The 72,089-nt window shown below is 33.5% G+C and overlaps 3 protein-coding genes and 1 pseudogene across 3 annotated transcripts; 3 read left to right on the top strand and 1 right to left on the bottom strand.

Moving 5' to 3' along the window:
- Positions 1–24,278: 24,278 nt before the first annotated feature.
- LOC113783219 (receptor-like protein 33) lies at positions 24,279–26,200 on the top strand. The gene is made up of 2 exons (XM_027329294.1): positions 24,279–25,161; positions 26,112–26,200. Exons 1-2 carry the CDS (start codon positions 24,279–24,281, stop codon positions 26,198–26,200), a joined length of 972 nt encoding a protein of 323 aa, XP_027185095.1.
- Positions 26,201–26,382: 182 nt separating this feature from the next.
- Positions 26,383–29,013, top strand: LOC113783218 (probable LRR receptor-like serine/threonine-protein kinase At3g47570). Its single transcript, XM_027329293.1, has 2 exons — positions 26,383–28,414; positions 28,541–29,013. Exons 1-2 carry the CDS (start codon positions 26,383–26,385, stop codon positions 28,897–28,899), a joined length of 2,391 nt encoding a protein of 796 aa, XP_027185094.1. The 3' UTR covers positions 28,900–29,013.
- A 2,858-nt stretch (positions 29,014–31,871) lies between these two features.
- LOC113783215 lies at positions 31,872–38,162 on the bottom strand (annotated as a pseudogene).
- Positions 38,163–52,528: 14,366 nt separating this feature from the next.
- On the top strand, positions 52,529–56,383 carry LOC113783213 (receptor kinase-like protein Xa21). Its single transcript, XM_027329289.1, has 4 exons — positions 52,529–53,369; positions 53,890–53,961; positions 54,133–56,133; positions 56,253–56,383. The coding sequence occupies exons 1-4, from the start codon at positions 52,529–52,531 to the stop codon at positions 56,381–56,383; spliced, it is 3,045 nt and encodes a 1,014-aa protein (XP_027185090.1).
- Positions 56,384–72,089: the final 15,706 nt, after the last annotated feature.

Raw genomic sequence — 72,089 nt, 5'->3', positions numbered from 1 at the left:
GGCATACTCAAACAAAAAGTAGAAGATTCTCAGGAACAATTAGTAAGATTCCATTCAGAAGCATGGAATATCACACAGCAAAAATATTCTACTATTAAAAAAGAAATTTTAGCCATTGTATTATGTATTTCTAAATTTCAAGATGATTTGATAAATAAACCTTTTTTATTAAGAGTGGATTGCAAATCAGCAAAAGAAGTTTTACAAAAGGATGTTAAAAATCTTGTTTCAAAACAAATATTTGCTAGATGACAAGCTATTTTATATGTTTTTTATTTTGAAATTGAATGTATTAAAGGTGAAAATAATTCATTACCAGATTTTCTTACTCGCGAATTTCTTCAAGGGAATGGATCGTGAGTCACACAAAGAATACATTCGAAGATTACGAAGAGAAAGGGATGATCCTATTCTTCAAAGAAAAGATAAAAATATTACCAATAGATATCATACTTATTATATTAAAAATTCACAAGGAGAAATTCAGCCTATTCCTCATCATCAAATTCAAAATCATTCCCCAGTTTATATTAGACCTAGTTTTTGGTCTGTTCAGACTCCAAAAGAAAAAGCCTTTCTTCTCACAAGACAAATTAATTCCAATATTATTTTCAAAGATGTCCTCAAAAAAGCCGGTCATCCTCAGGAAGAGATTCAATATTATGACCAACAAATTCAACAGTTTCGAGAGAAACTCAACAAAATTATTTCTTGACTTTAATTTTGCAGATGTGGCTCGCACTCCAAAGGATTATGAAATGTCTCAAAGTAAGGTCCCTATTTCAAATAGATATAGCTTATTTCAAGATTTCCCAACTTTATCTTATGTTCAAGCAGCTCAAAATCCATCCACCTCTTCAAAAGCACCACAAACCCCAATTACAAAAGAAAAATCTCCTTACATTATAAAATCCCTGATTCAACATATTACTCTAACTAAATTTAAAGAAGTACCTCCCTATGCCACACTCAAAACACTTACTCAGAGGATTTTCCCAGAAGGATGCTATTGATGTCCTGATGACTCTCTCAAAAATCAATCTTACTATGAACTGATTCTAGTTGATACTGGATCAGTCGAAACTATTGCAAAACCCAATCTTTCAAATCCAAAAGAAATAGCCCATTGCAAATGTATAATTAAAAAGGTTTGCTCCCCAGCAGAATGGGCCTCTATTTACTCAAAAAAGAATTTTTCAGTCCGAAGGATTCCAGATAGATTCACATATCAGGATTACAAACAGGCCTGGTATAGAGCTTTTCTATACAGACCATTTGATCATTCATGGTTTTTTATATTCCATGAACATTGCCCAAAGGATTTTCCAATTTGGTTCTATCATTGGTGGAGATATTATGAACCTCAACAGGAGATATATCCTCCAAAAGTGTTAATGGGATTTCAGACTTATTGCAAAAAGATTCAAGGACAAGAATACACTCGCTCAATATTATTTCACATAGAATTCACCTTGGATATTTTGCTGGAGTTTTAAAATTATGCAAGATTTGGAAGCACCATTACCAATGTCTTTGGTTTAAGAATTCAAAGTTAAATGGTGGGATGAATTCAAACAAGAAATATGCTCTCAGGAGACAGTACTCAAATTTCGTCAAACAGGCGAAAAACTCAAATGGACCATGCAGCAATTAGTGACAGTTCAAACAAAAGAAAAGAGTCCGCTTCGAAAGGTCACTGCCACTTCAAGTATTCAAAGGCCAAATACCCCTTCAAAAGGAAAAGAGACAGAAGCAGCAAATCCGACTCAGGATTTTTTCCTTTCAAAAATGATGACAAATCCGGATATACTGCAAGAATATCTGAATTATTTGAAGGAACAAACAAAAGAAGACAAAGAATTTCAAATCAAGGACCCACGACAGCTGGATCCACTACGGCGGAGAGATCCATCATTTATTGATTAATGATCCAATAAACAGGATTTGTCATCATATATTGATTAAAAAGATGCAAAACTTGGCTTCAGGATAATGTTGGCAACATAATGCTAGTAACAAATATGTTGGTAACATAATGGTACTAGCAAATTCTTAAAAGAAAATCAAGTGCACATAAAACTTGCACAATGCTGCAAGTATCAGGAACAGCTGAAGAAACTTTGAAGGCAATCAAAAGCAAACACCAATTGGAAAAGCATTTCATGTACGAGATCATTGAAAACATTTCTTGATAATTACTGCCTTTAATTAGGTGACAGACATGTTCAACTCCAATCCGAAATTAACATGTCAAATGCAGCCTAGGTCCAATTTTCCTTTATGCTTTTTGACCAATCTAGACTCCAGGGTGACAAACAAATCACTGTCGTGGGGAAACTGTTAAAAGTTAACCAGACATTATCAAACACAAACACCAATAAATGTTCAATTAGCTTATTCATCAAGCAAAATGGTGATTACCTCCAGGACTTGTTCAGAGCATTTTGATTCCACAGATTTGTAGACCTATATACCAATAGTGTAGACCAAATTAACCAAGCATCATAAAAAACAAAAGAAAAATAAAGCATTACAGAGTCCAACAATACTTAATTGCAGTTGACATTCCACCTACTCTCTCCACTACTACCTTTCCCGTTTCCATCTCTGTCCTCGATTCTGTCAAAGGCTCAAAGTCCAATTCCGGTTAGGAATTTTAAGGTGGGCTTACTGCAATTTCCTTCTTGTAATTTTAAGGTGGAAAAAATTGTCAATTTAGTCTCTAAACTTTTTTTCCGTCGATTTAGTCCCTATACATTATTTATAGCAAATTTAATCCCTAAATTTATATTTCGGTTCTAATCAAGGAGCTTAGCGGCGGCGCCACCGCATAATTTCCATCGGTTTCCCAATCGAGCAACCCAGAAGGGGTATTTTAGGGACTTCCATTGTGAAGCTTTAACCAAAATTTAAAAAAAAAAAAAAATGGTGCAATCTTGCCGTTTCAGTGGTAATGGTGGTTACTCCACCAATCTCCCACCGGACGGGTGACACAACATCCTTTTGCCTCTCGTTTTCCTTTTTTGGCAGCTATGGTTTTAACACAGGCTATGAAGAATTTTCCGACTTATATTCCTCATCTGGAAGCACCCACCTTGAGAGCCCACTCCATTTCTTTATTCGCTTCATCTCCTAATGCAACAGTTTCCTCCAAATTCTGTTCAGCTTCCCTCCTCAAAATTGAGAGAGAGGGCAATTTTCTTAATGGGGTAAACACCGCCCTTACTGCTGACGCAGCGTTACCAACCATGGCTGACATCATTGAAGCATCAAAAAAGCAAAATCTGGACCTCCACCTCCAAAGTTTAGGACCCTTTTTTAGAATAACTGCTAAAAGCTTGAAAACTGGCAATGAGCTTGGCAAGGCAGAAGGACTGGTGAGGCTGCGGCTAGGAGGAAAGATTCTTCATTTGGACTCCATCAAACTGCGCCGGGAAACCTTGGAAACTACCGAATTATGGACCTTGGAAACTGCGCCGGGAGGCCTTGGCCCTTGCCTGAGTCGGGACACAGCGTGCCTCCTCTGACCTCAACTTTAGTGCGGCCACGAAGCCTTGGCCTATCGTCAACAGTTGGTACTGCGGTATCAATGCATTCGTCAGTCTCCTCGGGATATTTAGAAGCATAAGCTTCCAAGTCGCGCAGTGGATGACTTGAGTACAAGGGAGATGGAGATGACGAGGAAGATGAAGTCTTTGAATCAGAGGCATTCCTCCAAGAACTGCCACCATAACACACCCGCATATCTCCTATTCCTAGCATCTGGTCAAAAAAGTCGTCTGAACACATTGAATCCTGTTAGAAATATTTACCGTTGTTAATTAATCATATTTGTTTATGCTACCTAATTAGTGGAATTAGTGGAATAACTAGTGGAATTAGTGGAGTACCTAGTGGAGTTAGTGGAGTTGCTAGTGGAGTGAGTGGAGTTATTGGGATAGTTAGTGGAGTTAGTGGGATAGTCAGTGGAGTTGGTTTAAACTCTATAAATAGAGTAATTTCATGTTATAAGTTGTGTGAGTTTTATAAAAAAATAAACATTTGTCCTTTGCTTCTCTTATTATTTGCCTCAATATTTGTATCAGTGGTACAAGAGCCAGGTTAGTGAGTGAAAACAAAAGTGAGTTGTGAGAATTGTAAATTACGATGGCCACCGACAATTTTGTGCAGCCAGGAATTCCTCGCTTTGATGGTCACTATGATCATTGGAGTATGCTAATGGAGAACTTTTTGAGATCCAAGGAGTATTGACAAGTTGTCGAATCTGGAGTAACAGAGCCAACAGCCGGAGAAATATTGTCAAAGGTGCAGAAAATGGAGTTGGAAGCATTGAAATTGAAAGATCTTAAAGCCAAAAATTATCTTTTTCAACTATTGATCGAGCCATTTTGGAGACAATTCTTAGCAAAGATACCTCCACACAAATTTGGGACTCCATGAAGAAAAAGTATCAAGGAAATGCAAAGGCGAAGCGGGTGCAGCTTCAAGCTCTTCGGACCGAATTTGAGACTTTACGTATGAAGTCAAGCGAATTAGTCACTGATTATTTCGCAAGAACGATGGCAATCGCTAATAAGATGAGGATCCATGGAAAAAATTTGAAAGACGTCACCATTGTCGAAAAGATTCTTCGATCAATGACAACAAAATTTAATTTTATTGTATGCTGTATAGAGGAATCGAAAGATATTGATGCAATTTCAATTGATGAGTTGCAGAGTTCTTTGTTGGTTCATGAGCAAAAAATTAACCAGCAAGAGAAAGAGGAGCAAGCACTAAAGGTTTCAGCAGAAAGTCACTCAACATGGAGAGGAGGCAGAGGCAGAGGCAGAGGCAGAGGTAGAGGAAATAATGATCGTGACAACCAACAACAATAATACCAGCACCAAGAAAATCAATTTCAAGGAAGAAGAAGATGACGAGGAGGATATCAATTAACAAATCAAAGGCCAAAGTCAGCAGACAAGTCCAATGTTAAATGCTACAAATGTCATAGGTATGGCCATTATCAGTCCGAATGTCGAACTAATTTGAATAGACAAAATGGAGAAAGGACTAATTTTGCAGAAAAAGAAGAAGAAGTGTTTCTTTTGATAGTGTGCCACATGAGCGAAGTAACTTAACAAAACACGTGGTATTTAGACACCAGTTGCAGCAATCACATGTGTGGAGATAAGAAGGCATTCTCTGAATTGGACGAGTCATTCCGTAGCACTGTCAAGTTTGGTGACAACTCTACAATTTCTATTATGGGAAAAGGAAGGGTAATTATCCAAACTAAAGAAAATTCTTCTACCCACACTATTACTGATGTTCTTTTTGTTCCAGACTTAAAGACAAATTTGCTTAGCGTAAGTTAGTTGCTCGAAAAAGGGTATGAGATTTCAATCAAAGATGGTGTATGTCAGATTCGAGATGCAAAGTTGGGCTTAATTGCTCAAGTTAAGATGACGACAAATCGTATGTTCCCACTCTATTTGCAGAACTTGACTCATTCATGTTTCTCGACAAAATCGAAAGATGTGGCATGGTTATGGCATTTTCGTTATGGACATTTGAATTTTGATGGACTGAAAACTTTGCAACAGAAAAATATGGTAACTGGTTTACCTCAAATCACAACTCCTTCAGAAGTTTGTGAAGAGTGTATTGTTGGCAAACAACATCGAGATAGCTTTCCAAAAGAAAAATCGTGGAGAGCAAAAAATGTCTTGGAGCTGGTTCACTCTGATCTATGCGGACCCATAAATCCGTCATCTAATGGTGGAAAACGTTATTTTATGACGTTTACTGATGATTATAGTGGAAAAACTTGGGTCTATTTTTTGCAGGAAAAATCTGAAGCATTTTCAGCGTTTAAAAATTTCATGACTCTTGTCGAAAAGGAAGCAGGCAAATCTATAAAATTTTTTCGCAGTGATCGTGGTGGAGAGTATAATTCACAAGAATTTATAAATTTTTGTGAGGAGCATGGAATTCAGAAGCAACTTACAGCAGCTTATACGCCACAACAGAATAGTGTTGCAGAGAGGAAGAATCGTACAATATTAAATATGGTGAGGAGCATTTTGACAAAAAGTGGTGTTCCAAAAAATTTTTGGCCTGAAGCTGTCAACTAGAGCGTTCATATATTGAACAGAAGTCCCACACTTGCTGTTAAAAATATGACGCCTGAGGAAGCATGGAGCAGACGAAAACCAACAGTGGATCACTTCAAAATTTTTGGATGCATTGCCTATGCTCATGTTCCAGAGCAAAAGAGGACAAAGCTAGATAACAAGGGGAAGAAATGCATTTTCTTGGTGTTGTGATCAATCCAAAGCCTATAAGCTGTATAATCCTATCACCAAGAAAATTGTCATCAGTCGAGATGTAATTTTTTATGAGGAAAATTTTTGGCCATGGAGCAGCAATATTATTAAACAACAAATACCTGCTGATTTTGATGGAGTTGATGAAGAAAATAGGCAACAATTGACAGAACAAATTCCATCAAATGGTCTAGATAATGTATCAAATTCCCAAATAGTAGCAAAAGATGAAGGACGGCCTCAACGTATTAGAAAAAGACCTGTATGGATGATTGATTATGAGGTAACTGGAATTGATTAATCTGAAGACCCACTTACATATTTTGCACTGTTTTCCGATTGTGATCCTACAGTTTTTGAAGAAGTTAGCAAAGATTTGATGTGGCAGAAGGCAATGGATGAAGAAATTGCAACTATTGAACGAAATAACACTTGGGAGTTAACCAATCTTCCAGAAGAACAAAAATCTATAGATGTCAAGTGGGTGTACAAGACGAAATTTAAGGAGAATGGAGAAGTTGACAAGTACAAGACACATCTAGTAGCTAAAGGCTATAAGCAAGAGCTTGGAGTGGATTATGGAGAAGTCTTTACTCCAGTCACAAGGCATGACACGATTAGGATGGTGATAGCATTGGCAGCACAAAATTCATGGCTTATCTTCCAATTGGATGTGAAATCAGCATTTTTACATGGTGATTTACAGGAACAGGTATTTATTGATCAACTTCCTGATTATGTGAAGGTTGGAAGTGAACATAAGGTATACAAACTCAAGAAAGCATTATACGGGTTAAAACAAGCCCCACGTGCTTGGTATAGTCGTATAGATGCTTATTTTTTTAAGGAGGGATTTAAGAAATGTCCATATGAGCATACACTTTTCATAAAGATTGGAGATGGAGGTAAATTGCTGATTGTTTGCTTATATGTTGATGATCTTATTTTTACTGGGAATGATAGTGCCATGTTTGAGAAATTCAAGAAATCTATGATGGCTAAATTTGATATGTCTGATCTTGGAAAGATGCATTATTTTTTGGGTATTGAAGTGGTGCAATCTGCTGATGGAATTTTTGTCTCTCAAAGAAAATATGTGCAAAAAATTCTGAACAGATTTCAAATGTCCAATTCTAATTCTGTTAGTACACCAGTTGAAGTGGGTTTAAAACTCATCAAAGAACCAGGAGGAAAGAGGGTTGATAGCACCCTTTACAAGCAAATTGTGGGAAGTTTGATGTATTTGACAGCAACTAGGCCTGATATTATGCACGCTGTAAGTCTTATTAGTAGATACATGGAAAGTCCAAGGGAGACACATCTTCTAGCTGCCAAGAGGATTCTTCGATACTTGCAGGGAACCATTGAGTATGGATTATTTTACAAGAATGGTGAAAATTCAGATTTGTTTGGTTTTACTGACAGTGACTATGCAGGCGATTCTGATGATAGAAAGAGTACGTCTGGATATGTGTTCATGATGGGTTCAGCAGCTATTTTATGGTGTTCAAAAAAGCAACCAATTGTTACGTTATCAACAACTGAAGCAGAGTATGTAGCTGCAACCGCCTGTGCCTGTCAAGTAATTTGGTTAAGGAATATTCTTGAAGAGTTGCATTTTCAGCAAGAAGGAACTACTACAATTTATTGTGACAACAGTTCTGCCATCAAGCTCTCTAAAAATCCAGTTCTACATGGAAGAACCAAACACATAGATGTGAGGTTTCATTTTCTAAGGGAGCTCACAAGGGATGGAATAATTGATTTTCTCTACTGCAAAAGTGAAGATCAGATTGCTGATATAATGACCAAGCCATTGAAGTTATCCACGTTTCAGAAATTAAGGAAGCTGCTTGGAGTCTGTGCAGTTAATAAATCATATTAAACTGATGTTTGATAAACTTTCAGTTTAAGGGAGGGATTGTTAGAAATATTTACCGTTGTTAATTAATCATATTTGTTTATGCTACCTAATTAGTGGAGTTAGTGGAATAACTAGTGGAATTAGTGGAGTACCTAGTGGAGTTAGTGGAGTTATTGGGATAGTTAGTGGAGTTAGTGGGATAATTAGTGGAGTTGGTTTAAACTCTATAAATAGAGTAATTTCATGTTATAAGTTGTGTGAGTTTTACAAAGAAATAAACATTTGTCCTTTGCTTCTCTTATTATTTGCCTCAATATTTGTATCAGAACCCTGGTACAGCTGTCCGTACTGCAAGAATTTACTTCTGAGAAGAAAGAGAATGATTTATCACTTGAAGAGTCCTCTTCTCAAATTGTACGGAATGGCTGGAAACTCGAAAAAATTGGACAAACGCGCTCATCATTGGTCTTATTATTTGACGTATCATCCGCATGAATATCCTATGGAAACAAAAATTGGTGGAGTAACCCGTCTGGCGGGAGATTGGTGGAGTAACCACCATTATCCACTGAAACGGCAAGATTGCACCTTTTTTTTTTATTTTGGTTAAGGCTCCACAATGGAAGTTCTAAAATACCCCTTCTGGGTTGCTCGATTGGGAAGCCAATCGAAATTATGCGGTGGCGCTGCCGCTAAGCTCTTGGAACCGAAATATAAGTTTATGGATTAAATTGACTATAAATAATGTATAGGGACTAAATCAATGGAAAAAAAAAGTTTAGGGACTAAATTGGCTATTTTCCCTTCTAAGGTGGGAAAGAATTGGTTAATTTAAACTGCACCCCTTTTATTTTTCGAAGAACTATCCTTGTACCCTAAAAGTTTCAAAGAAAATCTTCTGTACACCATTGATTTGACATTTCTTACTATTGGACACCATAGCCCCCTGAGTTTAAGGGCTCATTTTGTTCAATGAACTCATGTTTGGGTTGCTAATTTAATGTCCATGTAAAGTAGTTATCCATTGACTACGGGAGAATCTTTGAACCATATAATAAAAGGATTAATTTTATATATACCTACAATATATCTGCATTATTTTTATTGAATGTATGGTAATTGATCAAAATTTAAATTTTGTATAATATGTTATATATCTAACTATGACTCTGTATACACTGTCACTATAGTATAAAATTAACTCGACAATAAAATTTCAATTAAAACTCACTTACACTATCTATATGTATCAAATTAACTCTATAATAAAACTTCAATTACAACTCACTTACTTTTGTATTGATAATATAAGCCCACCGATCAATTCTAATATGAAATAAGCTTCCACAAGGCCTCAATTAACTCAAATCTACTCTACCTATCTTTATTTGCTTATCCACCACACAGTTGGATCATTATAAACCAATCCAAACTAAACTCAACACAAGGATATTTACCTTCTCCAATATATAACTAGGATAAGTATTGATGCAAATTTGCTGAAGGAAAGTGATTAATACTTTGTTGAAAAGCTAAGCTGTATAGCCTTAATCATGAAAGTGACTCTGGACTGCACGATGGAACCTCCAAGAGAGAGAAGCAACATACAAGATGTTCTTGTGGCGCTGAAAAAGATCAAACTTTAGTACATAAGCGCCCTCTATTCAAGAACGTCTTAAAGGTGCACATTCTTCCCAACGCTCCTAGTTTTCCCAAGTGGCTCTGTTTTTTCTTTTTTTTTTTTGGGTCAAAAGTGGCAGCATTTCGTTGATTAAAAATAGTCAAACACAAAACTTTGAGCAACTGCTCTTCAATATCAGCTTTTGCTAATCTACAACTAACATGGTTGTTCTCTCTTTTAGTAAAGAAGAAACAACACTTATCAAAAGCTAAACTTAGTTGTTTAATACAATCTTTTATGATGGTGCAAAGTTGAGCATCCTCCGCAATTTCCTCGCCAAGTTTGTCAACCATCACTTTGTAATCTGTCTCAAATTCCACATTTCTCCAGCCTTCAATCCTTGCTCGAACCATTGTTGCTCTTAGTGCTAATGCTTCCACCACTTTTGCTTCTCTGCATACTTTTGAGGGGCATGCCCATGAGCCAATCAGTTTGCCTTTCTTATCTCTTGCAATTATATATCCCCCAACCTGTTTTATTCTAGTTGGGTAATTATTTTGTATTGGTGCTGTATCTGACAGGGCTTGGAGAAATGTCAACTAGCTGCGGTCAAGTAGAAATGCCATCTGATCAGTCCTTATGCTTTTTAAGTAGCTACAAGGTTGATCCTTTTCATAGTCTTTATTGAATCCATGTATTGCATAGCATAACAAAATTAGTCAGGACATTTACTTTCATTTGCACATAAATATCGACCTTCTTGACCTTAACAGTTGCAGGATAAAATGTTGAAGGACATTGTTTTTTATTTCAAGTTAAGGACTAATCTTTTCCTTAATTATAGATAAATTATTATCTACAAATAAGAAAAATAAAGAAAATTTTATCATCTTTTCCTAATCTATAGTGAAGCCAACAGGGACGTCACATGCCATCTCCTCCATGTTGAAATTTTGTTCACCAAAAAAAATCAAACTAGATTGTCAAAGTGCTAGGCTTGGCTGGTTTGAATTTCCTATGTGTTGGGCTGGGTTTGGGTTCAAAATGGGCTCATTGTGATCATGCATCGAGTTTGGAGCACAACACTAAAAAGGCTACAATTGGTATAATTAAATGTTTAATTCTTGAAATACCATATCTATAAGGCAATCAATATATATCACTATTGTATTATATGCTACTTATTATCTAAAATATTATTATTGTCTAAGATGTTTGTGATACTAATTATAATTTCATTACTTAAAATTTGATCTTACAATCAACATATTATATCTTTGATGAAGTGTCACAATCAGAAGTAAGAAAGGTAAAACATTTTAACTCTGAACCTTAACTATTTCGAGCCGAAAGGCGCAGTTTAAAGGTCCAATGGGCCAAACCCAGTCCTAGCATGAATAATGGCAATTCCGAATGATTGAGACCAGAACAGGACCCTCCACACCCCTCCCGAATTGCACAAAATCACAGAAAATTTTGACTGTCATTTTTCTCTTATTATTCTGTTGCCATGTTTACTCGCAGCTAAGTCCTTCCATTTCCAATTTTGCATTAAAAACAGTACCAATAACCAATCTATGCTTCTTGCCTTTAGAGTTCACATTGCTAAAGAGGTACCCTCAACAAATCTTGGCCAAAAACTAGTTTGTTGATTCTTTTGTTTGGGCAGATGTAAACATGACTCTAACCAACAGTTTACAAACACGGGCCGCGCAAGTGTAAAAATTGGTAAAACCAATGTGATGGAAATTTTGCTTCTTATTATTGTGTAGCAATAATAAAAAAAATACTTTTACTTTTTGACTGATTGCAAAAGAAAAGGTGTCATGTTTGCAATAAGTTAGTGCCTGAATGTATTATGGGATAATTTCAGAAACCTCCCTTGAGGTTTCTAGCTATTTCACTAGTCGCGATTCAGGTTTTAAAAATTACACTAGCCTCCCTTGAGAGTTATTATCTTGTAACATTTGGATCCAATCAACAATTAACATATGATATTGGGAGAGAGAAGATGATATGATTCCACCTTTACTCCTCATCTACTAAATTGTTTAATTAATCTAATACAAACCTAAACATTAAATAAATATACTAGAATTTGTTGTTTATCATCATGGATTAAATCACATATGGCATCAAAAGAAGTATATCATTCTATATATTTCACTTATGTATTATGGGATAATTTCAGAAACCTCCCTTGAGGTTTCTAACTATTTCACTAGTCTCGATTCAGGTTTTAAAAATTACACTAGCCTCCCTTGAGATTTATTATGTTGTAACATTTGGATCTAACCAACAATTAAAATATGATATTGGGAGAGAGAAGATGATATGATTCCACCTTTACTCCTCATCTACTAAATTGTTTAATTAATCTAATACAAGCCTAAACATTGAATAAATATACTAGAATTTGTTGTTTATCATCATGGATTAAATCACACATGGCATCAAAAGAAGCATATCATTCTATATATTTCACTTAATGTAAGATCCAGGATTACTCTTTTCAATTACAAAATTCATTGTCAAACATGATTAACAACAAATAATCAAAAAAAAATCTATAACCAAAATATTATAAAAAGTGAACTTTAATACCATAAAAATCTCAACAACTAACCTTAATATGCTAACAAGAATATTTATGATATTAAAGTTTGTTCTCTGTAATATTTTGGTTGCCAATTTTTTTAATTATTTATTGTTGACTGTGTTTGGCAACGGATATATAACTGAAAAGAGTAATTTGAATCTTGTATTAAGTGAAAAATATAAATGATATATATTTTTTTGATGATATATGTGATTTAATCCCTAATGTTAAACAATAAATTTTAGTGTTTTTATTTAACGTGTGTGTTAGTATTAAATTAATTAAATAACGTAGCAGATGAGGAGTAATGATAAAATTATATTATTTTCTCTCTCACAATATCGTTTTTAATTATTAATTGGGTCTAAATGTTACAAGATAATTAACTTCAAGGGTTGCTAGTGTAATTTTCGAAACCTAGAGGAAGGCCATTAAAATAGTTAGAAACCTCTCCATGTATTAGTTGTAGATACAGAGCCTTGGTTAAGTGTTAAGCTGATCAATTTCCTCAACCAAACAAATAATAATAAAAAAAAGTGTTCAGCTGATTAATGATACATATGCATGCCTCCCAATAACAAGTTTGCAATCATTTTGCATATGAGCCCATAATTGCCACCTCTTTGAGGAACTGCCACATTCATTTTAATTGTAGTTATTTTGTCTTAACATTGACTTGAGCATGGGAATGGTTGAGGACATAAACCCTGAAAAGTCATTTCAGTACTCATTGTCTACACCTCAATAATGAAAGATTGCGTGCTAGTTGTAGGTACTGCAGTTGGTGCTTTGACAGAATTCACCACCCAAAAAAGAAATAAGAGCAAAATACTAGGAAATTGCAAATTTTTTCAAATTAATAAACAGTTTATCTAATGAAATGGGCACTTGTTGCTAACCAGCACCCATTATATACCTGTTAGAAATATCCATTCATAGAAGATGTTATTTAGGTAAATTCACTAATTCATTATATGGCTTCTTCTATTAAGATGATTGGCATACATATCTCTCATCTATTAATTGCAAATTGACGTGGATGAGTAGAGGTTGTGACGCCCCCAGTTCTTTCATGGGCGAACCCAAGGGTATCCGCAAAACGCCTGTCCAACTCTCGCCAGGACTCGATACAATTCTAGTTCAAACTTAAAGTATAATACTAGCAATGAAAGTCGAAATAAGGCAAGAAGCCATTTCCATACACAAATATTCGATCTTACATCCCAAGTTCAAAATATATTCACTTTTCTAAAATATACAACTTCTAAAATGTGTCTAGTCGAATACATTCGAAAACCCTAATCAAAAGTGCCTAAAGTCGGTTTCTCCATAACTCCTTCCATTTCGGTCCTTGTTAAGGAAAACAAATCTAATGGGAACACATATTTCAGGTAGCAATAACATTTAAGCAAGAAATAAAGCTGTAACATTTAAGCAATTCACAATTTTCAATTAAACATATTCAATTAAGATACAGGAGCTCTCAGGAGTTAGGTTCCACTTGTTTCGCCAAGGCTCGATCGAATACCTCCCCGCAATGATACTCCGTCAACCGTGTCGGCATTAAGTCCGTAGAACTTCACTTACTCTTCCCCGTTCACCATTACAAACCCCAATCCCAAGCCCGCTCTTCTTTTATTAAAGGAACTGCTACTTGAGTAGGCCAGGCGAAATCTCTTAATAGATCAAACTTAAATTTATCTCATGGGTCACCAAGCTTCTCGACCAAACCCTTGCTGGCTCGAGTCACAAGGTCGGCTAATTGAGATTTGGGCATCCCCCAGTTCAGTTATAAGTCGAGGAGATTTACTCCAATGACATCCATACAGTTCAGTTATAAGTCGAGGAGATTCACTCCAACGACATCCATACAGTTTAGTTATAAGCAGTTCAGTTGTACAATCAGTTAAAAGAGAACGAGTGCGATAAAGTACACACTCGACTCAAAAATTATCAATCATTCAATCCATAAGAAGCAATTCACATAATTGCAACAAATGATGCATTTGAAACTCACCAAATCACAATGAGAAAGTAATTGCAAAAGTTCTTTAATGGTCAGCTCCGGGATTCTCTTCAAGATCCCCTTGAGCGCCTGGAAACATAACAATTAACTATTATCCATAAATATTTACAAACTCCTTGCCAAACAAGGAAGAATGTACGTTCGTTTTCGAAATTAAAACAATATCTCGAAAGATCTCAATATCTCAAAAATCGAGATTCAAAAGTGAGGGTTTAATAACACAAGAAAAATTGATTTCCTCCATGAAATCGAGTTTAAAATAGTCAATCAATATCAAAGGATAGGGGAGAGTTTCCAAAACTCATTTCCTACCAAGTCGGAAAAATTCAGTTTTAAGTGACAATCTTTGAAAAATCAGATCTTGCACTCAATAGGTCCAAAATTGAAAAACTTTACACCGTTGGAAATTAGTTTCAAAGTACTAAAATTTCCTAGAAGACACTTTTCCAAGATTCTAAACGGAAGATATTAAATTTTCAGCTCAAAGTGGCTGGTCTGAACCAGCTAGATAGTTTCAGTATTATTTTTCGGCAAATTTTGGAAATTAGGTAAAATTCACAGAAAGTGAAATAGCCTTTGAAATTTGTAACATAATAAGAGTTCAAATCAAGGTTTTAAACAGGACAAACGGAACTAAATTCGGAGTTTTGAGCGTAAAGATATAGCAGTTTAAAGTCGGCTGACTTTTGTACACTATTCAGAAATTTTCCAGATTTGAAGAGCAAATTTTGGGACATCATTTGGGTATCAAAATGGTCTTAGAATAACACCAAATTTGGTACAATTATACTTCTATATGAGACTGCTCCTCTATCAAATTTCACGGAAAAACTTGTACAGGAAAGTAGTTAACAAAACCACCAAAGTTTAGGAATTTCTCAAAGCAAATCTGTTTTCTTACTTTCTTTCCTTTTTCAAACATTTTGCCCAATGAAATCAACTCCAATTCGGTTCATTTGTGAAACTAAGGTCCTATACACATCTAATAAATATTTGGTAGGTGATTGACACCAAAATGTTCGAAACAAAATGTCCCAAACCAAACCTATCCATTCGGTTAGTAAGAAAAGAAGGATTTCTAGATTTCTAGCTTTGTCACAGTTTGGAAATTGAACCATATCTCACTCAATACAACTTGGAATTGAAAATGATTGGTGGCGTTGGAAACTAGATTCAACAATCTACTTTCATCAAAAGGAAACATTTTCAAAATCAGTTCAAAAGTGAGAAAAAATAGAGCCACAAGATGCAGCTTCTACCTTTCTCTAGGATAGATAGTTAGAACAGGACAATCAAATTTGCCGAAATACTACGGCTCACTCAGTTCGAACTAGCAAATGATTTTTATACCGTTAGAAAGCTACAAATGTCTAGTTTCAAATGCCACAAGTGGCACTCTATTTCGACCTCTGTACAAAGAGATATGCTTGATCAAAGATCACTGCCAGTGAACCACTGCTATACGTTTTTCCAGATTTTGTTCTTGTCAAAGCTCAAATTTTGTTCAGCCAATTCAAATGATTTTGGGTAGAAACTTTCTACACAAAATATACCACATATATACATCAGTTTCACAGTCATTTGAGTATCAAAATTTTGAAATATAGGCAAGGCATTAACAGGACAGATTTGGCCAGCATCCATGCTCAATTTTCCTTCGATCTTTCCTTCATCTTCTATCCATAATCATCTCAAACAACAAATAACTAACATCAAACAAGCATTTAATCCTCAAGGCAGCTACCTAGAGGTCTCCTCAAGTCCGCTATCTTAGAGTTTAAAGCAAGAAATTAAACACCTCAAGTCCGCTAGCCTAATCCATGCTTAGGGTAGTAAACCCATGTAGTTAAGGCTCCAACTTTGAAGAAATTGGAAAGGTTCAAGGTTGATGAAGACTGCCTCTTATCTTGTGAAGAAATCAGAAATTTTTGACCGAAAATCTCCCAAAAAAACAGACAACTTGGTGTCCTCCTCCAAGCTAAAGTTGCTCTCCAAGTGGTGTGTGAGTTGTGTGAAGAATTTGGAGTGAAATGGTAGCAAGGATTGAAGCAAAAATGATGAAGCTTTCTTCCTCTTCCCTTGACGGTTTCGGCCAAGCTTGATGAGAGGAGAGAGAGAGTGTGTGTTGAGTTGTGAAGCTTCTCTTGGAAGCTTAAGGAATTTGTGGCCAAGAACCTTGCAAAAGTCAACTAGAAATAGTGCGCGCGCGCGGGTACCGTACCACCGTTTTCTCTCTTGCTTGTTACACTTATGCACTAAACCTCCAATGTAATTCCTTTAACACTATAATTATTCACTCTTAGTAGTCTAGTATAAATTTCATAAATCTCCATTTAACCGTTCCAGCTCCATATACGCGAATTTCCGATTCGCGCGCGATAAAGCGAAATTTTGAACTCACTCACCTTTAATCCCTCAAGTAACTTTTCTTAGTCTACTATTGATCTTTCTTAATTCTCCAAGATTATTATACTCTCAAATCAAATATTGGCTCGAAAAACATGTATCCGCTATTTCTTACTAAACGAACCGCAGAAAAATTATTTGCTAACGGGACGTTTGAAAAATATAAGGAAGACATTGTTCCATGTAAATGGATATAAAATGGTTGAAATAAATTATTCGAAGAAAACGGGTGAATAAATTTTTAAATAAGCTAGTAAAATAAGATAAAAATAAGAAAATTTTCGGTCCTCACAGGGGTCCAGTCCCGTTGGTCGATAATTTTGATTGTATTGACTTTTCTTTTGTGATATCACCAACGTTATTAACCACAAATTTGATTATTCTTCCATTTGTGGGGCTGAGAAGCCATTGATTTTCTAGCATTTCCTGCACGATGAGATGAAATTCTATATCACAAATTTCTATACAAAGTCATCGTTCAGAATACTCGAGGAACCATCACTTCAGTTTCTTGCAAAATGACCAAGACTTAGTATTTGAAGGTGACAAATAACTATTTTTATTATTATTAGTTACAAGCAAGCCAGCGATACCTTGATTTAGTGGTAAAAACAATTAAAGTGAAGGACCCAAAAAAAAGAAGAAGAGGTTTTTGGATTCAAATGTTACTAAATGAAAGTTTAGTCTTAATTTTATGTTATTATTTGTCCTACTACTTGGAATTAGTTTGTCAAGCTGCTGAATTATAATGTGTTTGTCTTGATGCAACCATTTAATTAGTTGTAATATTATGAGGAAAAAGAAAAAAAAAGAACCCTATTACTAAATGCTTTGGTAAGTATTGGTTAGTTGTGTTGTGTTACTACATATAAAAAAATTTAAAACAAAATTAAAAAAATGTAACCAAATGCTTTCCTAAACATGTTGGCGTAAACAAAATTTTGCCTACGTCTGAGAAGAATAAATTGAAACGAGAAATAAGTACTTTGTTTAGTAGTTATACAGAGACAATTTTTACTGTCCAAAAAAAAAAATAATAACAACAAAACACTGGGAAATTACAAGTTGTTCCAAATTAATAGAAGACTTTGTTTAAGTAAATTTGCTAATTCATAATTTGAGCTGCTTCTATTTGTACGATTTCAACAAATCTCTCATCTTTTAATTGCAAATTAATGTGGACGAGTAGAAGTCATGTCTATTGATAGGTAGTACTGGTGTGATGATACTTGTTTTCTGGCTTCCTGATTTCGTGTACCTCACCAACGTTATTAACCACGAATCCCATTATTCTTGCATGTGTGGGGCTGAAGCATCCTTAATTTTCTAGCGTTTCGTGCACGAATGAGTTGAAGATGCATAGTCACAAATTTTCTGTCCAGAATAGTTGAGGAACAATCAATTTTGTTTCTTGCATAAGACCAAGACTTGGCAAGGTCAACTTACCAGAATCCCAGTATGGACTTTTCCCAGTCTTCCCACGCGTAAGAAAATTATCAAATGAAGGACAATGACTCTGTTCCTTGAAGAGTTCGACCATAAGTCATGACTACTGGTTGATAGCTCTTCATTTTTATTAGAAATTCTGTACTTTTCAAGATTGCTCAAACTTAGGAATTTAGCTGGAGACCTTCGACCAAATTTTTTTAAAAATACTGTTTAATGTCCAAATGTGAAAACTCATCATTTTGATTAATCCTTGAACTTTGGCGAATTAGTTTTGATCATGGGTCTTTCGATTCTAACAAGATTCCCACCAAGGTTCAAGAAAGATGCCTTGATTGGATTGCAATGAATCTGGAATTCCCAGTGCCGTTCCATGAAGTTTTTTAACTGACTAATTTGCGTCAAAGATTTTTTCAAGTTTACTTTTCTTTGTTTAACTGAATCTGCATCATTTTTTTTTTTTGGGGGCATCATCTAATTTGCTGTTTTGTGTAGACATAGGTTTGGGTTTGAGTTTAATTTTACCATTTATTATAGTTATTAAACTTTGTTTATTTAAGTGCAGAAAAGAATTGGTTTAGACGCTCCAATAGAATATATATACTCATAATAGTGCTACGTTAATATGTTAATAAATTTGAAATGAACAAACATAGAACCTACAATATAAAAGCCTTTGTTTAATTAAGAATTTTTAGTTGATAACTAGATTTGGAATTAACACAAAAGTTAAGGGATTAAATAACGAATTTCCCATTTTTGCTTTCTCCTTCACACATTTGAAGTCCCTTGGATAACTTGAAGCATCGCTTCCCTCTTTTATTGGGCTATGGCACTCCAAGTCGATTCTCTCCCATGGAAACTAAATAAATTCTACTCTTTACATAAAGCAAATGGTGATGTGGTTGTATAGTCATAACTTGACTGTACAAACGGTTGTCAGTGATAACCGTTCATAATAATATAATATTTTTTGAAACCTTATATTTTTATGCAAATTACTTATAAAATTTCATAGTAGGCGCATAATTATTATATATGAAATCGATATGAATGGTAACAAAATATTATACTGCTGTTGTAAGCATGTACAAGCAGTTAAGATGTAGGTATAACTTACAACTTATTTAAAAAGTGTAATATGGTTCCGGATGATTGTCAATGCTTGCCTTAATTTTCCAGCGTTTCCTGCACGACTGGGACAAAGCTATACAGCATCACAAATTTTCTGGCCAAAGTCACGTTCACAGTAGTTTCTTGTAGGTGTTTCTCCAGTCTTCCCACTGGCCTTGTCCTTGATTGCCGAAAAAACCACACTTATTTCCTTGTTCAAAGCATCCGCATTAATTTGTAGAATTCATGTTAGGATTGGTATTTGTCATATATATATTATGTGGTTAACTAGTTATATTGCACTACTACCACCAATGAACATTATCAAATGCAGAAAATGTGTTCACGAAAAAATAAATTTTATTTTTTTACAGAAAATCACAATCCAAATAAGGCTTAGCATTTTCATTTTGTTGGTTCAAATGAGAAGTAGAAGAGCATGGAAGTATAAACTTGGACGGTTTAATTTTCGTAATCTACTAGAATGTCAAGATAATTAAAATACTATTGTCCAAAATTAAAATTTGAAAAGAAATTGAAGGATTATATTCAGGAGTAAAACGGGGAAAGATTCATGAAATGAAAATGCACATGTCCTCATCGGACGGTAAGAACTTGTTTATAGTAGCAATTCAACTGATCGCCCAAGTCCCAAGAGCAATTCAACTGATCGCTTTCGCTCTTTTAGACGAGAGACCAAACACGAGAGTATAAAATATTTGGTTTAGAGGTTACAATAAAAACGCTTAATTTGTTTGTCGCTAGAAAATATTACCTGCAGAAAAATGCGACAGGGTCATGATTTTTTTTTTTTTTTTTTTTTTGACAAACGATACCAATTTTATAAATATTAACAGTTGATAACACAAGAGCTAATTACAAAAAGGGGTAACTACCCCCATATCCTTTCTAGCTAACTCTGATAGCCAAGATGGGAATGAACCTTCCCATTCAATAATCCTAACTGACTTGACTGCAAATTGAGCCATAGCATGGCTACAACCATTAGCAGTTCTGGGAACCAACAAGAACAAACAGCATTCAAAGCTCTTCTTCAGGTCCTCAATGTCTTCCAGGATTGTTTGTAGCTTACATTCCTGCACATTGCCTGTGTTGATTAGGCCCACTACATTTCTGCAGTCAAATTGGATCTCTATTCGGGTCATGGTGTTATTGAACCTCAAAAAAATAATAATATACCGCAAGTTCGATAGGATTTTCATTTTTTAAGGAATATAATAGTGCTTTAGACATGGCAGAGTGATGACACATATTTGGCTATAGAACAGAGTGTTTTACAGGTTTCATCAATATGCTAAATCACAAAATTGGCAAGTGAATATATGTAACAATGGCAAAAAATTGCGCTAAAGACAAACCAATCTCCTAAGAGAATTACATTTTCCTTTTTAAAAATTGCTCAACAACACTATACCAAAGACTTCAATTTTTGCATTTACTTTACTCTCATTTTTTTTTATCTGTTAATCACCATAAATAGTAATGTTTGCCTAGCTGAACTTTTTAGATTATCATACTTAATTGTACTCAGTATATTGACATGTGTGAAGCAAAAGTACTTTTACTGTTAATTACAAGTCAACAATATCTTGGTTTAATGGTTTGGGACCCCAAAAAAAAAAAGGAAAAAAAAGGTTTGGGATTCAAATGTTACTAAATGAAAGTTTAGTCTTAATTTCATTCTATTAATTGTCCCACCATTTGGGATCAGTTTGTCAAGCTGCTGAGTTACAATATGTTTGTCTTGATGCAACATTTGATTGGTTGAAATATTATGAGGAAAAAGAAAAAAGAACTCTATTACTAAATGCTTTGGTAAGTATCAGTTAGTTGTGTTGTGTCACTACATATACAAAAATTTTAAACAAAATTAAAAAAAAAATGTAACTGAATGCTTTCCTAAACATGTTGGATTAAACAAAATTTTGCCTCTGTTTGAGAAGAATAAATTGAAAAAAAAAGTAAGTACTTTGTTTTGTAGTTATACAAAAGACAATCTTTACTGGGAAATTACAGGTTGTTCCAAATCAATAGAAGACTTTGTTTAAGTAAATTCGCTAATTCATAATCTGAACTGCTTCTATTTGTATAATTTCCACAGATCTCTCTTCTTTTAATTGCAAATTAATGTGGATGAGAAGAAGTCATGTCTACTGATAGGTAGTACTGATGTGATGGTACTTGTTTTCTGGTTTCCTGATTTCGTGAACCACAGCAACATTATTAACCCATTAGTCTTGCATGTGTGGGGCTGAAGCATCCTTAATTTTCTAGCGTTTCGTACACGATTGAGTTGCAGTTGCATAAGTCACAATCAATTTTTGGATTAGCTGTTTTTGGGATTGTTTTTTAAAAACAGTACTGTAGCATTTCGTTTTTGAAATAAAAGTCCATTTGGATTAGTTATTTTTTGGGTTGTTTTTCAAAAATTATATGAAAAACTTTTACTGTAGATGTTTTTTGGATTATTTTTAGAGGTATTTTTAAAACATATTTTTGAATATTTTTATAATTTATAATTTTTTTATTTTTATATTTATATACATTTATGCATTTATAATACATTTATAAATATTTATAAATAAATATATTTATATATTTATATTAAAATATATAAATGTATTATAAATGTATTATATTATATATAATACATAATATAAATATATTTATAAATGTATATTATTATAAATGAAATTATATAAATGTATAAATTATAATTTATAATTTATAATTTTTATATTTTTATATTTTTATATAAATATACATTTATGCATTTATAATACATTTATAAATAAATATATTTATATAAAAATATATAAATGCATTATAAATGAATTATATTATATATAATACATAATACAAATATATTTATAAATGTATAAGTGTATATTATTATAAATATATAAATTATAAATGCATATTATATAAGTGTATAAATTAATATATTATAATATATATTAATATTATGTATTAATGTATTAATATAATTAATATAAATGTATTAATATTATGTATAAATGTAAAATTAATATTATGTATATTAATATAAATGTATAAATGTATTATATTGTATATAATACGTAATATAAATGTATATTATAAATATACATTAATATATATATAATGTATAAATGTACATTTATATAAATGTATAATATATATAATTTATATAATATATAATATTTATATAAATATATAAAAATATTTTTTAAATAAAATGAAATATTTATAATATGTATAAATAAATATATAAATATATATAATATATAAATATTTAATATATATAATATACATTAATATTAATTATAAATATTATAATATTATAAATATGGTGTTTACATAATATTTCAATTTGTAATATTTATTGTATATTTCATTATATAAATATTTATATAACATATAATTTATAAATATATAATATATAATTTTCAATTTGTATAATATACATAATATTGTATATATATAATATAATATACATAATATAATATATTATACATAATATACATTTATACATTATTACATATTATGTATATTATATATTATACATACCATTATTATACACAATAATGTACATAATAATATTATACATTAATAATGTATATATTATAATATAATGTACATAATAAATTATGTATAAATATTTATACATTTATGTATACAATATTACATATTATGTATATTATATTATATTATGTATAATATTAATGTATATAAATATTTATATAATATATAATATATAAATATATAATTTTCAATTTGTATATTTCAATTTATTAATATAATATATATATATATATATAATATACATAATAGAAATATACATATGGAGTTGTTTTTTATATAATGTTTGGATATGAGTTTTTGGAGTTGTTTTGGAAATACACATTTACTGTAGCATTTGGAATGTGAAAAATAGTTTTTCAAAAACAGAGACAAAAACAAGGAATCCAAACGGACCCTATTGAAAAAAAAATCCTTGACGCAAATTGGTTAGTCGACAAACTTCATGGAACAGCACTGCGAATTCCAGATTCATTGCAATCCAATCAATCCAATTGAGTGGGAATCTTATTAGAATCTAAAGACCCACGTTCAAGGATTATTTTATTTTTTACAACTAATTCGCCAAAGTTCAAGGATTAATCAAAATGATGAGTTTTCACGTTTGGTTGTTAAACAGGATTTAAAAAAAAAAAAAAAATAGTTACATTGAGTGGGAAGACTGGCAAAATTCCCCCAAGATTCCATACTGGACTCTGGTGACTTGACCTTATTAAGTCTTTGTCTTTCATTTGACAATTTTCTAGCGACCGGGAAAATTACATACTGGACTCTGGTGAGTTGACCTTTCTAAGTCCTGGTCTCATGCAAGAAACATTAGTTTTTGAAGGTGACAATTGGCTTTGTCCTCGAAAAGTTTCAATCATGCGTATTACTTATTAGTTCTATTAGTTCTTGCTTTTCGTTAGAAATTATGTACTTTGCAACATTGTTCAACTTAGCAATTTACCTGGAGGCCTTTTGGTTGTGTTCCGTTCAACTTCAAAATCTTAAAACTCATCACTTAGGAATATGGCATTATTTGCGGCTTTCTTAGAGTTTGGTAGTTTCTATGCTTGCGTGTCAGGTTTATGGTTCAAGTTTAGGAAAATTTTCAAGATTCCTGGTCTTAAACAAAGTCGGTTGTCCGCCTGTTGGTCATAAACAAATGGTGACGTCACATGGATGTATAGTCATAACTTGACTGTAAAATTCCCTCGAATAGTAATCAGCATCACAATTACATCACTGGTCAATGTCGTCAATTGGAACTTAATCTGAAAACAGAAATCAAATTAATGAGGCCATAATATTACTGAGGCCGCTATATAATGCAATCCCTCTCCCTCCTTCATGTAGCAACATTGGCCATGGAGAAATTTCACCACCTTTCCCCTCTGGGACTTGTGTTGACGTGTTTTCTTTCAGCTTCCTTCGCCTTGTTCCCGACCAATATTACCACTGATCAGTCATCTCTTCTTGCCTTGAGAGCTCACATTTCAGTTGACCCTCTACAAATCTTGGCCAAAAACTGGTCCGTTGGCTCTTCGGTCTGCCATTGGATTGGAGTCTCTTGTGGCTCTCGTCATCATAGAGTGACTGCCTTGGACATTTCAAACATGGACCTTACCGGCATCATCCCTCCACACCTGGGAAATCTATCATTTCTTGTTTCTCTTGACATGAGTGCGAACAACTTCCATGGAGAACTACCACATGATTTTGTTGGTTTGCGCCGATTAAAACTCCTTAATTTGAGTGTCAACAATCTCGAAGGAGAGTTACCCTGGTGGATTGGTTCATTTCCTCAACTTCTTCGCTTGTCTCTCACTAACAATAGTTTCACTGGTCTTATCCCTTCTTCCATCTCTAACATGTCAAAGCTAGAGGAGATTAGTCTTTCGTACAACCTTCTGCAAGGAGACATTCCCACGGGGATTTTCAATATTTCCTCCCTGCAAATCATTGCCCTTAAGGATAATGGCCTATCCGGAGTTCTTCCAAGTGACATGTGTTACCATCTTCCTGGACTGAGTATACTTTCCCTATCATTTAACAAGTTATATGGTCAATTACCATCAAGTAACTTAGCTCAATGTTCAGAACTTTGGGTGCTGTCTTTGTCTTACAACGAATTTGGTGGTTCCATTCCAAAAGAAATTGGAGCACTGAAGAAGCTTGAGCTGCTATACTTGGGTCACACCTATTTAGAAGGTAAGACCCTTGCTAATTAATGGGGCCAAAACGTATTCGTATTTTCTTAGGGATCTACATATGGCCAAAAATTTTTTTTTGAAAAATAAACCTAATTTTCACATGCATTTACTTTAAAATGTCTTTTTTTTTTAAAATTCCAAAACAAGCCAATTTTAAATTGTTGATGGGTGCCGGAATGTGGCCAATTTCCTGCTTTTGGCCCATTAATTAATTTTCTCATTTACTTTTCTTTAAAACGTCCATCAAAATCTGGTTATCCGGAGTTCTTCCAAGTGACATGTGTTACCATCTTCCTGGACTGATTAGACCTTCCCTATCAAAGAACAAGTTATATGGTCAATTACCATCAAGTACTTTAGCTCAATGTTCAGAACTTCGGGTTCTGTCTTTGTCTCTCAATGAATTTGGAGGTTCCATACCGAAAGAAATTGGAGACCTGAAGAAGATTGAGTTCCTATATTCTTTCGGCCATATGTGGACAAATGCATATCAAATGAATTGTTCTAATTTATAGTTTATGCAGATCCAAATCCAAAATCTGGTTTTATTACATTCCAATTGTAAAGGGAAAAAACAGCAGAAATACCAAGTGCTGAAGATTTTCAGAACTTTTTTTTTTCCTTTACAGCTACAAAGATAAGGAATATTTGCAGTATATAAATAAGAATTGGGTCCGCCCAACAAAAAAAGAAGAGTTCTTATTTCCTTATTTCCTTATTTTCTTGAGGGCTCCAGTAATAGCGAGAAAGATTTTAAAGAATGAATTATGATTTTTGAATGCAGTTTCTTTTAAAATATCTTTTTGATTTGAATGGAGCCAATTTCAAAATCTTGAGGGGCGGCTTTGCCCACTTTCCGCTTTACGCCCGATAATTTCACTCAGTTTAGTTTCCTTCAAATCAAAGATATCAACTTGTTTCTGTTTATGCTTTATCTGCATTTTGCAGGTGAAATTCCAAAAGAAATTGGTAATTCAACTATGATGAAAGAACTAGATACTCGAGGTGCCAAGTTATCAGGTACGACAATTTTTTAACATAATTACGTCTAAATTGTAACGTAAATATACATACCTATATTTATTGCACCTTCAATATTTCGATACTTTTTCATATTACCTACAGTTTTAAAAAAACATAAATATTATTAACGAGTATCCATTAAGTAGAGTTAACCAAACCTTTTTCTAGTGACAAAAATAGAGACTTATATGGTATAATGTATATGCTCAATATTACTTTGGCAGGTGTAATTCCACGGGAGATTGGTAACTTGTACTTTCTCAAACAACTCACCTTGCAAGTCAATAGTTTAAGTGGTTCCATACCAACAGAGATCTTCAACCTCTCAAAGTTAATTATGTTGGCTCTTGACCTAAATCAACTTTCAGGCAATCTTCCATCAACGTTTGGTTATAGGCTTCCCAATTTAGAATTGCTTTACCTCGGCATTAATTCCTTCTCTGGAGTATTACCTACGTCAATCTCAAATTCTTCTAAACTTCGTAGAGTAGATTTTAGTTCTAACAAGTTCACGGGTCCAATTCCCACTTCCTTTGTGGACCTAATTCTCCTAGAAGTTCTGGATCTCGCCGACAACAATTTAACCAGCGACTCCTCATCTCGAGAGTTGAGCTTCATCGCTTCGTTGGCAAAATGCCAATATTTGGCAAGATTGGACTTGAGTGGCAATCCATTGAATGGGATCATTCCGGACTCACTCAGTAATCTTTCAACTTCCCTTGAACAACTAAGTGCACCCAATTGTAAAATAAAGGGCAGCATTCCTGATGGAATTGGAAACTTGAGAAGTTTGATCCTATTAGATCTATCAAACAACGACTTAACTGGGTCGTTGCCAGCTACAATAAAAGATTTGCAAAAGCTTCAATACATGGATCTCAGTATGAACAAACTAATTAGCAGAGTCCCCCTGCATTTGCTCTGTGCTCTCCACAGCTTGGATACAATGAACCTTGGACAAAATCAATTTATGGCCTCAATTCCAAAGTGCTTCGGAAATCTTACTTCCCTGAGGCATCTCAACCTAAGTCACAACAGACTATATTCTGCTCCACCTGAGGAAATATGGAACCTAAAAGATCTCTTGGAACTTGACCTCTCCTCAAATCTGCTGAGTGGATCTTTGCCGTATGCTATTACGAATATGAAGATGGCAAATTGGGTATATTTGTCAACCAATCAGTTCTCAGGTGGCATTCCTGACTCAATTGGAGATATGCAGAACCTGCAAAATCTTTCTCTAGCACACAACAGATTGCAAGGATCAATCCCAGAATCGATTGGTAAGGTGTTCAGCTTGGAGTCATTGGATCTATCACATAACTTTCTCTCTGGATCAATTCCAATGTCAATGGAGAAACTTCAGTATCTTAAAAATATCAATCTCTCTTTTAACAATTTAAGTGGGGAAATTCCATCCAAAGGGCCATTTACAAACTGCACTGCCGAATCCTTCGCTTCAAATCAAGCCCTCTGTGGAGCTCAAAGGTTTCTTGTGCCTCCATGCCCAACTATTTCAGCTCACAGATCAAGAACAAAAAGAGTGCATCGAACCATTTTTATTTCACTGGGGGTATTAATAGCAGTGGGAGCGTTGTCCTTTGGATTTGTTTACCTGAGATATCGAAGGAAAGATAAACTTCCCAATGGAGCCAATTTATCCTTAGTTGCAATGCCAGAAAGAATTTCATATTTTGAACTTCTACAAGCAACTAATGGATACAATGAAAGCAATTTGTTGGGGGTTGGAAGCTTTGGATCTGTTTATAGAGGTACTCTTGATGATGGAAGGGTTGTGGCTGTTAAAGTGTTCAATTTAGAAGTCGATGGAGCGTTCAAGAGTTTTGATGTAGAATGTGAAGTGTTGCGCAATCTTCGCCATCGAAACCTAACAAAAGTCATCAGTAGCTGCTCTACCTCTGAGTTTAAGGCATTAGTGCTTGAGTTGATGCCAAAAGGAAGTCTCGAGAAGTGGATGTATTCACACAACTATTTTTTGGATCTGATGCAGAGATTGGACATATTGATTGATGTTGCATGTGCATTGCAATATCTCCACTGTGAGTATTCAACTCCAGTAATTCACTGTGATCTGAAGCCAAGTAATGTACTGCTGGATCAAGACATGGTTGCCCATCTAAGTGATTTTGGCCTTACAAAGTTGTTAGGCGAGGAGAACAGCATCACATACACCGAAACACTAGCCACACTTGGCTATCTCGCACCAGGTGAAGAATTTTCTCGTACAACTAAAGTACTATTTCCTCAGTCGTTTTTTGTTGCAAATTCCAAATATCAAAAATTACAACCAATTTGAGAACATAGATGAATTTTATATATGTCTTGCCTTGCAGAGTATGGGTTGGAAGGATTGGTATCAGCAAAATGCGACATCTATAGTTTTGGAATTCTTTTGATGGAAGTCTTCACGAGAACAAATCCCAACAGTGAAATGTTTGGTGAAAAATTGAGCCTGAAGAGCTGGGTTGCTAATTCAATGCCTGATGGATTAGCTAATGTCATCGATGCTAATTTGCTAAAGGAAAGTGATGAATACTTTGTTGAAAAGCTAAGCTGCATAGCCTCAATCATGAAAGTGGCTCTAGGCTGCACCATGGAGTCTCCAAGAGAGAGAAGCAGCATACAAGATGTTCTTGTTGCGCTGAAAAATATCAAGCTTCAGTACATGAGTCCTCTTTGTTCAGGGACATAATGGTGCATGCATTTTCTCTAAGCAAGATTGCAACCTTCTTGATTGTCTCAGTTATAAATTTGCAGGGCAGAGAAAAATCTCAACAAAATTAGGCCAAGTAAGAATAGCATTTAACCAGTAGACTAGGCAATTATGCCCTATATAATAATAGATCTGTTTAACTGGTACCTATGGGCACTGGTTAAGATGTATTTCGGGTACTATATTTTAAAAAATATAAGATTAATTAAAGAAAGTGTATAAATGCAAGGAGATTAATTAGAGAAAGTGTATAAAAAAGTAGTAATTATTAGTGTGTGTATACATAGTAAGTTGGATGAAATGTAAGTGTCTTAACGAGTGCCCATAGAATATCTGTTAAAAAAATCCTATGTTTTCTTATTTCTTTTCTTTGCACCTGATTGATCGCCCTTAATTTGTAATAATAAAGTTATCTCACAATATTCACCAATCCCATTATGGGTACCTAAGGACTTGTAAACCTTTTCATGGTGAGTCATTACTGAATCCATTTCATGCATAATAAAACTACTTTTGAGCCATAGATGGAAAAATAAATACTAAATAGTGTGTCAAAAAAGTTGCAATTAGTAGGTAAAGGGATAGGTTGCAAATAGGGCCATTCCTTTTTCCAAATTTTGAAACATTTAAATGCACAAGTTTGGGTCAAAAATATAACTCATTTTCGTGTCTGGCTCAAAAGGATAAATTAAGGTTGCAAACGAATTGAGTCACTCGTGATTGGAGTCCAAGCTCGACCGAACTCGGTCAACATTGAAGTCGAACTGATCAAGTCAAATTCAAACTTAAATTCGAGTTCAAAAATATTAAACTTGTTAACTCACGAGGGGCGGGCTCGAACTCGATTCTATATTTTTTATTTTAATAATAAAATTACATATATATTCCTAATATTTTATTATTTATTAAAAAATTATTATTTTATTTATTTTTAAAAAAATAAAATAATTATTTTTATTTTATTAAACTTGAGCTCGAGCTTTATATTTTGATATCGTCGAACTCGAACTCGAGTTCGAGTATCATAAACTTTTATTTTTTTGAACTCGCTCGAGCTTTATATTTTGAGGTCGTCGAGCTCGAGCTCGAGTTCGAGTATCATAAACTTAGGTTGAGGCTTGACTCAATTGAATCAAAACTCGATTCGACTCGACTCATTTACATCCTTAGAATAAACTATGAATATTTTGATATCACATACCTACATTTCCCACGACCTTTTAGGCTTTGTTTGGGACTACAGTACTTTTGGTAAAAAGTATTTTTAAATACTAAAAATACTTTTAAAGTATTTGAAGAATATCATCTCATAAAATTAGGAGCAGAGCTTTTGGTGTTCAAAACACTTTTAGTAAAAACTCAAATTTGGTGCTTTTAGAGTAAATTTTATGATTTAAAAAACAAAACGTCAAATTTAATCATCTTATCCTATATTATGAACCAAATAAAGAGATAAACACTTTTAAAAATTTTCAAATTACACATTATCTAATACAATAAGTACTTATTGAATTATGTCTCCAACAATATGTTTAAAAGCACTTAGGCAGTTGATAAATACTTTTATTAAAAGCTCCACTAAGAAAATACTTTACAATAAACTACCGTAACCCCAAACGGACCCTTAGTATTACTTATTGGGATAGGGGTTTACATTATTACAGCACTCAAAATATCAGGGGCGCTACACAAAATTGTCAGAAACCTAAAGGGTGGTTTACAAAATTATCCCAACTACAAATTTTGCAACCGAGATTAGGCACTATAACAGAAGTACAAATTGTGCCACATACAATATCATAGATTATATTACCACTTAATTAAGAGAATCTTCTTTAGAAGAAAAAAAATACAAACAGAGCAATTAGCCTCTTCCAGCATCTTGGATGACTTTATGATGTTTCCTAGGCAACAAAAAGGCCCTCCACAATCATCGATATGGCGCCACACAAAGCAGTGAGTCCAGGCCAGACAACTGACATTGAAAAAAAACTGTAAACTGACTCAGTCGTCATTGCAGCAATTCGAACCACAACACCTCTTCCCTGCGGAAAACAGGGAGTTGACATGTCCTCAAATGAAGAATGTAACAATTTAGTTAAACAAAATTTGACGCATGAAACAATTTGTACAAAAGCTAAATTTGTCTGACTTGATGATGACAACGTAGAGATGGAATTTTCACTACACCAATGTCAGAATAGAGGAATCAGAAATTTCAGAAGCTATGCCAAACATTCTTACAGAAAATGTTACTTCAGTTTAAGAAAAGAAGCATTTTTTACAATGAGGAGTTCAAGAGAAAGCATGACTAAAAGGTGGAAAGCTTGTCAATTGTCAAGTCTAACCATCTGTGCATGTAATGGAGACAGGCAAAATTTTGACAGGCAGATTTAGGCTATACATAAATCAAGCTTCCACAAGGCATAAGATGATCCATGAAAGATTAACATATAAAAGGAAAAAAAATAGCAAAATCATGTCGTGTCACCCACTGATTAGCATAAGATTCTCAAAGAGCTATCCAAAGACATTAAAAATTCCATGAGGATCTTCAAGCGTATATGACACGACTAGTAGAAGACCCTGACTGCAATTGTAGACGTAAAGCCTTGCAGATTAGTCAGTGGTATTAAACAAGCAACTAAAATAAAATTTCCTTGGAACACAACCTATTGAATATTGACTGTAAAAAGAGCCTACTAGTGCAAGAAAACTAACACCCATGTGAAAAAAATCTACCTTTTGACCAAAGACGCTGCAGGAGGCCAAAAAGCTGGGTCTGGTCAAGAAAGGATTGTCATCGATATCTCCATATCGTCCAGAGCTACTTGAAGGAATACAAAATTGCTGAGACATCAAGTTTTTCACATTTTCCTGAATTTGGTCTTGAATGAACTTCAGCTTTGGCCCAAAATTAAAAAGATTTGTAGTCTCTCAGTTAACCAAAACTAAGTAGTGGAAAGGAAATAATCATATAAAGAATAAAAGTACCCCAAAAGTATAACCATCGCAATTACTTGATAATATTGCATCCGTTCAGCAATACTGCTATACCTTCCCTGCTCTAGCAATATCTGTGATCAAAGTAAAACAATCTGAGCCATTTAAATGAGAAGGATAACCATCATCTAGATACAACAGAGTCAATCTTTTAGAAGGAAAAACTTCAGAGAAGAGAACTGAATTAAAGGTAACCATTCTTGGATCAACATTCTCTAATTAGTTCAGATGTAAAGAAACAAAATGAGTTTGTTTTAGAGTCGGATGTATAGAAAATACCAAAAGCAAGAGTCTCCCAACGCAAGGAAGTCAAGAAACCCAAATGCAGAGAGCATTCTGAGACTTCACCAACAACTAATGATTATTCATGTGTGAAAAAGGAAAACAAACGATTCCTGATAGAGGAAAAAAATTAGCTAAATGATCTCCATGTTGAAGACAATAGAAGCCTGGGTAACATAATACCTGTCCATGCCAAAGTGCTGGATGATCTTTAAGCAACCCAAAGTTCAAAAAGTGCACCAAAGTTCCAGGTAAATCAGTTTGAAGATCTGAAGCTTATATCTCCATGAGATATTTGGATTTGATTATTTCAACTAATACCAACATTAATTGCCATGGAGAAACACATTCTCCAGGCTCAGTCCATCAGAATAAAGCAATTTCATCCAAAAGATCTTCTTTTTTTTTTCTTTTCTGGGAATTCATCTCAAAGATGTTTCCTATCATTAAGGCATCTAATCAACATTTGCTCAAAGTTGTTTGACAAAATTAATTTACCATGTTCCTGTAAACTGCAGTTGCCATGATTACAATATTCTATTATCCAACATGACATATATTCCCAGGATTAAGGCCTGCATATGCATAAATTGACTAAAAGGACATTAAATGACCACAGGTTGAAAGCTCGAAAGAAATTAAAACAAAAAATACAACATTCTACAAAAATCTAAAGATATTCAAGATTGACATGAATCTATTGCAAGCAATAGTTCAAAAAATAAAAATTTCTTATAAGATTAAAATACTTCAATTTCACCACTCTCTTCAATATCACACGCTTAGTATCCAGTGATGCTAGCATAGTTAAAAAACATGGCTTGAGGATGACAATACCGTGTCAAGAAACAAAGGCTCATCAGCTTCCAGAAAAATGTTGTTAGTGCTCTTGTAAAGTTCAAAGTCCCACTTTTCACCTCTTCCATAACGGCCACTAGTTATCCAATCAACAATGAGCAAGCTGGGAAAGACTTTGAATACTTGAGTTTGAGAATACTTTGCAGTTGAAAAGCATGTAACTGGATCTGGAATCACAGCCAAAAGTGCATCACTTCCAATTCTTGCCTACTGTGCGGCAAAAAAAAGCTGCAATTACCAATAGCTTTAAAACTCAGGAAAGATATTGTATAAGTGGGATACTAGATTATACAAACTTGGCTTGAGAAGCTAAAGTACTCTTCCCCAATAACACTATTTTTTGATGCAGCAGAATGAAACACCCAGGTTTTTACAGCCATAATATCCCTTTTTTTTTGTGGTCCAAAACAAGAACAAGCCAAGATGAAAATTCCGTCACTGTGTCAGCACAGACAATTCATAGCCATGCACTGTACCTTTTTTTTTTTTGGTCTCGGACCCATCTTACTTCCACCTGTTGCCTATCAGAAAAATTTGCTTGCATAAAGTAGTGACAGGTGCCGAACCTGTGCAATAATAAATACCTACTCGAGAAAAATACAGATTTTGCATATAGTGGTGAGTAGGGTCGAATCCACAGGGACTGGGGATAATTAGTTTCTTCTAGAGTTCAAAGTATGGGGGGTTTTGGATTAAATGCTAACTAAATAAATTAACTGCAGAAAATAATTGATTAAGAGAAATAATTAAGGGAAAACTCTAGCCAAGGGTACACTTCAGAAATGGTTCAGGCACTGATCATTGATTCACAGATAATTCCACATTTATTAATAGATTAGTTATAGTTGTCATGCACGCGATAAACAACCAACCTTTCCTTACTTTCTCGATAGTTAAGGTACGACCGTTAACTATTTCTCTAACCCAAAAACAACCCTAGGTACGACCGTAGAGTTTAATTTCTAGATTGCATTAATAATTAGAAAGACTCAATCCTAACTAACAAACACGCTACGAGGGTTTGTTTAAATTAGATCGTATGTTCCCCTGACATAAACCCAATTATGCCAGTTGCTACTGAGATAAAGATAACGAACAATTACGGATTCAATTATCCCTATTTAGCAAAATAGCCTATGTGAATAATTAAATATTGCGCATCTATTCAATCACTCACACGAGCTATAGCAATTAAAAGCAGGAAACATATAAATACCAATAAATTAAGGAAACAATTAAAATAAATTAGATCTCACAGTAATTGTTGAACCAAGTCTTCAGTTGTCCCCTTGACTAGAATTAAGAGGTTAGTCCTCCATTAATGGAGAACAACCATGCGAAAGAGCTAAGACAAGAAAACTAAAAACTATGCTAAAAGCCTAAACTAAAACTATTGATTGATCCCAACCTCTCGTACGTTTTCCCCTTTTTAAAGCCAAAAGGAAGTCTAATGCTATCTCGAGTGGTCCCCACACCAAATCCAAAGTCTTGTACGTTTCTTTTCCTAGAGTCCAAATGACTCATGCTTCTTATCCGTGGTCCCCGCACATGTGGACAAAGCCTCCAAAGTACTTGTTGTTCCAAGTCTCTCTACGTTGCTTTCTTTGAAAAGCTCAAATGACTAAATGCCTTGCACTAACTTGTGGTCCCCACCAATTCAAGGACCCAAAGGTTGAAGCCCTTAGAAGTCTGCATTTTTCCATACAAGTCCCTCCTTTTTGGTAAAATTCTGCTTCACTCCTGAAATTGGTTCCAAATACCAAATATGAGTAAATATCAGCAATTAACACAATATTTGTCAGGGATAGAAGGGGAAATCAATAATAAATTTACTAACAAATTATACCCTATCAAGTAGTAAATTTTTGTATTTCAGATCCAATGGTAAATCCAAGAGGTGATTTAAAGATAACAAGGGGCTACGAGAGTCTATTAAAGGTTCATGAAAAGTAATACAAAGAAAATGAAGGAAGCAGTTTAGAGAATGGTTTTACTACTAACTTTCTATTAGAATTTTGATATTGTTAATCAAATTAAGCTAGGATGAATCTTATTACTTCAGAGTCAGACATCCTCATACTACTTATTTGCAGTGAATCTAGATTCCAGATTTCCAGCAGGTAGCTCATTTCATGAGGTGAAGTTTTAGGTGTTCCTTTAGGAATGGTAGAAAAGCGTTGTAGAATAATCTAGCAAGTTTTTGTATCAGGGTCCTTATCTATAGATTAGCTTTTAATAGTTTTAATGCTGTGTGACTCATGTGCTCTTTCAACAACTTGCAAAAGGGATTCATGTGGCCCTTGAATGCTTGACCTAAACTTGTCTTGGAACATAAATGCATCCTAGGATTTCTTCTTATTCACCATCTTCTCTTCTAAACTGTACAGCTCCAATCAAAATCCTTATTCTAGCTGTCTTCTAGCCTGCACGTCCTCTCTTTTCCACAAGTTCATATTATTCTGTCCCAACCTCTTACACTTCAAAATCAAACCATCCCCTCCATCCCAAGATCTTCCAAGAGTAGATCTACTTCATGATGTCCAAAGAAATAGAACATTCAGGACTGGAACCCTTTTCTGGTGAACAGATCTAACAGGAACAATGAAGTGTATCCCAATAAACAAGTGAGACAACTGGACAACTTGAGTGTGTCCATAATTTCTATAAAAACAAATTGGCCATCTCATGAATCAGGTTTCCCACATCAAAATTTTTAAGTAAACATAATATGATTTAAGAAAATAGCAGTTTCCCCTCTAGCACTTTATTGATTAAAAATATGCAAAACTTGGCTTCAGAATAATGTTGGCAACATAATGCTAGTAACAAATATGTTGGTAACATAATGGTACTAGCAAATTCTCAAAAAAAAATCAAGTGCACATAAAACTTGTACAATGCTGCAAGCATGAGGAACAGCTGAAGAAACTTTGAAGGCAATCAAAAGCAAACACCATCTGGAAAAGCATTTCATGTACGAGATCATTGAAAACGTTTCTTGATAATTACTACCTTTAATTAGGTGACAGACATGTTCAACTCCAATCCCAGATTAACATGTCAAATGCAGCCTAGGCCCGATTTTCCTTTATACTCTTTGACCATTCTAGACTCCACGGTGACAAAAAAGGTAAATCACGGTCGTGGGGAAACTGTTAAAAGTTATACCAGACATTATCAAACACAAACACCAAAAAATGCTGAATTAGCTTATTCATCAAGCAAAATGGTGATTACCTCCAGGACTTGTTCAGAGCACTTTGATTCCACGGATTTGTAGACCTATATACCAATAGTGTATACCAAATTAACCAAGCATCATAAAAAACGAACGAAAAATAAAGCATTACAGAGTCCAACAATACTTAATAGCAAACGCAAAACAAAAACAATAAGATGGAACATAGCATCAAAGATTTGACCTTTTTTGAAGCTTGAGTGGTTAACACTGTGGTGCACCCACCACCAACTGAAATATCACACATTATAGAATCACCCTATTTATACATACAACAAATTTAATCACTCAAACCAAAACATAGAACTACTGCAGACTATTCAAGTATTAACAAAAAAACAGAAATGCACAAAAACCATACATATCTCTTTATGCAAGGAAATGGAGAGTGTGCATACCGACACAATTCCACCACCATAAGTGATTGTGTAAATCCAAACAGCATCAGTTTGAGAAGGACCCACCTGCCAAAACCACCATAAAAATGAAAACCCATATCAAGAATCAAACGTTCTTTCTTGTATGCCAATATAATTACTTCAGAATGTTGGTTTCCGCCAAAGGCATGAATAGAGAGGGAACCTTATTGGGGATGATGAATTTAAGAGGATACTTTGAGTAGCAGTTGACTTTCCACCAACTCTCTCCACTACCACCTTTCCTGTTTCCACCTCTGTCCCGGATTCTGTCAAAGGCTCAAAGTCCAATTCCTGTTGGGAATTTTAAGGTGGACTCTCTGCAATTTCTTTCTTGTAATTTTAAGGTGGGAAAGAATTGGTTAATTTAAACTGCACCCCCTTTATTTTTCGAAGAACTATCCTTAGACCCTAAAAGTTTCGAAGAAAATCTGCTGTACACCATTGATTTGACATTTCATACTATTGGACACCATACCCCCTGAGTTTAAGGGCTCATTTTGTTCAATGGAATCTTGTTTGGATTGCTAATTTAATGTACATGTAAAATAGTTATCGAGTGACTACGGGAGAATCTTTGAACCATATAATAAAGGATTAATTTTTTATATACCTACAATATATCTGCATTATTTTGGTTGAATGTATGATAATTGATCAAAATTTAAATTTTGTATAATATTTTATACATCTAATCATGACTCTGTATACATTGTCACTGTAATATAAAATTAACTCTACAATAAAATTCCAATTAAAACTCACTTACACTGTCAATATGTATAAAATTAACTCTATAATAAAACTTCAATTACAACCCACTCATTTTTGTACTGGTAATGTAAGCCCACTAATCAATTCTAATATGAAATAAGCTTCCACAAGGCCTCAATTAACTCGAATCTACTCTACCTATCTTTATTCGCTTATCCACCACACAGTTGGATGTTTACCTTCTTCAATCTATAACTAGGATAAGTATTTTAAACGAAATTTTGTCTTTGAACTCTATTTGTGTGTTTGCATAAACGCAAGGGTTTGTATAAATGCAAGGGTGAGCAGGGCTTCTCCACCTTTGCATTAGTTTCGAAAATGAATAAGGAAGATGAGGAGGATTTATCAAATTTTCTTTGAAGTTGTTAACTTAAAAGTTTATATCCTTTTAGATTATTATATTTTTAGGATGTTTTAAAATAATTTAACTATAGCTGTGTTTGTTAAAAACATAAAGCGTGATATTTTTTGGAGTATTTTTATTGAATTTTTTTCTTTTTGTTCTTTGAAATTTGCCATTTTTTTCCCTTCCCCCGCTACCTTACTCTACCTTCGCCCTCCTATTTCCCATTTTTTTCCCTCTTTCCTGCCATCTCAACTTATCACCTCTCTCATTTTTCCTCCCCTTTCCTCTCCACCTCTTTTTTCTTACCCTCTACATTTTTCCCCATGTCCCTGCCTTTCTTTAGAATCCTCTCTCATCATTTTCCCTTACCCCCTATCCCTGCCTTTTTCTTTCTAGTCAAATTTGGTCACAGATCTTTACTATATATAACTCTTGTGAAGAGTGAAAGGAAAAACTCTATGTACATGAATCTTCTAAAGAGTGAAGGAAAAACAAACTATCTATATAAGTATTAATGTAGCATACTTTGTCCAGATATTCATAATGGTAATAAATAATCAAGCAAATACTAGTAATAAATAACATAATTAAAGAGCATTAGAAAGAGGAAAGACGTGAGTTGATTGATAAAAAATAAAGTTATTAATATAAATTTTTATAAGGTAGTTCATTAATAGATTGGAAGAAATTGATTATAGAAAAGGAATTGCAAAAAGGATTCTAACCAATTGATACCAAAAAAGTAAAAGAATAAAATCCATAAACAAACATAACAAACATATTTTTTTGTAATTTATTTATCATGTGGTCAAAAGATAAAACATCTACTTAGTAGAATATGAGAATAACAAACTCAATAACTCACCAAAACTTAGTGACTTATATCTGATGAAGATTGTCCTAACATAAGATGACTATTTCTTTATTTTCTTATTCTTCTACTAATGGTTCATAAACATTTGAGCGACTTTAATAAAAAAGCAAGTTAATTCATATAGAATTTTGTGAACAAGAAAAATTTCTTGTTTTTAGCTAGATTGTATCTACTTTAACTTATATCAATCAGATAAAAGGTATTATAGATATACCATTTCATGACCTATTTTGAATAGACTATTACTCTCTATGATGAATTATAAATTTTGTATTGCCAAAACTACTTCATTCTTCGAATTTTTGCCACCATTTTATTATGAATATCACAAGATATAAAAACACTTTTGCTATGTTATGCAAAATATTTTTAAAATTTTCAAAATAAGAAAGCTTCCACTAATTTAAAAACATTTAACTTGAAAAGACTTTGCTTACATCTATCTAAGGGACATATGTGTAACATAAGATATGATAATAAATGAATTACTCTTTTTTATAGTACAATATCCTTCATTACTTCTCTATGAAAGAAATGTTGTACTTTTATTGCTCTTTTATTAAAATAAAAATTTCATATTATCTTTATTTTTAATTATCACTCTTATTCATTAGCATAATTGTTCAAATTTTTTTCTTTTTATATAATTCCTAACTTAGATTACTAATTTTTTATGTCAAAATAGGTAACATGTTCCTCTTAGTATAATAGTTTTATAAGTACAAAGAAGTCTTATGAGATAATTATATAACTTATGTACTTCTCCAACAGGAATAGAATTTTTGTCTATAAGGAATTTTTTATTTACATTTTAAAACTACAAGGCAATTTCTAGGGTTAAACATCTTTTATAGCACAGCTCAAGTTTATGCAAATTAAGGAAAAAATGAGAAATTCATCAAAGGCAATTTATGCTATCAGCGACATAGATCAAAAGTTTCATCAAATTAGTTTCTTTAAGATTATTGAACATGGAGTTAATATTGAAAAAGTGGTAATCTTTAATTTATCATCTTAAGATACAAATTTACATCATTCATTAGTTGTGATATATGTTGATATTTCTTTGACAATTACTTACTTATATCATTATTTGTTGTTATTTTCATTTATTATATAATCTTCAAAGAATCTAGTATATCAAAAATTTATTCAAATGATATTTATTATAAGATTGGTTAGAAAATAAACTTATAATTCACTCAAACTGGACCAGCTTTAGTGATTTAATTATTGCAATTTTTTTCTCAAAAAGAACAAATTGTATATTGAAAAATCGAATTGGCTAATAGTAGAGATTATTGGCATGGGCCTTTTTGAAATTTTAGAGTTGATTTGCATACATTTCCTTTTTAAGTTTAAGGTAGAATACAATCAATTAATAGTTATTCTATGTGAAATTTTTAAAAATAATTTATACTTAACATTAATATATGGCTATGTGTATAATTCTTTCTATTTTTTATTATTTTATTATTTACTCCACATACACACGTGTGTGTGTATGCACATATATAAACACGCACATATGCATATATGTATATTCCAGTATAAACACATATCTTTGTATTAATCAAGTTAAATAAATTATTAATCTATTAACAATGACTGACAACACATAAAATGTGTTTAACAACTAAGATGGTGTTACATGTAATAAATTAAATGCTAGCTAACTTTACTCTTTTTGTGCTAAAATAGTATAATACAATTATAAATCATTTTATCCTGTAATATGCCATAACAACTCGATTGGTTAACCAAAACAAAGTAAACAAATATGTGCTTTTTTTGTTTAAATATTTAGCACATATATGGCATATTGTATCTTTGATCCTCTAAAATATTATTACAACTATTCAACTATCCATTTATTTATATTAGCTAATTTAGTATATTTTCTTTAAGTTTTTTTTTTTAACTAAGTTCAATCCCCCTGAGCGTTGGAAGAATATACGAGAAAGGGCATCCAATACTATAATTCTCAATGGTCCTTTTGGTGGTTGTTGGGTTGTTAAACTATTTTGGTCCAAGAAAAAGATGTTTCTAGATAAAGGTTGGAAGAAATTTTTGGCAGATCATTCTTTAAAAAATCGTGATTGGCTGCTGTTTACGTATTGCGGAAGTTTAACTTTTGATGTACAAGTTTTTTTTTTTTTTTAATCAAAACTGGCTAGAGAAAATCAAAACTAAAGCACAAGTTCTAGGCCCATCTTCATAGAAGAAATCAAGGCATATTTTTTGCTATGGACTGTCATAACTCTACAAGTTTTAGTTACTTCAATTTTCAATTTACTAGTAGTCTCTTATTTTTCTCACATTATCGTAAACTAATGACCCAATTCAACACTATATGTCATATACTCGTATTTTTCTTGTTTGAGTGAAAATGAATTTTGTTCAATGCCTTTAATATAAAAGAAATTCGATAAAATAGTGTAAGCCTGTAGTACCATGAGTAAAACAATTACCTCAGACAAAATTAAAAACACGTGGTTCAGTAGATTTACCTCTATTCTACCACATACATGAAATCAAGTGTAAACAAAAACCATGCAATAAATTTGGCATGCTATAGTAGATTATCATTTTTAAGTACTTTAAGTTTTACTAAGTATATTTCTATTCCCAAATTTATAGTACATCTCTTAATAGTGTCAATATAATGTGCCTATCATTGAAAAATGATTGATTTTAAGCTCTAAACTCTCAATTATATTGTAATGTTAAAGGCACTTATGTATATGTTTCCTTTTTACATGATGCCGAAAGCAAAAGAATTATTCAAAGAAAATATATGCAAAGTCGGAGTGCAGCATCAATTCAAAGTCTAAACAGAAAAAAGGAAAAGATATACTGCCAATTGGAAAAAATGGTGCAAAGAAACAAGAAAGGAAGATTACTTAAAGAGAGAGCACAACGAAGCAAGTATTGCATTTGAGTTCTATTAACTTTGCTCATGTGTTGAGTATTAAAGCTAGATTATTGACTTGAAGACATATCTCTTATATTGCAATTTCGAATTCTAGATTTACAATTATGTTGATTATTTTGTAAAAATTATATCCAATTATATATTGTCTTCTTAAATTTCATTTGATGGTGGTTGTTTACCATATATCTATATTGCAAATTTAGATTTAATGTTTGAATCCTCTATATGAACATTTTTTTTTTCCGAAAGTACTTCTCTTATTTATTTGATCAATTCAAGGAGAGCATACATGGAGTTTAAAACCATTACTAGCACAACCTTAACCTACGCCCTAACTTGACGCAAGCTTGGAACACCCAACTGATCAAGGGAGACATCACCTCTCACCAAAGAAGGCAAATCCCGCAAAGAATGATATGTTAACGTTTGACCTGAATCCGCACCCACACTGGCAAGGCGATCAGCCGGCCTATTCGCTTCCCGAAAGCAGTGTGACACCCTTCTAACAAACCTGCTGACCTGTAGCAAGTCTTGTAGGTCCCCTTGCGACCGCCATGGGCACCGAGCCTTCCCTTGAATGATCTGAACAAGAATGAAAGAGTCAGATTCCAAGTGTAAATCGAAGTATCCACTTGCAATAGCCAATCTAACACCAAAAGTCAACGCCTTCAATTCAGCCTGCAAACTCGTCATCTCCCCAAAGAAGCACGAGTATCCCAACAAAAACCTTCCTTCCGAGCACCGAAGCACCCCCCCACCTCCACTCACTCCCGGATTACCCCGAGAACAACCATCCGAATTGAGCTTTACCATTAGGGAATCGGGGCAACTCCATCGAACCACCAAGGTCCTGGAAACCCTGTGCATACCACCCACCATACCATAGAAACCTGGCCAATCCTGACCAAAGGGCCTGTGTCCCTGGAACCTATGGAAAAAAATGTCCCTGAGATCCCCAAAGATTGCCGCACAAACTTGAGCCACGGGCCGCAAATGGCCATCAAATACAAACGAGTTTCGCATCTTCCACAAATTCCAACAGATTAAGGCCGGCAATAAACGGAACAGATATAGCATATATTGGTTTCGAGTAGGCCTCAACCACCAGCTAACCAACTTGTGTCGTAGCGTATAGGAATCCCGAAATCCTCCAATAACCCCTTCGAAATATCCCCAAATCTGCTTTGCCGCCACCCCAGTGCAGAAAATATGATCAATGGACTCCTGGCATGGATATAAGCAACAAAAACACCAAGAAGGGCCGTGGATACCAAGTTTATGCAACCTGTCCATCACCGGCAAACGGAACCCTACCAATCTCAGCATGAAAAATGAAACCTTCAGCGGTAGCCCGGGAAGCCAAAGCCGTGAATAGAGCCAAGAGCTGTTTCCACCCTCTCGAGAGATCCAGTAGGCTGATGCTAATGAAAATTCACCGGAGATACTGGGAGCCCAAACCTTCATTACTGCCCTACCTTCATAAATAGCTATATATATACACCATTATTAGTGTGGTGTATATATATTTATGAAGGTAGGGCAGTAATGTGGAAGTGTATATATATAGCTATATATATGTATATATATATATATATATATATCTTATACTATAAGATAAGCAAAAGGCTAATGTTATTGTAGCAGCTTCTTTTGCTGACACATGGCACAATTGATGAATTTTGAGCTTTTTCTTTTGCTTTGCCTATAGGCTTGGCATTGTCTTATGAAGTTAGCATTACTTTAGATGTGCTCAATGACCTAAATTAGATTGCGTTTAACATTTCTTTATAAGGTTGCATTATTTTGGGCAGACTTTTCAACCTCTACATTCTGAACAGATATAATTCAATTATACAATTTATATATAAAATTATTAATAGTTACATTAACACTTCAACTTATATTCCACAGATTAACTTAAGATTTAATTATTTCTATTCAAGTTTTCAACATTATGATTTAAAATTAAATTTGTCAAATTAAGTTATCATTTAAAGTTAATGTGCTCAATGACCTAAATTAGATTGCATTTAACATTTGTTTATAAGGTTGCATTATTTTGAGCAGACTTTTTAACCTCTACATTCTGAACAGATATAATTCAATTATACAATTTATCTAAAAAATTATTAACATTTACATTAACATTTCAACTTATATTTCACAAATTAACTTAAGATTTAATTATTTCTATTCAATTTTTCAACATTATCATTTAAAATTAAATTTGTCAAATTAAGTTATCATTTAAAGTTAATATAAACCAAAAGATTATTTAAAATTTATGCTATCCTATTATACAATTCATATATAAAATTATATATTTACATTAACATTTCAACTTATATTTGACAGATTAACTTAAGATTTAATTATTTCTATTCAATTTTTCAACATTATCATTTAAAATTGAATTTGTCAAATTAAGTTATCATTTTAAGTTAATGTAAAGCAAAAGTCTATCTATGGACTTGACATTGTCTTATGAAGTTGGCATTGCATTAGATGTGCTCAATGACTTAAATTAGATTGCATTTAACATTTTTTTATAAGGTTGCATTATTTTGAGCAGATTTTTCAACCTCTACATTTTGAACAGATATAATTCAATTACACAATTTATATATAGAATTATTAATATTTACATTAACATTTCAACTTATATTTCGCATATTAACTTAAGATTTAATTTTTCTATTCAAGTTTTCAACATTATCATTTAAAATTAAAATTTTCAAATTAAGTTATCATTTAAAGTTAATGTAAAGCAAAAGATTATTTAAAATTTATCCTATCCTATTATACAATTTATATATAAAATTATTAATATTTACATTAACATTTCAGCTTATATTTGACAGATTAACTTAAAATTTAATTATTTCTATTCAAGTTTTCAACATTATCATTTAAAATTAATTTTGTCAAATTAAGTTATCATTCAGAAAAGTTAACATTTGTTTTATTGTCATCTAAAGTTATACAATTGAACTAACACTGCCACTTAATATATTATATATTTTTATTATCAATCTACTTTAATTCATTTATACGTTTGGTTCTTAAAGTTATATCAATTCCAGTAAAAAGTTGAACATTTCCAGTTAAGAGTTGAATACACTTCCAACTTATTTCTATTCAAGAAGCTCTCAAAGTGATCGATTCCAGTTGGGAGTATTCCACAGAAAGCAACTCAGAGATTGTTTGATTGTTCAGTTTTTACTCTGGTTTGTTTGTAACAAAGTCAAAAAAAATAAGCATTCTTCACCTAATCAGATTAGACAAGTGCTTTCTTTGTAAGAGTTAGGTTGTACTCCATAGAAATGTCAATCTTTTCATAAGTTATCAGTTGTACTTTATCTTTTCATAACCATTAGATTCAAATATAAAGTACAAGATTAGTTGAGATTGAATAGTGCAGCTTTGAATAGCGCAGTCCACTCTACTACATGCACTGATAGCTGTTGTCCCACTTCATTTCTCTTCCGTTCACACATACCAGAAACAAATCTTCCTTCATTTTCTTGCTTTCTGATCCTTTGGTAATACTACCATTTTTCTTAGCTTTTCCTTCATCATTTATATGCATTTAGTAACATATAGCTTCTTTTACATGTTTTCTGTTTTCACCTTGCAGCATTGCTTTCAGCATTGAAGATTTGACTTGCACCATCACTTTACTTCAAGTTAGTCATATTACTTATAAGCAGCCTGCCTAGTGTTTGATAAATTGCTTGTTAAGCTTTCTTAATGCTTCATATTTACAAATTTCATAAGCATTGGTAGTTACTTATTATTGAATTATATATTCTGTGTGCTTATGATTGTGAGCTCCGTTAATGAATTTTCAAGTAACATGGTTAGTTTAAGCTATTTGTTCATGTGCAAGATGTTTGCTTATTTCTTTATTGCATAGCTGAGGTAATTGAATGCCTGTTTCATCATGGGTTAAATGTTGACAATCATAAGAAACGAAGAATGAACTAGACAAGCTAACATAATTATTGACTCGGTTGACAAAGGATGTAATAACAAATTTTATGCTAATCAATATCAGGAAATTGTAACATGCATGTTGTTCCTGTTCTACATGGCAAAGAGGCTACTGCACACAGCTATGCCATGATGTCTAATTTACAACACATTGCTTTTACAAGCTTGCCACATTTAGGAAACCATTTAGAGAAGAAAAACTATAGAAGGCAGGCTTACCTTAGATGGAAATCAAAAAGATTACGTTTATATCATTTTCATATGAAGAAGCAATCTTCTATTGAATCAGTCAACATTCCTCTGTCAAATATTGATAGAGAACATTTGCAAGATGCCTATGAAGTTCAAAACAATCAGAATCTAAAGCTTGCTAAAAATAGGCAGCAAACATATATTAGATGGAAATCTAAAAAGTGTTGCAATGAAACTGTCCCCCTATGAATCCAATTCTAATATAAAGTCCCCCTATGAAACACAAAAAACTGCTGCAAAAATGATAACCATTATTAATCCAATCTTAATCCCACTGCTTTTCAATTTTTCTGCTTATATTTGCTAATTAAATTATAGCTATAATTTTAAAACAAATATATATAAGTATAACATTTGAAATATAAATATAATAAAGACATATATATTTTTCTCATTTAAATGTTAATGCATTACTTTGACTAAGAGAGGCAAAAAATTTGTTGTCATAAAAACCAAATATCAACGTATAAATTAATTAAAATAAAATTGATAGCAAAATTGCATGGTATACTTGGTCATCATTTTAGTTAGCATTAATGCCTCACATTTTAACAAAATATCAATGTATTACAACTCAAAAGAAAATTGACAAGAAAAATGACTAGATTCATCTATTCAAATTCAAATACTAATATTACAACTTCTCTCTATTTCACAAACATTCTATCAAATTTTGCTAACTTTAAACACCTCAAGGTGGGCACTGGCTGTGCGTAGCACAGTGAGGCCTTACTAGTTATTTGTAGAGACAGAGCCTTGGTTAAGTGTTAAGCTGATCAATTTCCTCAACCAAACAAATAATAATAAAAAAAAAAGTGTTCAGCTGATTAATGATACATATGCATGCCTCCCAATAACAAGTTTGCAATCATTTTGCTTATGAGCCCATAATTGCCAACTACCTCTGGAACTGCCATATTCATTTTAATTGTAGTTATTTTGCCTTAATATTGACTTGAGCGGGGGAGTGGTTGAGACATAAACCCTTCCCCCAATAATGAAAGATTTCGTGCTAGTTATAGGTACTGCAGTTGGTGCCTTGACAGAATTTACCGGCCAAAAAAGAAATAAGAGCAGGAACTGCAAATTTTTTCAAATTAATAAATAATTTATCTAACGAAATGAGCACTTGTTGCTAACCAGTGCCCACTATACCCGTTAGAAATATCCATCCATAGAAGATGCTATATGGGTAAATTCATGGCTTCTTCTATTAAGATGATTTGCAGACATATCTCTCATCTATTAATTGCAAATTGACATGGATGAGTAGAAGTCCAGTCCCGTTGCTCGGTAGTATTGATTGTATTGTCTTATTCTTTCGAGATATCACCAACGTTATTAACCACAAATTCGATTATTCTTCCATTTGTGGGGTTGAGGCGTCATTGATTTTCTAGCGTTTCCTGCACGATGAGATGAAGTTCTATATTCCAAATTTCTATACAAAGTCATCGTTCAAAATAGGCGAGGAACCATCACCTTAGTTTCTTGCATAATCACCAAGACTTTAAGTATTTGAAGGTGACAAATAACTTTGTCCTTGAAAAGTTTCAGTCATGTGCACCACTTATTGGTTCTTCCTTTTCGTTAGAAATTATGTACTCTTCAAGATTGCTCAACTTCCAAATCATCGATGGGATAAAATAAATTATCTTGCAGAATTGGACTTCATATATTTATAATATTTGGATCAAGATGAAAGTTTCTAAAATTTTTTGCACGGACATAAGGTTTAGTTTGTAACTAAAGTGTTTAAAATCTTTCCAAATTTCAAAGGGAGAAAAACATGAATTTTGAAGACTTTGGAATGGTGGTTCCTAACCCCCATTTTCGTCCTTGTTCTAGGTTTAACTTTCTTGCCTTGAAGTACTAACTAATTCTTTATTTATGACTCTTGAACTATAGAAACAACCTTTTTGCTAGAGGTGTCAAAATGGGTGACTTGGACGGGTTTGGGTTGGGTAAAATGGATAATGGGTATAAGTGAGTCAACTCATTTATACCCATTTAATTAGATGAGTATAAATGGGTAAGTCAAAAAATGAATTGGGTAACCCAATTACCCATTTATAACCCATTTATTTTAAATTTTTATAAACTCATTTAAATTCATTTTTGCAAACTAAGTTATCGATTTATACCACTCTTTGTACCCATCATTAGTTTTAAATATTTACTTATAATGTTCAATAAACTTAATTACCAATTTTTTTCATTTATACTCTATGTCACAAAATTACCTATTATTTAATAATTGAATAATAAGAATATAAAAATTTGAACTAAGTTCTATAAAAATTAATATAAAAACTTAATCCAAAAATTTTGAACCCCTAACATTTTTTTCATATATAAATTTAAAATTTCATTTTAGAAAGATAAGAAAATAGGCTAAAATTTATCATAAATTGGTAATGCTGAAAAATGAGCAAGTTAACAAACTAAGAAAAAATAAAATAATAAGATAAAATCAACAAATAATAATAATAATAATAATAATAATAATAATAATAATAATAATAATAATGAAACAAAAGTAGTTAACATCATGGCAAAATGAAAAATTTGAAAAAAAAAAATGGGTGGGGGGGAAAAGAAGAGACTTGGGGGGAAGAGAATTCTAAATGGGTTAATTAGGTTTGATGGGTTACCCAATAATACCCATTTATTAAATGAGTATTATTGGGTAACCCATTTATACTCATATACAAAAATTTAAGATACCCATACCCATCTATTCATGGGCGGGTATGGGTAAATTTAGTTAAGTGGGTTGATTTGCCACCTCTACTTTTTGCCAATGTTTTCCTAAAACAACCTTTGCAAAATACTGAGAACTTGCAGGTTTTCCAAATTCATAGAAGATGCTACTTGTATAATTTCCAAACGTATCTGTCATCTATTAATTGCAAAATTAATGTGGACGAGTAGAAGTCATGTCTATTGTTCAAAGTCGTCGTTCAGAATAGTTGAGGAACAATCAGTTTTGCCTCTCTAGCATAATGACCTCGTATGGAATCTAGGAGGAATTTTGATTATTAGATCAATGCCTTATTAGCGATAAATAAAGTTAATTACTAGAACAATGGAATTAAAAATTTTAGAGGAAAAAGAAACAACTTTTGGATCATAATATGAAAAATTACCATTTACTCCATGGAGAGAGGAGTTTCGACTCTAGTCGTTGTCCCATACAAACTTTTTATTTTCTTGCTGTTTATCATAATGTAACGGGCAAAGAGAACGATAAGGGCCAAGTTTCCCAAGAAGTAACAAGAGAAGATTTTTTTTTTTTATTCATTTTGACAATCTTTTCTTTCTTCGTTTTGACAATTTTTTTTGTTCAATATGGAGGACATGAACAAGAAAGCTAAATAATAAGTAAGTAAAATCAAAACTAGTACTAATTTGCATCAAAGATTTGCCAAATTTCCAAGTTTACTTTTCTTTGTTTCTTAAGGTACTAACTAATTCTTTACTAATGACTCTTGAACTATAAAAGCAACTTTCGCCATTGTTTTTGAAAAAATAACATGGTTACTTATTCAGGCAAATTCACTACATAGAAGCAACACCTGTAAACACGTAGTTAATCGGTGTAAATACCATTGGACAACCACATAGAAAGGAAAAACTATATCGAGCAAAGACTGATTATCTTAACTTTCGATTTGGCTAATGTGCTCAATGCACTCATTATGAGGGGTTTAGGTGTAAATTTTTCAAATAACGTACTTAATTTGGGAAAGTGTCTAAATTGCAAGCAGTGCAAAAATTGTTATTAATTGTTGTATTTACAAGATATTATTTAGGAGTGCTAATGAATACTCCTTTGGCACACCTTGGAAAAATCCCTCAACAACTTTACCAATCATCTGGGCAAAGATTGATACATATCATTTTTTCTGCTAATAAAGATTGATACATACCAGTCAAAGTTTACTGCTAGTAATATATATATAAACTATGTGATTGGTTGGTTTATATTTTCCTAACAGGTTACATTAACTACATCTATCGCAAGTGCATTGCAATATCTTCATTACAAGTATTCAACTCTAGTAACTCATCATGATTTGAAGCCAAGTAATAATGACATTACCATATATTCATATTAGATCATTATATGATTAACCATATAAGTAATTTTGGTCTTACAAAGTTGCTGGTTGAGGACAACAACATTATACATACCAGAACTGATGGACCCAAAATTGATAAACGAACACAAACTCGGAGAAACAATCACAAGAAATCGATATACGAGGCAAATGGAAATTTTCTATTACTCAAACGAGGCTGCAGCTACAGTACATCTTCACACCCAAAACAAACGAGCAGAGGCAGTATGCGCCTGACAGCTACTAACACATCTACTAACACCACTAGTTTAGGACTAATCCCATAATGACCACAACTCACTTTACTAACCAATCTCCTAATGACACGTGGCCTCAACTAATACATAAGGCCTGGTTGAATTATTTTCTAACAAAAACACTAACAGCACTTAGCTATCTAGCACCGGGTGAAGAATTCTTTTCCGCGCCTATATTACCTCTTTCCCAGTGGTAAAATTTTAGTCAATTTAAGGGCACAATATGAGTGTATATGTTTCTTGCAGAGTATGGATTCGAAGGATTAGTATTTCACAAAATGCGATTTCTATAGTTTTAAAATTATGATGATGGAAGTCTTTACCAAAAAAAAAAAAAACCCCATAATAATTATCATCGACAAAATCCCTTTTTGCTTCTTGAAGTACGAACTAATTATTTATTAATGACTCTTGAACTATAGAAGCAGCCTTTGTCCAATATTTTTGTAAAACAACATGGTTAATTAGGCAAATTCTCTGCATAGAAGTAGTATCTGTAAATATAGAGTTAATTGGTGCAAGTACCGTAAGACAACAACATTACAATACCGGATCTCTGCATAGTAATTGAAGGTCAACTCACCGGAGTCCAGGCATGGAATCTTGGAGGTGTTTCTCCAGCCTTCCCACGCATGAAGAGGCCCATTCTTGAGTGCTACTTGGTAGTTCTTCTTTTTGTTAGAAAGCTTTCACTTTTTACTTCCGTGAAAACCACGCTCAATTCCTTGTTCAAAGCATCCGCATTTGTAGAATTCAAGTTAGGATTGGTACTGCCAACAATGAACATCATCAAATGCAACAGCTTCGTCAACGCAATAGTTTTGGTTCAGTTTAGCTTTTACATTTAATTCCTAGTTGTTAAACTTAATTTGTTTGTTTAAGAGTATGAAATATTTTGGTTTGGAGGTTCCAATACAAATGCTTAACATTACTTGAAGAAAAAATGTGACCCATGGGTCATAGTTCTATTGTACTCAGTACCTACTTTATTATCATTTTCTTCTATCTGTTAATCATCATAAATAGTAATGTTTGCCTAGCATAACTTTTCAGATTATTATACATTTGTACTCAGTATATTGACATGTGTGAAGAAAAAGTACCACTAAATGAAGTGTATTTTAAAAAAAAAAAAAAAAAGTGGCTTTATATTAGTTTTTGGTAACAAGACTAACATAATAGTGTGTTTAAATATTCACAGAATCCATTAACGACTCTAGGAATTATTTTGTTACAAGAGAAATGAAACTAAACGAGGCATAACCAGAGCAATGAATTGCATCCGAGCCTTCCAACCCAGCAATTCCCTCAGAACAGACAAAGAGAAACAAAAATAATAAAGGAAGCCTACTCTAATAGATGAGGAAAATAAAAGTAAATTTCTTTGAAACATTTCTCCATGGGAATTCATTTTCATTTTTCTCAGTGAATTCTTGAAACCAAACAGTGCCTGAATTTTAATATTAAATCCTTCGCCAATATTATTGCTCAATAGTCCGTATGACACTTCTTGGAAGTGCAGTGGCAGAGTTACATGTTGCAATAGCTATCCTATGCACTATTTCTCCTCTCTTTTTTTTTAACTTGGGATACAATCCAGAAAACATCAAAATCTGAAGCAAGACTTATGAGCAATGATGAATAGTCGAAATGGTCTCAGGAGTCAACATATATGAGCCCTTGACAAAAGTTGTGGTGCAGCTAAAACTGTAAGAGGTCAAGTGAATTTCCCTGAACTGTGACATCTCTGCAAATCAAGTGAATTTCTTTGAAACTACTTCTAAGGGAATTCATTTCCTTTTCCTCATAAATTGAAGGAAGACTTGTCAATAGTGGGAATGGTCTCTGGACTCACTGTATATGAAGGAACACTCCACAAAAAGTTTTAGTCAAACTACCTTGCATAAAACTATACGGAGAATATGTGAATAAATATAAAAATTATAAGGGAATAAAGCAAATATTCACGCAAACTATAAGGAGATTAAGAAGCAACTGTTTAGGCAACTGTTTGCCAGTGTTTTTGCAAAATTAAGAAGGCTATTGAATTGATCATTTAGGCAAGTTTTGTACATATTACTGTAGTGGTCACAATTGATCCCAAGTCCTAATGAGTTAATCATGTCCAAAGGGATGTTTAGGTAGGACGAGAGCCACGTACCTGCAGTCTTCCCTATCAATTTCCTCTTTAATCCATACTGCTGAGACCACTATATAATGCGATCCCTCCCCCTCCTTCATGTAGCAACATTAGCCATGGAGAAATTTCACCACCTTTCCCCACTTGGACTTGTGCTGTTATGCTTTCTTTCAGCTTCCTTCGCCATGTTCCCGACCAATATTACCACTGATCAGTCATCTCTTCTTGCCTTGAGAGCTCACATTTCAGTTGACCCCCAACAAATCTTGGCCAAAAACTGGTCTGTTAGCTCTTCAGTGTGTGATTGGATTGGAGTATCTTGTGGCTCTCGTCATCGTAGAGTGACTGCCTTACACATTTCAAACATGGGTCTTATGGGCATCATCCCTCCACAACTGGGAAATCTCTCATTTCTCGTCTCTCTTAACATGAGTATGAACAACTTCCATGGAGAGCTGCCACATGAGTTTGCTGGATTGCGCCGATTAAAACTATTTAATTTGAGCTTCAACAATCTTGTAGGAGAGTTCCCCCAGTGGATTGGTTCATTTTCCCGACTTGGTCGCTTGTCCCTTAGAAACAATAGTTTCACTGGTCTTATCCCTTCTTCCATCTCTAACCTGACAAAGCTGGAGGAGATAAATCTGTCGTTCAACCCTCTGCAAGGAAACATTCCTACAGGGATTTTCAATATTTCCTCGCTGCAAGCGATTATCCTAACGGGTAATGGCCTACCTGGAGATATCCCAAGTGATATATGTCACAATCTTCGGGGACTAAGGTTCCTTGCCCTGTCACTAAATAAGCTAAATGGTCAATTACCATCAAGTTTGGGTCAATGTTCAGAACTTCAGGCGCTTTCTTTATCTCACAACGAATTTAGAGGTTCCATACCGAAAGAAATTGGAGACCTGAAGAAGATTGAGTTCCTATATTTGGGTCACACCTATTTAGAAGGTAAGATCCTAATCCTTTCGGCCATATGTGGACAAATGCATATCAAATGAATTGTTCTAATTTATAGTTTATGCAGATCGAAATCCAAAATTTGGTTTGTTACATTCCAATTGTATAGGAAAACAACAGCAGAAATACCAAGTGCTGAAGATTTTCAGAACTTTTTTTTTTCCTTTACAGCTACAAAGATAAGGAATATATGCAGTATATAAATAAGAATTGGGTCCCCAAAAAAAAATAGTTGGGTCCTGATGGAAGCTAGCGGCCAAAACATGTTCTTATATCGTTATTTTCTTGAGGGTTCCAGTAATAGCAAAAAAGATTTTAAAGAATGAATTATGATTTTTGAATGCAGTTTCTTTAAAAATATCTTTTTGATTTGAATGGAGCCGATTTCAAAATCTGGAGGGGGCGGCTTTGCCTACTTTCCGCTTTAGGCCCAATAATTTTACTCAGTTTAGTTTCCTTCAAATCAAAGATATCAACTTGTTTCTGTTTATACTTTATCTGCATTTTGCAGGTGAATTTCCAAAAGAAATTGGTAATTCAACTATGATGAAAAAACTAGATACTCGATATGCCAAGTTATCAGGTACGACAAAATTTTAACATAATTACGTCTAAATTGTAATGTGAATATACACACCTACATTTATTGTACCTCAGTATTTCGATACCTTTTCATATAAATATAAATATTATTAACGAGTAAAAAATAGAGACTTGTATGGTTTAATGTATATGTTCAATATTACTTTGACAGGTGTAATACCACGGGAGATTTGTAACTTGTACTTTCTTGAACAACTCACCTTGCAAGTCAATAGTTTAAGTGGTTCCATACCAACAGAGATCTTCAACCTCTCAAAGTTACTTATTGTGTCTCTTTTGGGAAATCAACTTTCAGGCAATCTTCCATCAACATTATATCACAGGCTTCCCAATTTAGAAGAGCTTTACCTCGACCTTAATTACTTTTATGGAGTATTACCTAACTCAATCTCAAATTCTTCTAAACTTCATAGAGTAGGCTTTTCTTATAACAATTTCACGGGTCCAATTCCCACTTCCATGGGAGATCTGAGGTTCCTTCAAGTGCTGGATGTAAGCAACAACCTATTAGTGAGTGACTCCTCATCTCCAGAGTTGAGCTTCATCACTTCATGGACAAATTGCAAAAATTTGACATACTTACTATTGAGTAACAATCCACTAAATACGATCCTTCCACATTCGGTTAGTAACCTTTCAACTTCCCTCGAGAGGTTAACTGCAGCAGATTGTAAAATCGAGGGCCGAATTCCAGATGGAATTGGAAACTTGAGTAGTTTGATCCAGTTAGATCTATCCAACAATGAGTTAACTGGGTCATTGCCAGCTAGGATAATAGATTTGCAAGAGCTTCAACTGATTGATCTTAGTATGAACGGACTAAGCAACGTCCTCTTATATTTTCTTTGTGCTTTGCACAACTTGAATACAATAAATCTTGGACAAAATCAAATTACGGGCTCAATTCCAAGGTGCTTGGGAAATCTTACTTCCCTAAGGTATCTTAACCTAAGTTATAATGGACTAAATTCGACCTCTCCTGAAGAAATATGGAACCTAAAAGATCTCTTGGAGCTTGACCTCTCCTCAAATTTGCTGAGTGGATCTCTGCCGCAAGCAATTATGAACATGAAGATGGCAAATCGGATAGATTTGTCAACCAATCAGCTCTCAGGTGGCATTCCTGACTCAATTGGAGATATGCCGAACCTGCAAAATCTTTCTTTAGCACACAACAAATTGCAAGGATCAATCCCAAAGTCGATTGGTAAGATGTTAAGCTTGGAATCATTGGATCTATCACATAACTTTCTCTCTGGATCAATTCCAATGTCAATGGAGAACCTTCGGTATCTTAAATATATCAATGTCTCTTTTAACAATTTAAGTGGTGAAGTTCCTTCCAGAGGGCCTTTTATGAGCTTCACTGCCCAATCGTTCACTTCAAATCAAGGACTCTGTGGAGCTCAAAGGTTTCATGTGCCTCCATGCCCAAATATTTCAGCTCACAGATCGAGAACAAAAAAAGTGCGTCGAATGATTTATATTCTACTAGGGGTGATAATAGCAATGGGAGCCTTGTCCTTTGGATTTGTTTACCTAAGATATCGAAGGAAAGATAAACATCCCAATGGAGCCAATTTATCCTTAGTTGCAATGCCAGAAAGAATTTCATATTTTGAACTTCTACAAGCAACTAATGGGTACAATGAAAGCAATTTGTTGGGGGCTGGAAGCTTTGGATCTGTTTATAGAGGCACTCTTGATGATGGAAGGGTCGTGGCTGTTAAAGTATTTAATTTACAAGTTGAAGGAGCATTTAGGAGTTTTGATGTAGAATGTGAAGTGCTGCGCAATCTTCGCCATAGAAACCTCACAAGAGTCATCAGCAGTTGCTCTAACCCTGAGTTTAAGGCATTAGTTCTTGAGTTCATGCCTAATGGGAGTCTTGAGAAGTGGTTGTACTCGCACAACTATTTTCTGGATTTGATGCAGAGATTAGACATATTGATTGATGTGGCATCTGCATTGCAATATCTCCACTATGAGTATGCAACTCCAGTAATTCACTGTGATCTGAAACCGAGTAATGTGCTGCTGGATCAAGAAATGGTTGCCCATCTAAGTGATTTTGGCCTTACAAAGTTTTTGGGCACAGAGAACAGCATCACATACACCGAAACACTAGCCACACTTGGCTATCTCGCACAAGGTGAAGAATTTTCTAACACAGCTAAATTACTATTTCCCCAATTGTTGTTGTCGCAAGTTCCAAATTATAAAAATACAATCAATTTAAGAACACATGATGAATTTATATGCATCTTGCAGAGTATGGGTTGGAAGGATTGGTATCAGCAAAATGTGACATCTACAGTTTTGGAATTATGATAATGGAAGTCTTCACAAGAACAAATCCCAACAGTGAAATATTTGGTGAAAAATTGAGCCTGAAGAGCTAGGTTGCTAATTCAATACCTAATGGATTAGCTAATGTCATCGATGCTAATTTGCTAAAGGAGAGTGATAAATGTATTGGTGAAAAGCTAAGTTGCATAGCCTCAATCATGAAAGTGGCTCTGGGCTGCACGATGGAGTCTCCAAAAGAGAGAAGCAGCATACAAGATGTTCTTGTTGCGCTGAAAAAGATCAAGCTTCAGTACACGAGTCCCCTGTGTCCTGGGACTTAATGGTGTATGCATGTTCTCTAAGCAAGATTGCAACCTTCTTCTTGATTATCTCATTAGGTTATAAATTTGTAGTGGTGTTCATAGAGTACTCATTAGAAAAAGTAGTAATTACTATCTCACTCCTTGTTTTCTTATTTCTTTTCTTTGCACCTGATTGATCGCCCTTAATTTGTAATAATAAAAAGTTATCTCACAATATTCACCAATCCCGTTATGGGTACCTAAGGACTTGTAATCCTTTTCATAGTGAGTCTTTACTGAATCCATGTCATGCATAATAAAACTACTTTTGAGCCATAGATGGAAACAGAAAATAAAAGATAGTGTGTCAAAAAAGTTGCAATTAGTAGGTAAATGGATAAGTTGTGTAGGTGGGCAATGATTTGGATAAATTAATTAAAATTATTTATCGAGCAAACTGTGATTGGGTTTCTAAAAATCCTCAAATCAGAATAGTTCTCATGTACTCTAAATTTTAACCCACCACACCTTGTAAATCCTAGAGATTCGAATTAAAATTCATACACATATATTTCTACACATCACCCTTTCAAGGCTTTTTTTTTTGGTGTTTGTGTGGGGGAGGGGGGGACCACAGAATAAGTATACGAATAGAGTGAAGGTGGCCCACAACAAAAATTTTGATATTATTATTTATTATCAATGTTACAACTTTAATGGTGAGAATTTGAATTTTCACAGACAAAATTAAATAAGGCTCAATTCTTATCTAAAAAAAAAGGCTCAATTCTTATTAATGGCTCAAATAGAAGATGCCATTTAAAATTGGTTCTTCTAGTCTGACTCCCTGCCCTAATGGCTAGATAAAAGGCAGGTTTAGCGCATGTTTACAAAGATTCTAAATTTTTAATGCTAAACTAATCCACAAGAGAAGTGTGTAATATTGTTAAAATTTTCTGCTTATCCTGTGCGTTTAGAGACTTAATTTCACTTCTAACTGTTATTGATAGACTATTTTTCCTCTTGACTTCTTTACAGATTCTTATTTTATGCGTCAATAGTTGCCATTTTATCTTGTCCTTTCACCGGAAACAAAACAATGGTGATATGGGAGTTACCAATCAAATGGACAATTTTAGATCTTTTGCTTTCAAGCCGATGAGGGCCATTCCTGATGAGGGCCATTCCTTTTTCCAAATTTTGAAACATTTAAATGCCCATTTTTTGATAAAAAATATAACTCATTTTTGTGTCCGGCTCAAAAGGATAAACTATGAATACTTGACTCTGATATCACTTGGCTACATTTTCCACGACCTTTTAATTTCACTTATTGTTATAGGAATTTACATTATTACAATACTCAAAACACCAGTAATGCTACGCAAAATTGTCAGAAATCTAAAGAGAGGTTTAGGCTATAACAAAAGGATTAGGCACTATAACAGAAGTTGAAAATGTGCCAAATACAAAAGATGCAAGTGGCAAAAAACTTTCGAATAAATGCCAATACCAAAGCTAATGGGCGAAAAAGTGAGAATTCAATATCATAGATTTGACTACCACTTCATTAAAAACAATCTTCTTTAGAAAAAAAAAATACAAACATAGCAATTAGCCTCTTCCAGCATCTTGGATGACTTTATGATGTTTCCTAAGCCACAAAAAAGCCCTCTACAATCATCAATCTACCACAGTGCCTAATGAAATTCCCAGTTTGAGAATGAAGGTGGAATTGATCGGTGGAATTGAGTCTTTCAGAAATATCTACATAGTCACCGAAGGTCTATGGAGTAAAGTGTATTTGACCAACACAATAATCTCAATACATCCTGAAAGGTTCTCTTTTATAGCGCTCTGTTCGGGATTAATCCTTTCATTTGGAAATGTCAATTATAAAAATTTTAGCAATTAGACTAACACAATAATGTGTTGTTTGCTTAAATGTTGACATAATGCATTAACAACTCTAGGAATTCATGCTTCTCTAATCAATTAATGTCATCTAATGATCATATATTGTTTAATTTACATGTTTAAATCCCTATGTTTTAGGTACGAAATATTTTTGTTAAATTACCTTATCAAAAAACTTGTCTTTATTTTAACATTTCTTTTAGGCATAAAAGGCTTGGTATCAATAATTCTCTCCAAGTAAAATTTTTTACTTTAATGTTTTCCTTAGATTCAAATGACAAATAGCATGTATTGTCATTTGTAAAATTTTTTTTGTATATTAGGATATTATAAATTTAAATAAATAGTTTGACAAACTGATAAATATCAATACATGACTGTTGTAAAAATGTAAAAACGATACATTTTTCCCTCAATCCTGTTGTACAAATTTAGAAGGTTACTTATTGTCTTACATTTATATATATGTAATAGATGGAGGGTTTTTGATCAGAAACCTTCACACAACTCCAAATTCCCAATCCCTTTTTCCTAGAATTTTACATTTATTTTAATTCACAGACATTGGCTCCACAATTTGGTACAATCAAACCATTTCAAATTCTTTTGTTTGTTATCGGTATGCAAATTAAATTTTCATGATTTCCAATTCCTCCCCATATCTAGTTGACCCTAACTCACAGTTTCAAATTTATAAAAAACTTATCCAAATAACATTTGCAAAATTTTAGACTGATAACACAAAATTGAATTACAATTCCCACGACTCTATAATAATTAACTAATAACACTAATTATTTACAGTTTTAGTGTAGACCTCTTTAGAGAGCTCCCAACTTCCCATCTTTTTTCATATATTTTTTTTATTTATTTTTAATTAAATAAATAACTTTCAATCTTTGCATTACATACTTACCATGGATGCGGTCATAAGTTAGTTACATTTTCGAAATATTAACAACATTCAAAATACTAGCACAATTTGAAATTACATACTTCTCATATAGGCATTTATGAATGAGTAACATTTCTAAAAAAAAATAACAAAACTTAACATACTAACACAATACCAGACTCATAAATGATTATTGCTAATAAGGAAATAATATTTGAAATCCTTCAAATTGGTAATAACAAAATGAAAACAACTTATCAAGTGTAAAAGATAAAACAAACTATCAAATTCAAAAAAGAACTAATATTTATAAACATAAACATGTATTAGGTAATTCCAACATAAACATGTATTATTACCTTTGGTAATTCTAACTTAAATATGTAACTACTATTTAAACATTAAATTAAAATGTCCAATTTATAAACATACAATATTTATATTGTCCAAAGTTAAAAAAAAATCAAAAGAACAAATTTATGTATGAAAAGATAACACTTTAATTTTTGGTTGGGCACTACCCAAAGACATACTATTAATTTGGCAAGAAATATGACGGGTTGTTTTACATACGTGCAAGCTAAAAAATACCGAATTACACCCGTTCACTGCAAGTATACAGATCAACTAGTAGTTTAGGGTATATATCGGGTCGATCCCACAAGGAAGAGTGAACAATTACCGGTATTACTAAAGCTTCTCTATTATTTAGACTATCAATAAATTATAACAAATTTAACCTACTGAAATTATACAAAATAACAAATAAAAGCTCCTTAGGTTGTGGTATCCCTAACTACTCATGCAAGTGCTATATTTGGATCATTGAGTACTACATCTAGGCTAATTATGGTGTAATTTCCTTATGCATTTGAATCCTACTTTCGTAGTGAATCAATTATACTTATAACTAATCCATACCTATTCTCATGGTTATGAAATTAGCTACAAGTTCATTTCTTCAGTGAAATTACATGAAATGAATCACTAAAAACCACATAGGTGCACCTCTACTTTCGTGAGTGTACTCCCTATATTTAGCACTTCTTGAACTAGTGTTAAATCTCAATTTTTATTGCAGAAACAACACCTTAAATAATCACAATCAAAGGTACCAGATTAATCATGATTTAAAGAGCCAAAGTGCTAAATAACTTGCTCAAATCATAGCAGTCAAATAACCAAATAATAAACACTAACAATTATAGAAAGTTCAACCAAACCCAAGGTATAAACTTTAGAGACACATAAATAACATAAAATCCAGAACTTGCATATTAACTAAACTTGGAATCAAATACAAAAGATAAAGAGTTTGGAAGGAATACAACCCTTGTCACATGAGCTTTCTTCCTTGCCTTCTTCATCCTCCATCTTCATCCTAATCTAGATAATAAACAAGAATGGACAGACTATACTACACTATACTAAGCTAAACTAACGCTAGAGAGATGAAAGAGCTACATTTCTGCAACTTCAAGCTTTCTCCCGTAGCTCACTCTCTATTTTCCTGCTATGAACTCCAATCTTCCTTCAATCTTGCAATCTTGGCTATTTTATGATGAAAGATGGTCAAGAAATGAGGCCTCCACCTTCCTTTTACAGCTGGAGATGTTTCTCACATGTCTAGCATCCAATGTGAGTTGGTGGGAGTGAAATTGAGTTTTACGCGTACAGAGCAGCCTTTTCTGACCGCAATCCGGCCAGGAATCCGGCCACAAATCCGGCCAAATTCCGGCCGGATTGCTACAGTGACCATTTGGTCACTTCTGGTTCAATTTCCAGCTCTGCTCCGATTTTGCATCAACTTCCACTGAACTTTTCTTGATGATAAAAGCTGATTTAGCTCTTTACCAAAACATGAAACTTGTAGCCCTTTGAGTTAGCTTTCCAATGCATCAAGAATCACCTCATTTGGATCTGTGTAGGCTGAGAAATGACCGGAATACCCTTACCTGCTCATTGCCCTGTTCCAGTTTCGACCAGTAGAAATTTGCTATTGTAATTCGGCATTTTGACCTAGAAAACCTTTAAACTGGATTTAGATGTCTTCACCAAAGTTGTAGATATATCTCTTATCTTCAAATGGGTTCAAGAATCATCTCAATCCGATCATTGTAGCTCAAGTTATAGCCGAAATACAAAAATGTGTCAAAACTGTCAAAATACACAAAATCCAAGTAAAAAGTGATAAAAACCTCATTTAATTGAACAAAAGCATTTTATACCAATTATAGCCAAAATAAATCATTTTCTTCTTTTTGTGCAAGTTATGCAGCTTCCTTGATTCTCTTTTTCTTCTTTTCCTCATATATTTTCTTGTACCTTCAGTTGCTTATTGTGTATTTTCTATAGGTACATCACCACCACAAAGGCTTAGGAATTACGGATCGCCGTTATATGTTTATTAAGCCTTTGTTATCACTTTTGTTTCTAATTTTCCATTTTTAGGTTTATATCACTAATGGTTACCAAATGGAACTCATGAAGCAATGAAGACAAGCGAACAACGTACCTTGAAGCTTCATATTCAATCACATCATAGGGGAGTATTACTTTCTTTATCTTGATTTTCCTTTTTACACATTGAGGACAATGTGTATGTTAAGTGTGGGGGGAGAATTGAGATTATATATATTGTATGTGATTGACGTATTAGTTGCAAATATTGGACTTGTGTTAAAATTCAAAATTTTTCCAAAATCTTGTCCAAAATTGCAAACTTGCCTCAACAATTTTTAAATTTTTTCGATTTTATCCAAGGGGTAACAAGTTCCATACCATTAGTAGTTCAAAGTCCTTCTACATTTGAGATAAATATATGTGGTTTAAGCACTTCTTTTCTCATTTAACTTGGAAATGACTATTATGTGATTATAATTTTTGCATTTGTAGGAAAGTATATCTTTTAAAGTGGAGAAAATTATGCCTATATATTTTTTTTTGCATATTTGATGAAATTTCTTCTCTTTATTGGATTTTATAAGTTAAGTGATAAATATGGTCAATAATTGCAATACTCTTCTCATGATTATGCTTTCGAGGGAATGTTATTATCTTTACTTTAAAAAAAAAAAATGAAAAAAAAAATGAAGAAACAAAAGAAAAAGACAAAAATAGAATAAGATTTGTTCTACTCCAATGATTCTTGTACTTAGTAACCGGGTGTCTTCATCTAAAAATGTCGACTTTCGCGTAAAACGGTACTTGAATTAAGAGTATGCAAAGCAACTTGAGTATGTGAAGTGTTGAGTAACCGGTGATCTTCATCTAAAAATGTCGATCCTCGCGTAAAAAGATACCTTCACAACTTAAGTAATATTTAGCGATATTATATAAATAAATCCCTCTTTAAAGTTAAATAAGAAGATGATCATGGGTTTAGAAAGCATATTATTGGCCATATGAGTTACTTGCGTATGAAATTGGTTAAGGATGAGAAATTGACTTGAATTTGTTATAATGGTGGTATAATTGGCTCTCCTTTACTCGATATTATGAGTACTTGAACTTAATTGAATAATTGCATAATGGTTATTTACTTTGTTTTGAGGAAATGAAGTTGAAATGCTACATATGTTTATTTTCAAATTTTGGATCATTGTTGGTTTGTATTTTTATTGCTTGAGGACAAGCAATGATTTAAGTGTGGGGGAGTTTGATAAGTGACTAATTTACGTAATAATTGTATGATATTTTATATTATTTTTAGTCACTTTAGTTATATTATTGGTAGAATATGAATCATTTTGGCTATAATTGGTGAAAAATGCTTTTAAGTGATTAAATGAGGTTTTTATCATTTTTTACTTGGATTTTGTGTATTTTGACAGTTTTGACACATTTTCGTATTTCGGCTATAACTTGAGCTACAATGATCGGATTAAGATGATTCTTGAACCAATTTGAAGATAAGAGATAGATCTACAACTTTGGTGAAGACATCTAAATCCAGTTTGAAGGTTTTCCAGGTCAAAATGCCGAATTACAATAGCAAATTTCTACTGGTCGAAACTGGAACAGGGCAATGAGCAGGTAAGGGTATTTCGGTCATTTCTCCGCCTACACAGATCCAAATGAGGTGATTCTTGATGCATTGGAAAGCTAACTCAAAGGGCTACAAGTTTCATGTTTTGGTAAAGAGCTAAATCAGCTTTTATCATCAAGAAAAGTTCAGTGGAAGTTGATGCAAAATCGGAGCAGAGCTGGAAATTGAACCAGAAGTGACCAAATGGTCACTGTAGCAATCCGGCCGGAATTTGGCCGGATTTGTGGCCGGATTCCTGGCCGGATTGCGGTCAGAAAAGGCTGCTCTGTACGCGTAAAACTCAATTTCACTCCCACCAACTCACATTGGATGCTAGACATGTGAGAAACATCTCCAGCTGTAAAAGGAAGGTGGAGGCCTCATTTCTTGACCATCTTTCATCATAAAATAGCCAAGATTGCAAGATTGAAGGAAGATTGGAGTTCATAGCAGGAAAATAGAGAGTGAGCTACGGGAGAAAGCTTGAAGTTGCAGAAATGTAGCTCTTTCATCTCTCTAGCGTTAGTTTAGCTTAGTATAGTGTAGTATAGTCTGTCCATTCTTGTTTATTATCTAGATTAGGATGAAGATGGAGGATGAAGAAGGCAAGGAAGAAAGCTCATGTGACAAGGGTTGTATTCCTTCCAAACTCTTTATCTTTTGTATTTGATTCCAAGTTTAGTTAATATGCAAGTTCTGGATTTTATGTTATTTATGTGTCTCTAAAGTTTATACCTTGGGTTTGGTTGAACTTTCTATAATTGTTAGTGTTTATTATTTGGTTATTTGACTGCTATGATTTGAGCAAGTTATTTAGCACTTTGGCTCTTTAAATCATGATTAATCTGGTACCTTTGATTGTGATTATTTAAGGTGTTGTTTCTGCAATAAAAATTGAGATTTAACACTAGTTCAAGAAGTGCTAAACATAGGGAGTACACTCACGAAAGTAGAGGTGCACCTATGTGGTTTTTAGTGATTCATTTCATGTAATTTCACTGAAGAAATGAACTTGTAGCTAATTTCATAACCATGAGAATAGGTATGGATTAGTTATAAGTATAATTGATTCACTACGAAAGTAGGATTCAAATGCATAAGGAAATTACACCATAATTAGCCTAGATGTAGTACTCAATGATCCAAATATAGCACTTGCATGAGTAGTTAGGGATACCACAACCTAAGGAGCTTTTATTTGTTATTTTGTATAATTTCAGTAGGTTAAATTTGTTATAATTTATTGATAGTCTAAATAATAGAGAAGCTTTAGTAATACCGGTAATTGTTCACTCTTCCTTGTGGGATCGACCCGATATATACCCTAAACTACTAGTTGATCTGTATACTTGCAGTGAACGGGTGTAATTCGGTATTTTTTAGCTTGCACGTATGTAAAACAACCCGTCAAGTTTTTTTTCAAGAAACGCGACTTCACAAAACGCACCTTGAGGCGCGTTTTCTTGAGCCGCGTTTTCTGAAAAAAAACTTGACGGGTTGTTTTACATACGTGCAAGCTAAAAAATACCGAATTACACCCGTTCACTGCAAGTATACAGATCAACTAGTAGTTTAGGGTATATATCGGGTCGATCCCACAAGGAAGAGTGAACAATTACCGGTATTACTAAAGCTTCTCTATTATTTAGACTATCAATAAATTATAACAAATTTAACCTACTGAAATTATACAAAATGACAAATAAAAGCTCCTTAGGTTGTGGTATCCCTAACTACTCATGCAAGTGCTATATTTGGATCATTGAGTACTACATCTAGGCTAATTATGGTGTAATTTCCTTATGCATTTGAATCCTACTTTCGTAGTGAATCAATTATACTTATAACTAATCCATACCTATTCTCTGGTTATGAAATTAGCTACAAGTTCATTTCTTCAGTGAAATTACATGAAATGAATCACTAAAAACCACATAGGTGCACCTCTACTTTCGTGAGTGTACTCCCTATATTTAGCACTTCTTGAACTAGTGTTAAATCTCAATTTTTATTGCAGAAACAACACCTTAAATAATCACAATCAAAGGTACCAGATTAATCATGATTTAAAGAGCCAAAGTGCTAAATAACTTGCTCAAATCATAGCAGTCAAATAACCAAATAATAAACACTAACAATTATAGAAAGTTCAACCAAACCCAAGGTATAAACTTTAGAGACACATAAATAACATAAAATCCAGAACTTGCATATTAACTAAACTTGGAATCAAATACAAAAGATAAAGAGTTTGGAAGGAATACAACCCTTGTCACATGAGCTTTCTTCCTTGCCTTCTTCATCCTCCATCTTCATCCTAATCTAGATAATAAACAAGAATGGACAGACTATACTACACTATACTAAGCTAAACTAACGCTAGAGAGATGAAAGAGCTACATTTCTGCAACTTCAAGCTTTCTCCCGTAGCTCACTCTCTATTTTCCTGCTATGAACTCCAATCTTCCTTCAATCTTGCAATCTTGGCTATTTTATGATGAAAGATGGTCAAGAAATGAGGCCTCCACCTTCCTTTTACAGCTGGAGATGTTTCTCACATGTCTAGCATCCAATGTGAGTTGGTGGGAGTGAAATTGAGTTTTACGCGTACAGAGCAGCCTTTTCTGACCGCAATCCGGCCAGGAATCCGGCCACAAATCCGGCCAAATTCCGGCCGGATTGCTACAGTGACCATTTGGTCACTTCTGGTTCAATTTCCAGCTCTGCTCCGATTTTGCATCAACTTCCACTGAACTTTTCTTGATGATAAAAGCTGATTTAGCTCTTTACCAAAACATGAAACTTGTAGCCCTTTGAGTTAGCTTTCCAATGCATCAAGAATCACCTCATTTGGATCTGTGTAGGCTGAGAAATGACCGGAATACCCTTACCTGCTCATTGCCCTGTTCCAGTTTCGACCAGTAGAAATTTGCTATTGTAATTCGGCATTTTGACCTAGAAAACCTTTAAACTGGATTTAGATGTCTTCACCAAAGTTGTAGATATATCTCTTATCTTCAAATGGGTTCAAGAATCATCTCAATCCGATCATTGTAGCTCAAGTTATAGCCGAAATACAAAAATGTGTCAAAACTGTCAAAATACACAAAATCCAAGTAAAAAGTGATAAAAACCTCATTTAATTGAACAAAAGCATTTTATACCAATTATAGCCAAAATAAATCATTTTCTTCCAATAATATACCCAAAGTGACTAAAAATAATATAAAATATCATACAATTATTACGTAAATTAGTCACTTATCAAACTCCCCCACACTTAAATCATTGCTTGTCCTCAAGCAATCCACACATAATCAACTACAATGATTTAAGAGGTGAAACAATATATGCACTTTTGTCAAATTTAATTCCTCATGACCTGAAAAATAATCATTATACAATTATTCAAATTACATTAAATACTCATAATATCAAGTAAAGGAAAGATAAGTATACCTTAATTCAACAAGTTAAACGTAATCTCTTACCCTAACCTAATTTCACAAATAAGCAAATCACATAGTCGATTTATAGCCTTCCTCCTCCTATAATCATCTTTTTCTCAAAATTTTACAACTAAGAGGGATTTATTCATACTGGTTTTACTTAAATAGTGAGAATGTCTTTTTACGCGAAAATCGACACTTTTAGGTGAAGATCCCCGGTTACTCAACATTTCACTTATTCAAGTTGCTATGCATACTCTTAATTCAAGTACCTTTTTACGCGAATGTCGACATTTGTAGATACCAACCCCCGGTTACTTGGTACGAGAATCATTGGAGTAGAACAATTTTTATTTACTTTCTTTTCTTTTCTCTTTTTTTTTTTTACTTTTCTTTTTTTCTTTTCTACTTTTTTTCTTCAAAAATAAAGGACAATAAATAGATATTCCCTCTTAGAAAATATATAAGAACAATCAAAGGAGGAGTATAACCTTTTATCAACTATATCAATCACTTACTTATAAAATTAAGTAAAGAGAAGAAATTTCATTAAACATATAAAATTATAGGCATAATTTTCCTCACTTTACCAAATATACTTTCTAAAATGTAAAAATCCTAATTGCATAATAACCATTTTCAAGTTAAATGAGGACTAAACTTTCCAAAATACATATAAAGTTTCAACAATTGGAAGAATTAAACACTTAAGGTTGGAATACTTTGGCCCTTTTTGAAATAAAAATGAAAAAATTGAAGAACTTTTGGGCCATAGTGAAATATTGGACAAGATGTTAGAAAAATTTTGACGGAGTTTCCCCATATAAATGGAAGAAAACTCCCTGCCAACAAACCCAATTTCAATCAAATTATCCACATGGCAAATAATTCAAACACAATTCCAACATTTCTAAGCATTTAAATCCACAAAATATCATCACATAGAAAGTATTTGCAAGTTCAAATATTTCCTCCCCCACACTTAAACTTCACATTGTCCTCAATGTGAGAAAAGGAAAATAAATAAAGAGTAAAAGAAAATACTCCCCTTATGACTTGCGCGATCCAAATCCATGGCAATGTGATGAATTTCCAACCGTATTTGAGAAAGAATGGAGAGTTCACTTATTGCACCCTGAAAAAGACAAAATCAAAACAAATAAATTTCTTAAAAATAAACGGTTGCAATCAACAAGAAGAAAACATGCAAGTCAAGGAAAAAGGAAAAATGATCGAGCATGTGGAACCATACAATGTTCATGGGATAAAAACATGAAATGAGCTAATCTTTGCTAATGAAATATATGCATTAGTATCCAAAGCAAAGGGAAGCTAATTTCACACAAAAAATCCACAATCATGAACAAAATAAGTTCCATTTATACATTTTGTCATCAATGATCAAATCCCTTCAAGTACAAAAGTAATCTCAAAATGGAGGCAAACACACCAAACCAAAATATACATGACCTTCGTGAGAATTCATGAAATACTAAAAACTATTGAACCACAAAAATTGTAAGTGCATTTATGAATTTCATCAATTAAGGTCATCTTCAATTCACCTCTTCTTTTAGAATTACCTAAGAATTCACAAAATCATTCAATCAAGCACCTTTTCATTCATTAGATAATCTAAATTACTCACATGAATATCAAAAACTCCCACTAAGCTAATTAAAATGCTACATTTGGCTACTTAATATGCAACTTCGTTACCAAGCCAAATTAAGCATAAAACTAGCAAGAATTCACCAAATAAATACAATAAATGCAAATCACAAAATATATTTATCACTAACAATCACCAATAGCATCAATAAGCTGAAATAAATGCACCTAACTTCACATATTAAAAATTGCCTAAAAATAGAAAATATTCATTCATGGCAAAATTCAAATAACAAAGTTAGGTGAAGAATTGTTACCTCAAGGTGGTTTGGTGATGTTTAGAGATGAATATGATGTGAAAACCCCCAAGAAACTTACTCCAATTTGACCTCAATTGAGTGATTTCAAGAAGGTAGAACCCTAACTAATGGTAAGCTTGAAACCACTTTAGAGTTGTTTTTGAAAAAATATGAACTATGAAATTCACTCTAGAGGATAGGAGAAAGTGATTTGGTGAAGGTTATTTGAAGATTAAATGGTGAAAAGTGGTGTTTTAGTGAGTGGTGTGTGTTTGAGGTGTTAGTGTGTGAGTTGGGTTGAAGAAGAAGGGAGAAAAATTGTGAGGAATCCGTGAAACGGATTCATCTTACGCTGGTTACTGTTCACAATCCGGCCAGAAATTGGAGGGATTCGTGGAGGGATTCTGGGCAGAAATTTTTTTATTTTATTTTTTATTTTTTTTACTGTTGCATATCCGGCCACTTTCTGGCCAGATTTCCGGCCGGATTGTTGGCCGGATTTGCTACAGTGGATTTTGGCCGGATTCTGTCCAGAATGCTCGAAAAAATTTTCTTTTCTCCCCTGACTATCCGGCCTTCAATCCGGCCAACATTTGGCCGGATTTATGGCCGGATTTGCTGCAGAAAAAGCTGTTTTCTGCAGTTTTTCCTCCAAATTTGCTTGGCCAACCTTCCACATTCAACCTACTTCATGTTCTTTGAATAAAATTCAAATTTAACATGATCATGCATGAATATAACTTAAACATGAAACACTTTAAATGCATGAAATGCAGCAATTGAACATGAAAACTCCCTTTTTGCCTTAATATAAACACCCTTGCAATTGAGATCATTTGCATGAACTCTTGCCATTGCCACCTACAAAACACACAAAAACATTAATCGAAGAACTAAAACTTACTAAAAACAAGCCAACATGAAGAAAAGTGGAGTTGAAAAGTGATCCAAGCCTTCGTTTTTTAAAAAGGATCCGAGGTCGTTTTTGAAAGGATCCGAGGTCAGATCATTGTGCTCAGAAAACGCGGCTCAAGAAAACGCGCCTCAAGGTGCGTTTTGTGAAGTCGCGTTTCTTCACCAAATTTGCAGCATTGAAAACGCGACTACGTGAGAAAACGCGACTTTAAGTCGCGTATTTGAATGCGCGTTTTTGGTTTCTGAACAGGCTGGAAAACGCGGCTTTGTGGAAAACGCGACTTCCTGTCGCGTTTTTAAGGCGCGTTTTCTTCATTATAGGCACAGAATTGAAAACGCGATTCTATGAAAACGCGATTCAGTGGCGCGTTTCATTGAAAAACGCATTTTCGGCTGCAAAATTTAGCAGAAATTCAACTTTTGAATAATTACAAATGATACCCCAATTTCCCAAAATGCATCATAGATCATTTCTATGTCAAAATAAACTATTCACGCACATGTAAAATGATCTAAACATGCATTCTAAACCTCTTTAATGCATCAAAAACCACAATTACTGAATTTGAGGTATTGAGATCTTTGATCAAATTTCGCCTTTTTTGCCTCATTTGGTCACTTTTCCAAAACCTACAAATGAAAAATAACAAAATTACTCAAACTTATACTTTAAACATAAAATCACTCCAAAGTAACAGCATCTTAAACAAACATTGGGTTGCCTCCCAATAAGCGCTTCTTTAAAGTCAATAGCTTGACTATTTCACCTCATTTTTCAAGGAGGCTTAGTTAACGAATAATCCACCATTTTTGGTCGTGGTGGATCATTAAATGGTGACTTTATAGCAAAAGTCACATGATCTAATGATAGGAGAAATGGAATTGACTTACCTATCCCAAGTGTTTCATAAATATTACCTTGAATATGCACCACTTGAGAACTTACCAACGGGAATGCCATAAGAGTATCTTGGGCAGCAATACCCTTAGAACCTACACTTTCAATGCACTCCTCAAGAGGGGTGAAAAATGAGTCATTAAAACTCACCTCTTGAGGTTCAAAGTTAGTTCCAAAGATATTATCATGTGAAATAGACATTTGCTCATTGAAACACAATTGAGATTCATCATTTTCATCAAAATGCAATCCATTTTCACATACAACATTCCTACCATTCATGCTAGGATCATTTTGCAATTTATTAGAAGAAATAATCTCACACAATGCATTCAATTGCTCATTTATTCTGCCAAAGTGAGAAGTTAATTCATCTATTCTTTTCTCAATCCTATCAAAACGGTCGGAAGTCACATTAGCTAACTTTTCTATAGCTAACTCCCAAGATGGTTTTGCTTTATATTGGACATTTTCAGATTGGTAATCATAAAAATATGGATAATCACTATATGCACATTGATTTTCCCAACCATAAGAAAGAGAATTGCTCCAATTAGCACTATATTGATCAAACCAAGGATTGTAATGCTTTAATTCATCATAATAATCCACATTTTGTACTTGCATACATGTATTAGTTGCATGATAACCTCCACACAAGTCACAAAACACATGATAAGAATTAAAAGTATTAACATTCCTCCCTTGCTCAATTTCATGCATAATTGTGTCCATCATAACATCAAATTTTGCCTTTAAGCACCTTAAACCATCTTCAAAAGACATACCTTCAGTAATTTCTTGGTTACCTCTGTTGAAGGAGCTTTTCACTTGGTAACCATCCATTGCCAATCTTTCATTTCTCAAGCTTTGTCCTCCAAATTGATCTATCCTCCTCATCACCTAAAATTGCTTTTAAACAACTTAAGAGCAAAATTAGTAAGAAGAATAGGTGATAAAATGCATACACACATAAAATACTAAAATAACAGAAAATAACGTTCACAATATAACTAATATTATGTCTAAACTAATAAAGTTGCTCTTCACACCGATATTGCCAAATCTTCCCCGGCAACGGCGCCAAAAACTTGACGGGTTGTTTTACATACGTGCAAGCTAAAAAATACCGAATTACACCCGTTCACTGCAAGTATACAGATCAACTAGTAGTTTAGGGTATATATCGGGTCGATCCCACAAGGAAGAGTGAACAATTACCGGTATTACTAAAGCTTCTCTATTATTTAGACTATCAATAAATTATAACAAATTTAACCTACTGAAATTATACAAAATAACAAATAAAAGCTCCTTAGGTTGTGGTATCCCTAACTACTCATGCAAGTGCTATATTTGGATCATTGAGTACTACATCTAGGCTAATTATGGTGTAATTTCCTTATGCATTTGAATCCTACTTTCGTAGTGAATCAATTATACTTATAACTAATCCATACCTATTCTCATGGTTATGAAATTAGCTACAAGTTCATTTCTTCAGTG

This window comes from Coffea eugenioides, chromosome 9 (genome assembly GCF_003713205.1).
Source record: "Coffea eugenioides isolate CCC68of chromosome 9, Ceug_1.0, whole genome shotgun sequence".
Taxonomy (NCBI): domain Eukaryota; kingdom Viridiplantae; phylum Streptophyta; class Magnoliopsida; order Gentianales; family Rubiaceae; genus Coffea; species Coffea eugenioides.
This window is presented reverse-complemented; position numbering and strand designations above follow the sequence as displayed.

Coding starts and splice junctions, on each gene's coding strand:
- LOC113783219 (XM_027329294.1), top strand. CDS start 24,279: ATGCAATCCCTCTCCCTCCTTCATGTAGCAACATTGGCCATGGAGAAA. Junction 25,162..26,111: donor GGGTCACACCTATTTAGAAG/GTAAGACCCTTG, acceptor TGCATTTTGCAG/GTGAAATTCCAAAAGAAATT.
- LOC113783218 (XM_027329293.1), top strand. CDS start 26,383: ATGTATATGCTCAATATTACTTTGGCAGGTGTAATTCCACGGGAGATT. Junction 28,415..28,540: donor ACTTGGCTATCTCGCACCAG/GTGAAGAATTTT, acceptor CTTGCCTTGCAG/AGTATGGGTTGGAAGGATTG.
- LOC113783213 (XM_027329289.1), top strand. CDS start 52,529: ATGGAGAAATTTCACCACCTTTCCCCACTTGGACTTGTGCTGTTATGC. Junction 53,370..53,889: donor GGGTCACACCTATTTAGAAG/GTAAGATCCTAA, acceptor TGCATTTTGCAG/GTGAATTTCCAAAAGAAATT. Junction 56,134..56,252: donor ACTTGGCTATCTCGCACAAG/GTGAAGAATTTT, acceptor TGCATCTTGCAG/AGTATGGGTTGGAAGGATTG.